A 64,982-nucleotide genomic window follows, 5' to 3' on the forward strand; every position below is an offset into this window, starting at 1 on the left:
GAACCTAACCCCTCCCTATTTACATTAATTCTTATGGGGAAATTGGATTCGCTTAACATCGTTTCGCTTAAAGTCGCATTTTTCAGGAGCATAACTACAATGTTAAGTGAGGAGTTACTGTAGATGGAGGATGAGGATGGGTAGAAAGGGCACCATGGATGAGCACTTAGGAAAAATAGTGGTCCTGTATTATGGAGGCATCATATTTAAGATCTAAATATGTATTTAAAGACTTATTTTATGCTAAAACAGAGTATGACTTCCCCTTTCACAGATTTCCCTGTTTCCCTAGCCCCTCTGTTTCTCCAAATTTTGTTTCTCTTTCCCCTAAGGTTACAATCTTGGTAATCATCCGCAGTTTTGAACTGCTGTTTTTTCCACATGGTTGCTGGCGGTTGCTAGTGAGCAGTGCAAGGCAGTCCCTTCGCTCAGGGTCTGAATTTGCTGCCTGTGTGGTGCTCCCATCCCCTGCTTTGGCTTGTAGCAAGGGACCTAGGTGGATCCCAAACATTATAATATTGTCCTCAGACCACTGATGTGAACTCCCTTCTTTTCTGTCCATTCTCCATTGTTTTTTCCTATTCCTCCTGCTCTTGCAGCAGCAGAGGAGCAAGCTGTGTCCATGTGTGTACTGTTCCAGGAGCATAGTGAAACTTCCAAGTACCATTTTTTCACTTGGTGTAGCTGAGGGAGCTCTGTATATGAGCACAGGTGTGATGGGAGTATTTTGCTAGGTGGGTCATTTTCACAGGAAAAGGGCATTTCCCATGAGTTTGTGCAAACCCAGGCATGATGCAAGCTTCTCAAAAGCACTTTGCTTCAGTTAGCGAGTCTGGTGCTGATCTCCCCCGAAACAGAATCTGTCAGTTATATTGAATTGAGGGATGTAGACAAGCAGTGATTAGCAGTTAGGTTAAGACTACCAGTCTCAACTACTTGTATGGTTTTAATGATCTGCCAAGGGAGCTTATAGACTGACATGGGCATTTTTATGTAAATAAATCTAATGTATGTAATCTTAAATTGTGTACACTAGGTTTGAAACTGGGACTCCAAATGTGAAATGTTAACTTGTGCAACCTAGACCCAAGAAGACTGTTTATAAAATTAAATGTAACTGTCTAGATAAACTTTCAGTCCCATATTAATAGTGATCTGATGCTTCAATGCTTTTTCAGACTTTTGTGTATATAAAGACTTTTTTGTACTACTTTAGTTAAGTGCTTGCAGTTTCTTTCACTGTTTGTCTTTACGTGCTGTCTGCTGTATATGCAGCAGTGGCGGAGACTGCTGGCACTGTAACTACCCTCCCCATAACAATGCTTTATGAGGTTGCTGCTCCCAACAATCTGCTCAGTAAAAATAGCTCATCTTGGTAAGTTGTTTCGACTTCACCAGGACCTGAAGAAGAGGCAGAAAAACCTGTGAAAACTAAGACTGTTTCTTCCAGTAATGGAGGGGAAAGTTCGAGTCGCAGCGCAGAGAAACGGGTAGCTGATGAAGAAGCTGAAGATTTCACCACAAAGCCTGCTCCTGCCAAAATGTCCAAGTTTGGATTTGGCATAGGCAGTCAGACAACAAAGAAGGCACCTGTGATATCCATCAAACTTGGAGCAAATGTAAGTTGTTTGAACGTTTGGTTTATTTTTAAAGGAAACATAAGATCAAGAAAGTATTTTATTCTTGAGGGACTGACTTGGAGAGAAAGCTAATGAAACTTAATGTGGGTAGGTTGACTAAAAATATTGAAGTTGACGTGGGGAAGCGTTGTAGGGCTTATCCTTTTGTTCTAGTAAGTATTTCAAGGGTATAACACCAATGAGAATTGTTTAGCGTTGTCCAAGAGAGAGCAAGAGTAATGGGACAAAATTAACTCTAAATTGTCCTTGAATATATGAAATAATTCTCTAATAAGATCTAAGCCTGGAATAGCTTCCTGAAGGAGTGCTGGAAGCTTCAGTGCTCAGGACTCTTATAACTAGATACAGGGAAAAAGCACTATATCTTGCACTGACACCTGTGGGTGGACTAGTAATTCTTTGTCATTTTTAACTTCTAAGATACATTTTCCAATGCAAAAGTAGTATCTTTCATTTTTGCTTCTTCTATCACAAGGCCAATTAGTCTAATTTATACAAATGCCTCTTCGGTTTGATTTAAAGATACTAGAATGTAATACGTGCTGAGATCAGTATCTGCAGAATGTACCGGAAAGGGGCTCGTTGCTATGCTACATTTCCAAGAATCCTAATCCTCTCTCCAGGCCAGATTTGATAATTCCTTCTCCTGCTTGTTTATGTGGATGTATTAAATTAAATTGAAGAGGTTTCCAGTTTACCAATCAAATGGATCTTTACTTTTCCCATTGACCAACCTGCTTCATTGTTCACTATTCTGGGACAAGCAAGCATCTGCTTGTTTATAAATGTAATTCTTACACGGTTCTTAAATACCACAGTGAAATGTGCATTATAAATCTCTTAAATAGGTTCAGTTCAATCTCTGTTCCTCAAGAACTCTGTAGGTGCAACTTTACAAACCAGCAGAAGGTAAATAGATTGCTCAGTAGGATGTTTTTCTAAGAGCATGTTGCTTTCAAACCAGAAAAACAAAACAAAACATTTTAGAACATACACAATAGGGTAAACTCAGTCCTTGAAAAATTGACAAAGATGCCTTTTGAGCCACTAGCAAGTTCAGTTGGCTCATAGGATTTCTAGTTCACTGATTCAACTACGTTGGCATTCAAATTTGGGATAATTATTTTTTACCTGCCCTCTGGCCTATCCTAGTGGTCTGTGCTGATGCCTCTAGGGAAGATAAACTTCTTAGCAGCAATTGTTCCTTACAGGTAGGATAATGAATAGATGTGGATGCATCTACACACTGAACCTAATCCTGTGCCTCCCCAGTACCCAATACTGTATGTATGACTATAGAGTGTAAATGTACGCAGAATGTCTCCATAACACTACAGAAGTGAGGAAGCATTGTGCACTAGAGTAGGATGATTCTATGTAACTCAAAGTTATTACCAGCAGTTTAAATTTTCTCATCTTATTTTTCTTCGCAGTAATTAATTTTGATTCCTTTTGCATTACACAGAGTAAAAAAATGTCTCAGATTTTGATAGCTGGATATGCTTTGAATAGAGGTGTCTGTTGGGAAGTGTAAATTGAACTTTTGCCAACAAAGACCCCGTGTGAAACAGTCTGTTACCTTCTGCTTCTGAATTGGAAACATTCGTTAAAAAGCATTTGATTTTTCAATCAAGAAAAATACTAAGACCTATTAAAGTACAAAAAGACAAACATGCTCAGCCTCTTGTGGTTCACAGACTTAAATACTCCAGTGCAGCCTCAGGAATAAAGAACAGATGGGGATATGGCCAAATCCTGTGTGTGTTATTTTTGAGACATAGTTGTCACAAGCTGCTCAGATTCTGATTTAATTTCCCATGTAATGCACCAGTAGCCACATGCCCCTGTAATGTGCGTGTTTGCAAGAAACTAATACATGCTTGTAGGGAATTGAAACCTGGGAGCATCGGACTAGTTCATCAGAAAACATCTTGCCCAAATGGACAGATGCTCCCTTGACCTGTTACTGGAAAACTATTTTCTGTCTGGTTCAGAGAACTATCTTGACTTTTAGTTTAGCCAGTTAGAAATCAACTTATGCATGTCTTAAAAAAAATTGCTTCAATTTCAGTGAAGATGTTGAATGAATTCCATTTTTAAAAAGTCTTGAAAGGTTAAATGGATCCTAGTCAAGTAAGCAGACTTGTCTGATTTCATTTGGTGTGTTTTCAATCTGTTTCAGAAACCTAAAGAGCCTGCTCCCACCCTTGCTCCAAAAACCCTTTCTGTAGCAGCAGTTTTCAATGAAGATGATGATGTAAGTAAATACCACTTGATGGCTGGCACTCACTAAAGAGGGGAACAGTTAGTGCTGGTTAGAGTTAGGCAGTGTGAGTAGGTACTCTGTAAGCTTCTCCACAAAAATGATAATGTGCTATAATTTAGAACTGATCCAGTGTTTCCCTTAAACACATTGTTGGAATTTATTATTATTTATTTTATCATCAGTAATACAGAATACCACCACAAAACCAATTCAACCATAAATTCCTTTATTAAAGCTAAAGGTTGAATGGTGTTTATAGGGACACTTCAAATGGGCCTTAAACGCCTAAGCAGTCATCACACCCATATAGTAACATGCAGTTATAAGCACTGGTCAGATACTTACAACAGGACTAGGCCTAGGGTTCTTGGCTGGCTCCAACACCGGACAGCAGATACTAGCAATGAAATTAATAATTTATCTTTTTAATTACATTATTTATCAGAACCTACATGACTTTAGCACTGCTCCATGCTAAAACCAGTTAGCACCATTCCTGATGATTGGGGTCTTTTCTTCAGACTTTTATAAGTTACCTTTCAGGACCAATCTTTCCAATTAAACCACATTCTTTCAAGGCTTTTCCACAACTGCTTAACCACCCACACTTTACACAAACTGCAAAGCATATACATAAAAATATATGAGCAGTTAACTGACAAAGGTCAATATGTGTGATAATTAGAAATGTTAATAAAATTTCACTAGAAAGGAGACCAGTAATCTCATTTTCACTTATGGAACTTGAGCCCAGATTGCCCTGCCAGAAACCAGTTCAAATTCTCAGCGCTGCTTTGTCTGTGGGTTTGATAATGGGCGGGGCTAGAGTAACTGAAAATAAATGATGCTCCCTCCAGTGAAGAGCAATAATGTGGTGGTAAACAATTCAGCTAATTGGAAAAGGGCATGGAGAGGTTTGCCCTCAGCTGAGTTGGCAGAAACACAAGACTTCAAGTGTGAGATGCAAAAAGAGTTTCCATTCCTCAGCAGGACCAATGGGTTTCTGTAGTGTATTAAGGAAGAGGGGGTAGGGGACACATTTGAACAGGCATATTGGTCACACAAATTAAGACTTTAAAATGGAGTTAAGCAGACAGACAGAGGGCAATGTGGTTGCTTTAGAGCTGACTGTTCAGGAGGTCCTGACTCCTCAACACTTGTTTTCTGTAACTCATCAAGTGCTGTCAATGTTCCTTGGAGTGAGAGGGAGGAGAAAGGCAAATAGATGCTCCTCTTTTTGTGGTTTTAATGTAATTGTCTTCCTCCTGTTGTGTACTGAATCCAAATACTGCTGAGACATTCAGGTATGGGCTACATCTACAGTGTAGTGAGTGACACGTAATACTTTATTTAATGTGTTCCATTTTAAGTTTAATAAAAGATGGGTAATTTAGAATACTTGATGGTACAGTTCTTCACTGATCTATACCATGGCCATGTATTCCTTTGAGGCAAACCCTAGTATGCCTAGTATTTTGCTTGAGTGACTACCATCGATAAGCCTGACTACCACACTTCTGATTCAGTTGCATCTGCCATGCTTCTCTGTCACAAAATACCATTTTATACATAGAGCTGGATACAAAAGTTGGCTTGGCTTGTAAAGAGATTAATGAAGAAACTAAGTAGTTTATTTCTGCACACATTGCAAAAGTGCTTTTCAATTGCCAATCCATTTCCCATCGGGCCCTCTTCCATGTGTGAAATGCTAAATAACCTGTTTAATACTTAGATTGCTAATGTGATGGTATAGAAAAACCTTGGATGAATATGATGTGGTAATGGCTGTGATTGCTGCAGACCTTGTGAGCACAAAGGAGAAGGGAAAAGGGAAGGAAAATTGGGTGGAGGTAGAAGAGGAGACACACAGGAAAGAAGTCCTTAGGGTTGACATCGGTACTATTCCTCTCCCAAGATTTTCCTGATAGTGTGGCATTGCCACTTGTTGGAGCCCTACGCTTACAGAATGTTAAAAGGTCATGAGACAGCTTCTGGGTTGTCATTGCAACATATTATGATACAATGGGCAAGTCTGCCCTAGAAGGCAAATGGCTGAAGGTGATTAACTCATGCTACCAAAACGTAGCCACTGATAAGTCATACTGCATGTTTACTGGCATCTTACTGAATTTGAATATAAATGTCTTTCTCTACAGTGAAAACAACAAGGAGTCCTTGTGGCACCTTAGAGACTAACATTTATTTGGGCATAAGCTTTCGACGAAGCTTATGCCCAAATAAAATTGTCAGTCTCTAAGGTGCCACAAGGACTCCTCATTGTTTTTGTTGATACAGACAAACACGGCTACCACTCTGAAACCTTTCTCTACAGTGTGGATCTACTTATCACATGCAAACTTCTTTACTAGTGTTTATGGCTTTATAGACTAGAGGCAGTGTGTGCTCTAAAACGTATTACTTTCCTGAGAGATTGCTAGCTCCATTCATGTCTGGCTTCTGAATGTTCAACAGAGAAGAATAAAATGTTTAACTATACCCTAACATCCATGTTCTTTCTCTTTAACTAGAGTGAACCAGAAGAAATGCCTCCAGAAGCAAAGATGCGCATGAAGAATATTGGAAGGTAGATCAGCTTTAACCTCATTCTTCCAAAGGAGGGGTGGGAGGGAGTTGAATGGGTGAGGATGATGGACCTTCTACAGTTCAGATTAAGTCCTGCATATGGTCCAGAAATGTAGGATGGGCAAACAGGTTAGTGTAGCTTTCTGTAGAAACGAGACATTACAAATGGAATTCCTCTCATGTTTCAGCTGTGGTTAAATGCAGGCCTGTGGATATGCTCCCATTTAAATACCCCCTTAGCTTTGCCAGATTGGGAAGAGAGAGGTTCTACTTCCTCACACAGGATGGAAATTTGGGTGCAGTTTGTGGTTGTTACTAAAACAAGAAGCAAACTACTTCTGCTCTTCCTGGTTTTTTTTACTATCAAACTCCAGATTTTCCCAGCCCCAAACTGTCTGGTTTTACCCTTCACAGCATAAATATTCCTAGACTGGGTAGTCTGTTCAGAACTTGAATCTCTGCATATGGAAAAAAGAGCTTGGGTTAAATGAGGGGGTGTGGGTTTTTTTTTTTTTTTTTTTAATGAATTTTGCCCCATAAGTAGTAGTTTGGTATGCTATTGTTAAGACACCAGCATAATCTCTCCATATGGGGACTTAACTCTTACTGAGAATAATAGGAGTATATAATGGATTTTACATTCTCTGGACATAACTGTAAACTTATTTTTCTGGCTGCTACAACTTTGAGAGTGTGTGTGAGGGCCAAGTTAGGCTCTAATATAAACATAGGTGTCTTCAGTGAAGTTGCACCCAGAGATGAGGGCTGAGTTTGGGTCTCAGACTTTTAAAATGTTAAACTGCTTTTATTCTCTTTTTTTTAAAAAATTGGTGTCTGTAGGCTTATTATTGAAAGATGCAAAATTGACAGGCCTGGATCCTGTGTTCTTTTTTTATCCATAGAGCCAGTATTCACAGGCAGCAGCAGTGCAGCTTACCTCTCCTGTGTCCCTCTCCCCCTCCCCCCCTTTGCCTGGGTGTCTCGGGCTGATTTTGGAGGGATCAGTTCTGGGGACAGGTGACAATACTGCCACTTGTGACAGACACCTATTCACTGGAAACCAAACTGAGGGAACTAAACTCATTTCACATAAGAAGCCCCTGAAGAGCCATGCCAACAGTTGTAACTTTTGGCCACTCCTGACGCAAGCTGGATGTGAAATAGCAAAGTGAAGCTGAAACACTCGAGTCACACATCCAGTTCTCCCAACTATTTCATTAAACTAATCTCCACATCTAATTGTTATTTTTCAGAGATACACCAACCTCAGCAGGACCAAATTCTTTCAACAAAGGAAAGCATGGGTTTTCTGACAACCAGAAGCTGTGGGAACGGAACATAAAATCTCATCTTGGAAATGTCCCTGAGGATGATGATGATGACTAAATGATATCTGTTGAGATTTGGGTGTGGGGGGGAGGGCAGGGTGTGACATTAAAGGAACAGTTTCCTTTTTTAAGAATGGTCTGAGATTTACCTTTGGAGCCACTTTTTCTAAGGATTGAGTGGTACAATAATAACTGAGTTTGAAATTAGAGGTAATTTATGTTTTGTATACAGATTTCAAGGCATTTGCTAATTTTGTAGTTCTATGTGATTAGTTTCAAAAGGTTACAAATAAAGAAATTGGAAGTGGTACTTTTTTTTTAATTTTTTTGGGGTCACAGCAACTCATACAACAAGGTGGACAAAAAAAGGTTACTGTCTCTTTAATCAGGTTAATGTTGAATGCTACTGCACTCTGGCTTGTAGCTCCCTCTCTATATCAGATGAAACATTTGGATCCTAAGATCACTGTTACAGAGAGGGAGCAGTGCCTTGTGCTTGAAGTGTTATTGGGCTATTCATTTGAACATAAATTTATACAGAGTAGAAATCTTAACAACCTGAATATTTTTCCTCCCCCTCTGGTCACGTTTTGTTCTTCACAAACTAAGAATTGTGTTGCTCTGAGTGCTATGGTAGCTTTAGCTCTAATCTTCCTTTGAAACTTTATGCAAAGTGTGTAATAGTCTATCTGTGGTCTAGTTCATCCTAAGGAAGGGGTCTTAGATACAGTCTCTAAAGAATATTCACTACAGCGTGCTCCTTAGTCAGTAGTACAAGTAGTGCTTGTTAGCATTTCCTTGTGAATTAAATGAATAAGCAAATATTAAGGTAATTATCAATATAGAAAAGCCACCACCAAAAAGATGAAAGTATGTAATTTATTTAAACATATTTGGTTTAAACGTCTTCCTTTATTATACCTAAAAGGAATAAAAGCCACACCAAAAATTCAGAAACTTAGTTTTTGTACTTATCAGCAGTAAGATGCACTTTTTATTTTGACATTTTTAAGTACTCCTCTAGATGCTAAAATATGTTGTGGCTGCAAAGAACACTATCAGGCTTAAAACATATTTTTGTTACCTGCACTACTATTATTTCTGACTAACAGTTCTTAAAAAAATATATATATATTTTTCACTAGGCTGTTAATTTTTTACACCTAGTTTGAGCAATGACATTAGTAATTGGTCAGCTTCATTTTCAGGATTTCATATACTAGTACAGTGCTCTGTTAGGATTTCAAACATGGTGAGGGTTGTCTAAATTCCATTAAGCTATTTTCATTTAATTTAAAAAATTGAGAACATTTGTCTTTAAAAAAAAAAAAAAAAGAAAAAAAATCTAAAAATACTGCATTTTTTGGAGCCTAAACTACCTGATAGTGTCTGCTAGTAAAGTTATTCTTCATGTTTGCAATTGATTGTAAAACTTGTCTATTATTGAATATTCATGAACAGAATCCACCTTAGCTACTTTTCCCCTTAAATCCTTTCCATATGCTAAAGTTGAGTATAGTTGGTGGAGAGGAAAGTGCATCTTTATAGGTTAGAAAAGCACTGACCAATTAGACTCCTGAGTTTAAGTTCTAAATTTTTTGTATTGTGTAGTCTTTTCATTTAAAGTCTGATGCAATTGAATACATGTATCTATTATTTTCTTGAAAAGCTTTGTTATAAATGTAACATAAAAAGTATACTTTTTTCATAGCAAAAATTGTTTTATAAAACTCATTGAAGGCTGAATGTAAGGACTTAAAAAAAAAACAAAACAAAAAAAGTGATGCTTCTAAACTACTTTTGCCTCTTACCCCTTATTGAAGTTAGTGACAACCTCTTGTTGACTGCAGTGGAGACATAATGGGACATTTAATTGTACCACCTACTTTATCCTTTTAATAGATTTAATGCATGGTTACACTTGTCTAGAATAACTCCCCTGCTAAAGCAATGGAAATGTGCATAGAACTGCTACCTTCTTAATGTTGTTACCCCTTTTGACCTGAGGGGTTAGTCAATATTTGGGGTTTTGTGCATTGTCTGTTAGGAGAAATTGATGGTGTGAGCTGCTACTCTGGTGCAATCCTGTTTCCCTGAACATGGGAGGAGACACTTCCTTTGCAAGCCTCTTTCCAGCTAGCACTTTACCCAAAAGCTTTTCCCAGCATCATGGAAGTTCTTCTGACTTCCTTCTGCTGCTTCCTCAAACAATTCCTAGCTTCCTATATTTCCAGTCAGCCCTCCCCTCAAATCTCTTGGCCTTCATAGCTCAGATTGCTACCTGGACTTGCTTGTGGCTTATGCCCAACCAGAAAGGCTGTTGCTTGTGTCTGTCAGTTAGTGGAAGGTGTTTCATAATAGGCATGACCCAAACTTAGAGGGTTTAGGTTAAGTCTCTAGGCCACAGTGCATGTTGGCACTGAGTAGTAGTCACAAGAAATTAAAGAAGGTGTATACTTAATAGCTTCTGTAGGTTGAGCTTATTGTGCACACCAGGATTTTCTTGCATCCCTCTATTCTCTCCTCCCCCCCACCACCTACCCATACACACCCCCTCCCCCCTTCATGGCAAAGGTTTCTCTTTCCCCTTGCCCTATTCTTCCTACCATGCTCCTTTCCCCTAGAGCAGCTTTCTCTCTCCACCCCTCCCCCCCAAGTACCTTTCTCCACCTGAGCCCTACTTTGAAAAGTGGGATGGATAGTGCCCTATCTTCCCCCACCTGGAGCAGGGTTTGACATGGAAGCAACCTCTCTGCTCAACTCCCAGCAGAGAAAGCAGTTTTTTCTTCTTTGATGTAAGGTATCAACATGTAATAGTGCAAGGTGTTAATAGGTGCCATCAACAGAAGACAGCAGCTCCATGTGTCCCCCATTTCCAGCTTTTGAGGGTGCAGTTGTCCCCCAAAATCAATAGGGTTATGGTCACGGATGCCTAGACCATTTCTTGAAATTTTAGAATTGATCAAATGGTGTTCAAAAGTTGTTAAATAGAGACCTTGCAAGGGCAGCTAAAAAAAATTTAGCAGCCTTTTTCTTGCTTTTATCAGCTTGTAGATTTTAATGGAGGTAGTTTACTTTATCAACAACCCTTCACAATTTGGTACTATTGGATACAACACAGGCCCAGTTGAATTCCATCTGTTTTGCCTAATAGCTTCCCCTACTTTAGTAAAATCTTTTATTTTCACATCCTAAAGAAAACTGACATTTACACTAACTAACTTGGCACATATGGATTTGTTAGTATAGACTTTCATCCTCCTACTGTAGCTTGAGTCTTTGTATAATCTCCAGGGCAGATTTGTCTGAAGCAACCTCACTCTAGAAAAGGGTCAAGGAGGAGGCAGTTAAACTCCTTGTTTCACATTAGGTAAGAAATCTGTGATTAAATGTAGCAGATAAGCAGTCTTCTGGTGTGAAAGTTTCTTATTAGAGGGAAATTGGTTAGTTAGTATAGCATGCTGGGTGTAACTACTGATCTTCACTCAGGCTAAATGTGAAAAGAAATTGAGCTCTTTCATAGAACCACTAGCTGAAATAATAGGAACAGTCACCCCAACAATAGGGGTGCATCCCACTGCTTTGTCTGATACTCCAGAGGCACTTGGCTAAAGCTCTACCTCCTAGAGCAATCCATGAGGGATATGTCAGATTCAGAAAGATGTTCATTTCACGCAGCAGGGTGTCTCTTGCAAGAGATCCTGCTCTTTTAGCATCTCTGTAAATAAAGACTCTGATCAAGGTTCCTGTCATTAGTACTCAGGCAGCTGTCCCCAGTCTTCAGACTGAGTTCGGCACTGAATGGGAGCATGGCCCTGAATCGCAGTACTACATTGAGACAGGCACCTACCAACTCTGCTCTAAGAGCAACTTGTACCACTGAGCCTTTCCCCTGCATGGAAGAGATCAAAGGATGTCATGGGCCACAGGAAATTCTTCTTCACCTCTTTTCAGCTAACTACTAAGGATTTATTCTTCATCCTCACTGGATGAGGCAGTGGCATCCTCTCCACTACAACTTCCTCCTAGTAGACTCCTTTCAGGACTTACAAGGAAAGGTAGACATTATGGACATTGGATTATTGGTGATAGAAGAGAAAGCACAAAATTGAACATTCTGCATTCCAGTCTCCCAGGCAGATTGATAATACTGATAAGTGGAGTACCAGAGCCTGCAGACTCCAGCCTCTATCTTCAACACTAACAAAAGATACCAACTCCCTCAAAAAGTATTTCCAAATGAACAGGACCCCCTAAAGCTACTCAAAAGACAAAGATCCTTGACCTCTTAGGCAGAAAGGCCTATTTCTAGGTGTCTCTTAAACTGCACATAGCCAACTATCAAGCTGTATTTACTAAATATGACTAAGCTTGGATAGAATATCCTCATTCATTGACAAGCTTCCATAGAAAGTGAGGGTTGGCCTGAAAGCCATCATTTTGGCAGGACTAGTAAGAAGCTAGAACTTCCCTCAAACTGTCCTTGGAAACCTCTGATACAGCAGTCTATTCAATAGCCACATCCATCACCATGACGGGGGCAGCTTTGTTACATCTGTTCAATCGAACCACCACTGAAGATCACCCTTCCAAGGGCCAGACCTATGGAGCTCTTGCACAGATGAACTATTATATAACTTGAGCATAGGCAACAGTGGGGGCACTGGGTATTGATACACTTCCTAGGAGGAGAAAGCCATTTAGATATCAGGGCCATTTCTGACAGAATTTCCTCCGATCAGCAAAAGACACCTGTTGATTACTCACCTAAGAAGTCTTGCTGCTTCTGCAAGAGAGCCCCATCCCTCTCGACCATCACGAGGTTTGATATTCAAGTCAAGAGCTGTGTGCCAATCCCACCATCCTTCTCCCAATCCCATTTTTTTCAGGCACGGGCTACGATTACCTCAGAACAATGGGCAATGGAGATTTTATTACCAGAATCTGCTCTATACGAGTCCATTTCTTGCTCCCCACCCCACTTCACTGTCCCTCTTCACAGATCCATCTCATGAAACAACTGAGGGAAGAAATGGATTTCTTATGTCAATTAAGAACCACAGTTTTACCACCTCAGGACTTCAGAGGGAGGGGTTCCTATGCTTGCTAATTCTTTATATCCCAAAGAGAGAGGAAATTAGTTTACTGGACTTGAGATGACTAAAGTTTATGTACCAATTCAAATTGATTAGCAACACTAGCCTCCATCAATTCTTTAAAAGTTTAGCATTGATTTGCAGCTCTCAATCTTCAGGACACATTTACAGTGAGCTACAACCACTACCCATACAAAGTACCCTTTCAGCTTGTCTACAGTCCTGCCGAGAGTATTCACAAAGTGCCTGGCAGTAGCAGCTGCCCACCTGAGATGGTAAGGAATACGTATTTACCTACAATTGGATGAATGGCTTCTGAGAGGGGAATCTCCCAAGGCCGTTTCCAGTACCTTATCCACAGTGCTTATTTCATTCCTTTGGACTTGTGGAAGGAGCCACAGTCCAGGTCCTCACAAAGAACAGCGCTGCACTATATTCTATCAAGAGGCAAAGGGTGCCTCTCCCCCTCCCTAGTCAGGAAGGAATCAAACTGTTGAAATGGTGCCATCTTCTTGGTGTAACTCCCATGGCCCTTCACCTACTAGGAACAAAATTATCTAGCAGGGAGGTTCTCAACCTTTTTTTGAATTATGCCTCACTTAAGTTGCTTTTAAAAAAAAAATTGGATCCACCCTTCTACAATAGTGCCAACTTGCAATGCCCCTTTCACTCAAATTTGGCCTGGATTGTCCTGGCTTCCTAGAAAGACCCCCAGGTTGAGAATCCCTCATCGAGCAGATTTCCTCAGCAGACAGTAGTTAGCCATCCATGAGTTAAGAACTTCATTCTCATGCCTAAATTCTGCAGATGGGGTTACCCCATGATTGGCTTGTTTGACACCACCGCATACCTACTCTATTTTGCCCCAAAGCAGGCACCTGCCGAGGATCCTTGGCTCCTTTCCTGATCTCAAATACTTTTCTATGCATTTCCTCCTATCCTACCCCTGGATAACAATATCATAAGGAAGATAAGGCTGGATTATTTGTATTACTGTAGCACCTAGGAGCCCCAGTCATTGACCTGGACCCCATTGTGCTAGTTGCTGAACATACATCACAGATAGACAGTCCCTGCCTCAAAAAGCTTAGTCTAAGACAGGAGACATCAGTACAAGGAAACAATTCATAATTTCATATAGTCCAAGGCCAGAAGAGACCATTGTGGTCATCTAATCTGATCTCCTGTATAACTCAGGCTGTAGACATCCCCATAAGAGTGTATCTTTTAGAAAAACATCCAATTTTATTTAAAAATGGTCAGTGATGGAGAATTCACCATGACCCTTGGTAAGTCATTCCAGTGATTATTCTCACAATGTGACAATATTGTCTAAATAGACAAAACAGACCCCGGAGGAGAGAAGGCATAAAATACACAAGCAGAGTGAACAATGTAATGGTGGTAAACATCATGTTAGTTCCACAATTTTTAAATTTATTTTGGGTGGGTTTGCTTAGGAGGGGATCAGCTAAATAGGTAGGGGAACAAAGGGGCTGTTTCATTTGCAAAGAGTCTGTACCTTGCTTTGTGTAGTGCATTTAATATCCATGTGTAATCAAATCCCACTGTAGATGTTCTTTCAACTGCTGTTGTGCAAACAGTTGTATGAAAAGGCTACTGGCATCCTCGTGTTAAGGTAATTGTAAAACTAGCAAGTAATATTGATTGTAATCTGTAACTCAGTGTTCTGCTACTCAACGAACAAATTACACATTGATCTCTAAATGCTACTGCAATATAAACGTTTATTAATAATAATAATGGACAAACCATAAAAGAATGCAAATCTATAGCAACTGTGAGTGCAAAGAAAACCAAAATATGAATTGCACATAAACTGATGCAACAATGTCTGCCTGAGCCTGCAGGAAAACAAATAATGCAACAGGGATCTCAATCGGGTGTTTGCTCTGTAGGTGATAAATTAAGTGTCAATCTTAACTAGTTTTCAGAGTAGCAGCCGTGTTAGTCTGTATCTGCAAAAAGAACAGGAGTACTTGTGGCACCTTAGAGACTAACAAATTTATTAGAGCATAAGCTTTCGTGGGCTACAACCCACTTCTTTGGATGCATATGTAGCCCACGAAAGCTTATGCTCTAATAAATTTGTTCATCTTAACTAGTTCATCACTGACCATTTTAACAAAATGATATGACTGTTCACTATTGTTGGACATACTGGCATATCAGGGTGAGAGGGAGTGTGCAGCTAATTGGGGTCAAGGGTTAACAGGGCATGGAACAAAAGATTCAAACCTCCATTCACACACTTCCCTCCCCAGCACATTCCAAATCAGAAGTAATCTCCGCAGCTACCTAACAGATTGCTCCTCTCCGCCTCAGTACCAAAGCCCTTGAATGCTTGCTGGATAGCAAAATTAACTGCCATTATTGCATCTTTTCTGGGGGGCCAGTTACCAACTGTGGAAACTTCCAGCTTTTACCCAAACAACTTCTACAATTTCAGTTACTGGTCAAAACAAAAATTATCAACACACTGAATGCGTATCAACATACATAAGAAACTGGGAAATCAACTGGGTGGGAGAGAGCAGCCTGTGGTCCTGCCTCAAATTATATAGCAGAAAGCCTGGAATTAAGTAAAATATGCAAAGGTCTTGAACATAAAGTAGTCCCCTTACTGCCCCCACCCTTCATTTGAAAGGGACCACCCATCATAGTAAAAAGCCAGTAATCTCAAGGTCTCATGAGACTTTAATGCAAATGCATGAGAAATTGCTATGATTAATGTTCTTCACATCTAACTCTCTAGGAAGGAGTTAATCTGGCCATCCAGAATTGTAAAACTGGAACTGTTCACTGCAATCCGGTACCTGAGCCCCTTCAGTAGTTTGCAATTAAACATGAATTCCGTGGCTACATACCACAAAAAATATAATTTTGGAGTGAGCTTTTCTGAAAAGAAAGTTGCTTAAAAGAATAATTAATGGCAAAGATCAGTTTATTTAATGACAGAAATAACCAGAACTTTATACATCTAACACCAAACAAAACAGCAGAATGTACAAACCAAAGACGTTTAATTCACTATGTCCAGGAATTTAGTAGGAATACTTCAGAAATAGACTGAGTTTCTCACGAGTTTTTATAAACAAAAAATCTAGCTTCAACAATCAAATGCTCATGTTTATGGCCTGATTTCACATAAATTGTGGTAGGGTAGTAAACTCTCAAACTAGTAATTTAAGAGGTGTATTTAAAAATAAATAAATAAAGGCAACCTCACAAATCCAGGAACAGCAAGGCTAAATGATACTCCCCTACTTAACGTATGCCATTCTGAAAAAAATTAAGGCACAACTGTACGCATTAAGGAAGAGGTGCCGTAGCCTTTAACTTTCATATTCTTGGCTTGATTTTTTGTTTATGTAACAACTTTTCTGTAATTTTATTGAGTGGCAGGTCATAAAGCCAATTAAAACAAATATTTTCGTTCTTACAGAAGGCATTATACTTTTTTTCTTTTAAATTCAACTGACTCCTTTGTCTCCAGAGGAATGGATAAATAAAAGTGCCCAAGGATTAATTAAGATGCTAACAAGTATTGTGTTGTAAGGTAGTACACTGAATATACAATTGAAGTTCTAAACAATATTTACAAATAGTTATCCTGAACATGTTTCCTCACAACTTTATCAATATATACTTACGCATAAATTACTAGTACTCAGAAAATTTGGAAATTTATCTAACAATCTATTAAAATCTTTTCACATTATAATGGCTATAAGAACTGTTACACTTACCTCTGTTTTTAGTTTATATTATGATGGACTGATCTTTCCAGGGTGCTTGTCCATAATGTTTTCGGGTATACAAGTGTTCAGGAAAAAACAGCTAGCACTATTTTTTCAAGTGTATGTTTTGTGCAATTTTACTCCATTGCAATATTTAGAGACTAGCACAATTATAAGAGGTTACAAGGTATATGTGAATAATATGAAATCACCATCATGTTTGGTTCTCACAGAAGACATTTTGATCTTTGGAATACAGTAACCTACAGCTCAGTTCAGACCCAAGGCAGTAACTCAATGTAATTGCATTAGTTATTGCTTTTTAAAAAGTAAGATTTTCAACAGCTTATCTACATGCATGCAAAATACACAGAAGTGGTTTGTTTTACAGCCTACTAAATTGAGATATTTCAGCTAAGTGATGGAACATTACAGAAATGTTAATTCAAATGAGTTAGACACCTTGTCAGGGATTTTGCCCCATATTTTGTTAACGTGTAAGGCAAGCCAGTTTCACAGGCTGCACAAGAAAATTGTAATATAACCAAATTTGTTAAGTTTATCTAGCAGGGACCAGTGGTCTTACCCCCGTTGAATACTTTTGCAGTACAAGCTTTTATGCTATATCATTTCAGAACATGAACTCAAAACTACATCTATATCTTCTGTTTTAGTCCCTGAACTAAACACTCTCAGTGTGCATATTACAGAATGAGAGTAGATTATATCACCACAAAGGCTGAAACTAATGTAAGGATACTAATTCAAAGGTGGTCTCAGCTATCCTCATGTACGTACGTGCTTAAGTCGTTCATTTTTCACCTGTTGTGCATATAGGATTCGATGCCACTGTCTCTCTCATTCATTGCTATAGGTCTGTTGCCTTCAATCTGGAGCTGTATCTTACTGAAAGATAATGAATTACAAATATGCCAAACATATATGTTGTTTTAATACACATGAAAGTGGATTGGCAGGTCTCTCAATACATGCACAACAGAATGGCCATGATACAATGATTTTATCAAGTATGAGAGATTGGCAGGGCTGGGAGAGACAGAGACAGAGCTTCTGCTTCCAGCAAAAGCCAGGGGAATTATATATTCACTGAAAAAGATACTAGCAACTTCATTGCATAGGATTTCTTTAATATTAGAACAAATATTTCCACTTCATTTTATTTTAACACATTAACCTACAGAGACTGAAAGTTCTTCCACAAAGATGAGGAGATGCAACAGGGTTAACAGCCTGCCTTACACGTGTTTTCATGTAGCTGTGGTGTAATAAGCCTTTGGAGATTTCCAGCATATTTATCACAAATTTAGTTTTTAACATGATATTATGACATTCATATTATTCAATCCTAATGCTACTGTCTGTCCCTTTTGGAATTAACAACTCCCACCATCCCCGCTTCTCAATAACAATTCTCCATGATACAGTAATTGGAAAACCAGATGATTTCTACAGTGTCCCATTCCCAAAGAACTGCACCCAATTACACTTAACTTTTTTCATGTGGAAATTTCCACATAAATTTAATATAAAATTAGAAGAGTTCTACATCCATCATTAGTTTGCCTGCCTTGGGTAAGTACAACGAAGCAGTGTAAAACTTTGTTTACACAATTGAACAATTAGCAAAATAAATTAAACAGGGTTGCACATATAGGGCCAGACTAAACCCCTTATTCACACTGAAGAGCAGTTACTTATTTGAGTAGCCCTATTGATCCCATTGTACTTATGGAAGTAACTGCTCGCCAGTGACAGAATTTCCCCCCCAGATTCCAATGGACCTCACAGAGTAAATTTGGTTACAGTTACATGGTTATGCAAATCATTTTACATCGGTTTGCAGAATCCTTAAGTGTACTGACCTGCCACACAGTCCTGAGGAGTTTAAGCTAATTTTGCAAAATTTCTGGAGCACACTTTGTAGATTTATACACAATTAGCACATCTACCTAAAGGCAAAAGACCCCATACCACAGGTTTCCAGCCCCTCACAAGGCAATACACACTCCACAGCAGTCCAACATCCCCTGATTTGGGGAGTGAAAGAAAAGAGGACAGAACCCATCACTTAAACTTCATTCACTGACCCTGATGAAATACATATTAAAACAAAGGCAAAATTCTACTGAAACAGCTGTACAATTCTAGCACAGCTTCTTTGTAAAAGTTCATAAAAAAATTTCCAACATGATACTTACTGCCATTACACAGGAAATATTTTATTTTTAGACTTTTCTGTACTAATTGATTATGACTGATGCAGAAATCAGTCTTCCAAACTCTTGCTCAGTACTGAAGTATCTGCACTTTTACCTTTTTTTTTTTTTTTTAAACCAGTGCATTGTGCGATATCATTCTGCAGCCAAGAAACTCAATACAGGAGATTCAGTATCAAAGTCAGTATTACTGTAAGCCTCAAATACTCACAGTTAATACTTAGCTTGTTACATGACAATACTACACTCTTCTTGCTCTCTGTTAGAGATGGTGTTCACTCTGTTTCTGAAATGTGGGCCACTTCTACTTTTACAGTTTCAATGGCTGGTGTAACTTCAGCTGTTTTCTGTCCTTGCTGTTGTGCCAATACGTAATTCACCACCTGCATGATGCTTTGGTCAGAAAGAGTGGATACTGATGTACATTCCTCAGTAGCTGCAACAGCTTCAATTGTTTCTCCTGTTACTACCACAGTCTCAATCTCCTCACTGCCAATGCTAATCTCTGCTTCTTGTTCTTGCATGTCTGCTGTTAAAATACTGATGGCATGTTCCACCTGCGTCCCCTGGTTATGAAACTGAAGGGTGTCCTTTTCCAGCATAATTTTGCAAGGTACATAATCCCTGTGGAACTTGGTCATATGCTTCCGTAGCGTCCGGGCATCTATGTAAGCTTCATTGCATACTGGACAGACATATGGTCGTTCTCCAGTATGTGTCCTCACATGACGCTTCAAGGAACGTGCATCAGCCCAGGCTACTCCGCAAGTCAGACATTCAAAAGGCTTAACACCTGATCACCAAAACAAGAGAAGGAAGATTATTAGTTTTTGTAAATCTGTGTAAATGAGTATGAGAAATTCCAGGCACAAAAGATAACATTCTAATACAGTGGTTTTCAAACTGTGGTCGGCGGACTCCTGGGGGTCCACAGACTATGTCTAAGGAGTCAGCGAAAGGTTGTTGTTACTATAGAACAGTGGCTTTCAACCTATAGTCCGTGGACCCCTAAGAGTCCACAGACTATTCCTAAGATTTCCAAAGGGGTCCGCACCTCCATTTGAAATTTTTTAGGCGTCCGCCAATGAAAAAAGGTTGAAAACCACTGTTCTCATAGGTAACCATGAGGTACAATTGCTATTCGCATATCACAGAGCAAAAGAGACGTGAATAAAATCTTATTTACAAATGTTGAGTGCATTATATAATATTTGAAGACTGCTGCAAAACCCCTCAGCCCAGAGCAAGAGTCTACTAGAGGGAAGGATACACAACTCTATCAGATACGTTAATCCAGACTGAGCTCTTGGAGGGAAGAGCCTCCTACTATATGTTTGTAGTGCACTGGGGCCTTTGGGTCCTATTGTAATACAAATGAATAATACATTACAGGGGCTATTTTCACAAGTACTCAGCATGGCCTTGTTCTTTGAAGGCCAATGCTGAGTGGGTTAGGAAATCCCATCCTAGAAGTACAGCTGAACCTCATAGATAGAGGTCAAGAGTTACAACATAATCATTACTAAATTGTGCTTTGCCTGTAAGTTACAGAACATCAGAAGAGGAGAGGCTTGACAAAAACCTTGTGGCCCATCTAAACTATTCCATCGCTGGACAGGATTTTCCCTTAAAAGGATCTTGCTTCTAGTCTGCTTTTGATCATCTCCAACAAACCATCTCCTAACCAAGTTATTTGATTTCAGAAAATGTTTTCTGATATAGTTACAAAGTTTCTTTTTATTTCATGCCATTATATATCATTCTGAAATGCCACCAGATCAGGTTTTAAAGCTTCTCTCTGTGTTTATAGTGCTTCTATTTCTTAAAACCATATTTCGTCTAACTATAATTTTCATTTAAATCTGTGAGGTAGAAGTACCAGGTTGGGTTAACTAGTAGAGAGGTATCAAAGGTAATGAAATGGGTCTGGAGAGACTACAATCGCTATTCATAGAGATGCAACAGACAGTTAATGGGGATCTGTGCAGGCATAGAAAAAGCCCTGAAACTTTACATGGGCACTTATATGGAGGATATCTCCATATTGTGTGTGTAGCCTTAGGAGTGCCTGAGGCACAGAGTCTCACTGTTACATCCATGTCTCCCATTCTGCCTTTCCGTTTGGTACCATCTCTCCTCCAAATGTACTGCCTGGCATCTTGCTAACCCAAATCCTACTCCACTGATTTTTGTTAATTTCTGCACAGTTGTGTGTCCATCTTCCACTGAGCCTGAAATCCCTAGTTTGATATTGGCCACAAATAATTTCTTCCTCCAGACTGTGTATAGCAAAATTATTATTATATATACACAATTATAAATGATATATACACACACACACACACACACAATTATATATAATGTATGTATGATCGCTATTTGCACTGACGTACAAAAGAAACAATCTCAGCGCTAACTTCCTATATTACCGCTGCTACAGATTTATGGCAGAAAATTATGGGACATTATAGTTGCTTCTTTTTTTAATGTAAACACTTAAATTTCTACCCCAGCAGTGAATGAGATTTTAGACTTATTATTAACAGTTCTTTATGGTCAGATGTTTAGAAAAAGTGATTTTTGCCACAATATAGCAACTTGTGTGTAGAAGTACATAGTCAGACTATTCAATTATTCCAAGTCACATGCTGAGCTTCCTTATGAAATGCTTATGCATATATTGGAAACTTTTTAATTACACCCGTCCTGTTCATATTGTCCCCAAATGCTTAAAGGTTTTAGTCTCCACTGTAAACTAATGAACTGACAAATTTCAGTCGAAAAAAAATAAACTCTTAAAAATATTGTTTCCAAGTGTTTGAAACCAATCACTCACACTCTTGCTCTCTCGCTCTTTTTTTTTTTTTTTTTTTTGGGGGGGGGGTGGGGGAAAGAGGTGAGATAAAATATTTAGAAGTTGAATATTTTTTTATAATTTTTACACAATATTAATTCCCCACACACAAAACTTTAACGTAGTCTCACAGAAACTCCTGAAAATGTGTTTTTATTACAACCCTTCAGAGTACTGAGAATACACCTTTTGTGACCATTTGCATGACCGGTGCTATAAGGTTTTAGAAAGATTCTGTCTACTTTTGGAAGTCTCTAGAAACATGTTAAACAACAGGATGAGTGTAAATCTACTTTCTGTTGACTTGATGATCCATAACTACTTCCCTGTGGCTCCCCACTCATGGGGACCTAAAACATATTATTTGTTAAAATACTAGTAGTTTTACAGAAAGGATACAAACACTTATTTTCTGCGTACCCTCATGATTATTCATGTGGCGTCTGTATTCTCGCAGTTGGGTGAATTTTCTTCCACAGTGCTCACACACACGTTCCAGATTTTGCTTTGCTCTCCCTTTCTTCCCATGAGTGGCTTTCTTTACATGTCTTCTATACAAAGCTTTCTCGTAGAATTCTTTGCCACACACATTACATCTAAAATGTGAAAAGAATACTTGTTAGATACAGAAAACATGCTTGAAACCATTATCCCATGCCTACTTTAGGTTAAGCTTTTAAAATGCCTTTTAACTCAAACAGGGGAAGTTTAAAGGGATGCCAGTTTTATAATTAAAGATGTTAGATTTTGATGCTCCAATGTAAGAGAAATGGTTTCAGATTTTAAAATATTATTGTGCCATGAGACTACACCCACATGCTTTCTTAATCCTGGACGCAAGCTTCCACTCACCGTTCCACATTAGCAAAACCACACAGATTAATAACCAAACTTTTCTAACTGTGCCCAAGATATACTAATCCCCCTAAAGTTTCACATGCATTAATACTTGTAGCTCATATTGTTATCTTGGAGGATGCATAATATGCAGGCATATGTGGAAAATGATGGAGGTGTGAGGGCAGAAGTAAGGTACCCCAAGTAACTAAGTTTGTTGTATTACCCATCTTCCCTCATTCACTTTAGGGAATAGCCTACAGGATCCTCTCAATGCTATTTTCTAGATGATATTTGAATTTGGAAGTACTGGCTAAGTCAAACACTTTTATTTGTACATTATTAATGCAAAGAAAATATTTTGACATAGTATAGCATATATTCTTTGTACTAATAAGTTTGCTTCTGGCCTTAGTGACCTAGTTTGTGCTATTTTCACATTAGGGGAAAATATGTTTTAAGAAATGCAAGTATTCAACCAATGAACATAACCATAACTCCTCCATGTACAATTATTAATTTGCCACCCACAGGAAAGGCCTAATGGACATGGACTAAAATGCTAACCATGTGAGGCATCTTTTATAAAAACCTAAACAAAGTTTACTGATGAACAGATGGGGCTCAGGATCCTGAAGTGTATGCTAGTGATGCCCAGTAATTCTGATGTATCCCCATTTTGTTTCCTGAAAGCATTCCATGGGGAACTTTATCAGCCTTCAGTTTTCCCTGAAGATACTGAAGGGAACTGGATGTAGTTCCAAATCCATCTGTTTCAGTGATCCATCCTCTTCATTACTTACCGCTCTCTGAATCTGTGTTGTTTGCAAACATCTGCTCGATGATCATTTCCCATTTACAATTACATTTTGAGACATATCAGTTAGCACATTTAATGTGTGCCATGTTAATTTTGTATAGTTCTAGTTTCTTAATCAAAATATTGTGCAGCACTATGCCAAATTCCTTACAGAAGTTTAAGTATATTACATCAACATTAGTATCTTCATAAATCAAAACTTGTAGGAATAAAGAGGTTATTTTACCTCTGTATTTGTTACTGGTGTGACTGCTGCTGGAATACTGTCTCCAGTTCTGTTGTCCACAATTCAAGAAGGATGTTGATAAATTGGAAAGGGATTGGAAGAGCCACGAGAACGATTAAAGGATTAGACAGCATGCCGTATAGTGATAGGCTACATTTACACTACAAGCGCTATAGCAGAAAAGCTGCAGCTATGCCGCTGTAGTGCAGATACTTCTACACTGACAGAAAGGGTGTTTCTATCAATGTAGTTAATACACCTCTCCAAGATGTGGTAGCTAGGTTGACAGTGGGGGTTAGGTCAACCTAACTACTGTGCTCAGGGAAAAAATTTTTCGACAGCCCTGAGCAACACAACTTCGTTGATCTAATTTTTAAATGTAGACCAGGCCACAGACTCGAGGAGCTTGTTCTATTTAGCTTAACAAAGTGAAGGTTAAGGGGTGACTTGAACACAGTCTACAAGTTCTTAACATGGGAGTAAATATTTGATAACAAGCTCTTCAATCTAGGAGAGAAAGGTATAACAAGGTCCAGTGGTTGGAAGCTGAAGCTAGACAATTTCTCACTGGAAATAAGGCATACATTTTTAATAGTGAGGGTAATCAACAATCGGAACAATTTGCCAAAGGTTGTGGTGGATTTCTAAATCAAAAGTGGATTTTTTCAAGAACATGTATTATTCTGGAGTAGTTCTATGGCCTGTGTTATGCAGGTCAGACTAGATGATCACAATGGTCTCTTCTGGCCTTAGAATCTAATCCCATCAGAAAAAGATGAAGTTAGTTTGACAGGATCTATTTTCCATAAATCCATTTTGATTGGCATTATACCACTCTCCTGTGATTTTTGATTATGAAATCATCTGACCTTTTCCCAAACACACAAGATATTTATTGAACACTGCCTTTTCTGCATTATTATTGAAAATTGTACTATTTCTGTCTAGCAATGGACCAATACCATTGTTAGGATTCCTTTTGTTCCTCACCTATTTAAAAAACTCCTTATTGTCCTTAATTTTGCTGGTTATTGAGTTTTCCTTGTGACTTTTTGCTTCTCTTATCAATTTTCTACAGTTTCTAGCAATATAAATAGGCTTTGCAGAATTTGACTTTTTTCCAGAATTTCAACAGATATTGATGTTTATTTTTAAGCATTATTTTAGATTTTTATCTATTTAAATGTTCACAGTTGCGGGAAATTATTGGAGGGTGGTCAGACAATTAAAGCTTTACAAACCATTAAAACACAAACTGTATATTTTGACCTGTCATGTTGACTGTAAATGTCCTTAAACTCCAAATCACACCTGTTTATACTATTAATTCACTAGTCCGTCACAAGTCTAATTCAAAAGTCTAAATCACTGAATTTTGACTCTAGTAAGATCTCAAGCAGCATTTTTCTTACTTCGCCTATCTGTACATTTTGATTACCATCAATAGAAATATTTTTGTCAGTTTTTTGTGTGTACAGCGAAATTAACATTTACCAACATATACCGATAAAAATGTAATCATTCAACGAGAGAGAGAGACACAACACACAAAATCAACAGAAAAAAGGAGAAGTTGATTGCTTCTAATTTATATTTAGACTTGGAAGGATTACTTTTTTTAAAATCAGTAAATGTCTTAGAGGGGAAGTGAAACCAGATATGTGTCACTACATTTAATCTTTCCAAGCGTCCCGCTCCCGCCCCCCCGCATATATATTGATCACACAACTGAAATTTAATGATTGCTTAGTGACACAAATGATCATGACTTGACTACATTTGTTGTATGCAAACAGAATAAACAGAATAAAGTTAAGCCAGTAACACACACACACACACACACACACACACACACACACACACACACACACTGCTTTAAAAGTACCATTTTCACAAAGCTGATAAACAATAAGTCAAATCAGCTGGGGAAAGGAATTTTGCTAAAAAGAAACAATTCCGCAACTGAGAGAGAAAGCTAGCTTTCTTACACAAGAGAGAGTGAGAGAGCGCGATCTGCTTTCACTTCCCCTCTAAGCCACACTGTTTTTTTTAAGCCAACTAACCTCTCTCTGTGAATTCCGGGATTGTTGTTTTTGGGGCAAACACACTCTCTCCTGGCTAATTTGACTCATAATTGTTTTCAGCTTTATGAAATTAGCTCTTTTAAAGCACCAAGTGTATGTTTGTGTGTGTGTGTATTACTGGCTTGCACTTCATTCTGTTTGCACACAACAAATGTAATCAAGTCATGATCACTTGTATCATGCAGCAACCACTAATTTTCAGTTGTGTGATCAATACCTTTATCTATCAAGATGAGGTCTAATATAGAATTCCCCCCCATGTTGGAAGCAACATTTGCTGAATTGGGAAATTGTCCTTTACCAGTTTTAGAAATTCCAAAGACTTTTTACTACTGGCAGCCTAGGAGCTCCAGCATGTCACTCAGATTGAAGTCCCCCAAGATCATGCAGCTTTTCCCCCCCTATATATTAAGGAGCCAGTTATCCTTTTCTCTAGTGTGATTTGGTGGTCTGTAGTAGACACCAACTAGCATTCCATCTTGTGCTTTATCTGTTAGGACACTGATCCATAAACATTCAAGATCCTCTTCTTCAATTGAGATCATCATATGTAGTTATTCTTTTATATCTGTTGCTGAAAGCTACGTCCCTGTACCTATGGATAGCTCTTGGCAATGTCATTCGGAAACAGATCCTCATTGGTCTAATTAGAGCTGTGGGTCTGCAACACCTTAGTGTGCTCAGCTTACATTAGTTGTGAACTGACTCTCACTCACCTGTAAGGATCTGTGACAGAATGGGACTTCACATGGGAATACCAATCTTTCTTCCAACTGTAACACTTCCCACAGAACTCACACTGGAACGGCTTCACACCAAGATGCTTGTTCATGTGCTGCCGGAGATCCCGAGCTTCATAGAAACTTTTTTCACATCTGTAACAATAAAGGTTTCAGACTCCCACATAAGACAGGATCATAATGAGATGAAGATAACTATGGAGGGAGGATTGTTCAAAAATGAGGATCCTGGACCATGATTTCAATGGCACAAAAAAACTGTTGCCTAAAGCCCAGTATATATTGGTAATTTTAAAAGACTGGAAGACTTCATGAAGTAGACAAGGTTTACAGTATCAACAATTATATTAGCTATGTAATCCTCTTCTACACTAAGGGAGATTAAAAGGAACAGCAGCTAATTTAAAGATCTGAAATTTATATTATGGGCTTCAGGCATATTTTCCCTTTATCGGTTATGGAAAGCTGATTTCCTTTAATTGCTCTGTTATAGGGGAAAAAGTTTGTACAACTCCTATCCAGTACCCAAAAAAAGAGTTATGGAGAGTTAGGACATCACAAGTTACAGTACACAAAGTGTTGTTCTATAAGCTAGAAGAGCTATGCTTATGAAGGAACTGGCATCTCTTTTTCTGGAACCATGAAGGATTAACTCGGAAAGCAGACATTAAATTGCTTTACTGTTCAGATTGCTCAAGCACATTCAACACAACTGCTAGCTCTGCTTCTCAAAGACACTCCCCCCGCCAATCCCTCAACCCAAATTTCCCTAATCCCTCCCCACATCCATGCCCTCCCATAACAGCTCCATGGGAGGCCACAGTTCACCAGCTCCTCTTTAGCAAGCCACAGGAATATGCATGATCAAGAAGGTGCTTCTTCTACAGCGGATCAATAAACTCTGCTTCTCAGGCATCTTTGCCAGAAAGCCTCCTCCTCTACTTGACATAATGCCCCATTATCCAAGTCACTTAACAACAGGGAATATATAGAAAAGAGAGAAGCTCTTAGGCAAAGTTGTCAGAGAAGACGATCTTCTAGGGAGAAGGTGCCTTCTTCATCTGGCAAACCTCCTAGGGTGTACCAGAGAGGATCCCCAGATGTGTAAAGGTTTGCCTGACTAAGACAAAAGCTCAGAAGAGAGGCTGGATGGAGATCTGAGGAACTGAGCCGAGCTACAGAGCCAGAGAAGAACAGAAGTTTGAGACAAAATGCTGACGACTGTCAGCTTTAGTTGGTCAAGATCAATTCTTTTATGACAAACATGAATTATACCATCCCCTCACACACACTTAGTAGAGGTCTTCATTGTGGAGGACGAAGCGTTATCCCAAGTCCTTCAGAATTGGTACATCTACATGTTTCTCAATCACCTAATCTAGATAGTGCAGTATAGTCATGGCTGAGAGAATGTAAACTGGTTTCAATTATTTCCCCTCCAAAAATATTTATTTTCTCCCCTCCAATATATTTAATTAGTCAATGTATAGTCCCCCTTTGGAAACCCAAAGGAAAAAAAAAATCAATTTTTGTCAATGTTACAAGCTATTAAAAAACCAATAAAATGCCATGGAGTTAAAGTGAGTTCTTGTCTACAGTTAGGAAAAACTTATATGCTTATTAATATACAATGATAGCACAACGTTAGACACTTTTCAAAAAGTGTTACAAATACATATTAATTCTCATTAAAACCATATCTGCAATGTAAGTAGTAAATAATTTTGCATGTGTATATAATAAAGGGAAGATTTTCAAAGGCATAAACTGCAATTAGGTGCCAATTGTCATTTGTGCTTTTGAAAATAAATTTGAAAGAATCTCCTCAAAACAAAATCTTTTTGTTTGGGGGAGATTTTCAATTGTTTGTTCTAACGCACCAGGAATTTAAATATACCTGTGAACCTAAATGTATTAAGGGAACGGTATTTTTCAAGTGATTGCATTTAACTATTTCCAAGTTAGGTCAATGCAACTCTCAGCTATGCAAGGGTAGCAAAGGAAGTTGTGGCTGCAAGGGCCGGGAGGCACCTGTCAGCTCTGAATTATCCCCTTCTGTGTATGTGCTGGGACCTCTGCAGGGATCTGGCCTCTTTCCTGCCCTTTCATGTGGGCAGGGATCTGGGGTGAAGGGAATGAAGGTAACAAATTTAAACACCAGCTGGGGGTGAATAGTGGTAGTGAAGAGCCCAGTTCAGTGTGCAGCTCGGGATACGTAACCAAGGTAGCGTATGGTCCTCCAGTAAACTGCTGCCTGTGATATGTGTACACAGCAACATAGGGCAGGATATAATATAGAGCAACTTCTTACATGTTTATGGCTTCTACAGTGCCAACTAATGGCTTAATGGGATGGAAACTGGGTGGACAAGGACACACACACACACCCCAGTTTTCTTTCACATGCTTAAAGTTACTGTAGCTACCATGTAATAAAACTGTCAAGGATCTGGGTCACAGACCATGGATGAGATTTCTCTCATGAGCCTTGTTAGCAGCTAGAGACACAAGGTGTGCGAGGAAATATCTTTCATTGGACCTACTTCTGTTTGTGAGAGACATAAGCTTTTGGGGTTATACCGAGCTCTTCTTCACTGCAAACATTTCAAAGCGACAATTATCCCCACTCCACTATAACAAAATGTACAAGGGGGGAGGAGCACTGACAAATCCCACAGCAACCGTGAGACTTAATGGAAAGACCACTGGGCTGGGACTATTCCTAGCTCTGCCACTAGCCTCCTGGATGACCTTGGATAAATAACTTCACCCCTCTGAGACTCGGTTTCCTATCTGTAAAATGGGGCTACTGATATAAAAATTATTTGAGATCAACTGATGAAAAGCACTATATACAAGCTAAGTCTTTTGACTATTATCTAGCCAAAGTAGCATATCAAATCTAGTGAGAACTAGAACAGTCTAAATGAACACTAACTCCTACTAACAAATATTCGTCTTTGTTTAAAAACCTAGAAAATTAAATGGCAAAAAACTGTTAATGCAGAGTTATGGTTGCCCAGTGATAGCTCATGTCGTGCCAGAATATTGAGCTCAGTAAAACTGAAATGTCTGAAACCCAGGAAATTCAGAGTTAAGGTAAACATCCATAACACACATACTCCCACCCTGCCTTTTCATTGTAATGGACAGGCACTACCTGCACTTGCTGTACGCTCAAACACTGAGCTTACTCCTCCCCCCCCCCCGAGAGAATACCACGCTTATAAAATTTAATAACCACTTCATACCCTTTTATAACCCCTTCACACTTGTACACAAGATATCTAAACATATACTTTTCCCTACACATCATTAAATCCACAGGCTACTCTCAGATCCCACCTCACTACTGACAATATCCATGGCATGAAGACCTCAGTGCCCTACTACTGACATAGTCTACACAATTCTGTATTGAAATGATGCACATTGGAACCTCAAGATACACAGGCACCTCCTTCCTTTGACAACACACATGGAGAGGGGGTGTTGAGGGGACTCAGACCCATATCTACTCAGATTACAATCATAGCTCTAGAATGCTCCTCAAACTAATCCCAAGATCTCCTCACATCACAATCACAGATCTTGCAAGCCATTCCAACTTATTCCTCCACCATTCAATACACCTACACATAACACAGAGAATGAAGTTGGAATGCATACAGATCATTCCCAGTAGTTATTGCAAGTTCAAGGAGGAAGAGTTAAGGTTACATAGGTGTTTACCTTAACTCTTTTGGAAATTTCTGTTTTGCTGAACTCAACGTTCAGGAAAGACACAAACTATCACCAGGCAGCCTTAAATTTGAGTTAATGAAATGTTTTTCCATTTAATCATTATAATTGTTGACTATATGCTAAGCACAGTGTACTCAGTACTGTATGAGGCTATTGCCATGTATACTATTATTCTACATTATGTAAAATCATGTGCCAATTTAACTGAGATTAGTTACATAGTAAAATGAGACCAGAAGCAGGCAGAAGACCCTTCATTGCTGAAGAGCTTACCACTCTCCCAGCTCTACCCAATACAGTTTTAAAACTGCTTTTGAAACTGTTAGAGAAAAGTGTAACACACCCATGGGGGGAAAAACAAAAAAACAAAAACCCCAAACAACCTTATCTAAATCGAATCTGGGGTGGGGACAAGCATGATCAAGGTAATATTAATCAAGCCTTTCATCTCCAATATATAGAATCATAGGACTGGAAGGGACCTCGTGGCAGAACTAAGTATTATCTAGACCACCCCTGGCAAGCATTTGTCTAACCTGCTCTTAAAAATCTCCAGTAATGGAGATTCCACAACCTACCTAGACAATTTATTTCAGTGCATAACCAATATGAGAGTTAGGAAGTTTTTCCTAATGTCCAACCTAAACTGCCCTTTCTGCAATTTTAGCTCATTGCTTCTTGTCTTATCCTCAGAGGTTAAAGAGAACATTTTTTCTCTCTCTCCCTTGTAACTTTTATGTCAGCGGTCCCCGAACTGTGGGGGACACTCCACTAGGGGATCACAGCAGGGCCCGGGCCAGCCCCAGCGCAGAGCAGAGAGGGAGCGCCATCCAGCCCCGCTCTGCCCCCAGCTCTGCTCCAACCCTGCCCCCAGCTTGGGCCCCAACCACGTGCTCCCGGCCCCTAGCTGCTGGCCATGGGCGCCCAGCTCCCAGAAATGGACACAATACTCCAGTAGAGGCATTATCGGTGCAGAGTAAAAAAAAAAAAAAAAATGAATGGAGATATCCTATCTCCTAGAACTGGAAGGGACATTGAAAGGTCATTGAGTCCAGCCCCCTGCCTTCACTAGCAGGACCAAGTACTGATTTTGCCCCAGATCCCTAAGTGGCCCCCTCAAGGATTGAACTGACAACCCTGGATTTAGCAGGCCAATGCTCAAACCACTGAGCTATCCCTCCCCCCTTCTTCTCCTGCCTTACTTACAACACTCCTGTTACTACATCCCAGAATGATGTTTGCTTTTTTTGCAACAGTGGTACACTGTTTACTCATATTTAGCTTGTGATCTATTATGACCCCAGACACCTTTCTGCAGTGTTCCTTCCTAGACAGTCATTTCCCATTTTGCATGTGTGCAAACTGATTATTCCTTCCTAAGAGGAGTACTTTGCATTTGTCCTTATATGAACTTCACAAGTGCATTTTTCACCCCAGTGTTTAACATATTTTATTCTAAATAATTCCATGTGACCAACTATAGCATGAGAGACAAGTGAAACTGTCTTTAATAATCCCAGTGACTTAAAGGTCAATTTATACTCACTGAGTACACTGATATCCACGAATTTCAGGCTTTGGCTGGTGTTTCTTTATGTGCTTACTAAGTCCTGAGGCTCTATGAAAAGACTTCCCACAAATGGAGCAAAGATACTTGGATTCTCCTATAAACAGAACAACAACAACAAAAATACTTTACAAGGCCAGGTCTCCCATCTGAGCCCCAACTCCCTGCAGTGCGTTAAAGGAAGTATATAATTTTTACAGAATTCATCTGAAGTACTCAGAGCTTTATTACTACAGGAAGAGGGAAGTTTAATTATATACACTTGGAATCTAGTTGGAATTTTCAAGAATATTCTGTACATGCTGGTATAATCTTAGATAATATTGCTGTATATATTTGAAGAAGAATCTGAGTAGCAACTTTAAACTACTGTATCATAAGTTACTTAAAAAGTTCAGACAAAAATCTCATAGTCTTTAATTATAATTTGTTCTTATCTTAACTCTGAACAATCTTAAAAAACAAAAAAACAAACAATTTACTGCTGAAGAAATAGATTGCAAACAGTCAGAGCACAGCATCTGCAGCAACTTTAGTAATTGTTCAGCATACATGAATGGGGGGCATGGGAAGAGAAATCAGACCTTGGATCTATGGGAGGCTACCTTAACAGGAAATTTCCAGATCCTATAAGGCTGTTCTTGAATACTGGACTGCCAAAAGGATATTTGTAAGAGGGTATGTAGAAACCCTTCTATTTTCTGGAACTTAAAACTGCATTGTAAAGGAAAACAATGTTTTGTATCCAATTCTTGATACACCTCTACCCCGATATAACGCGACCCGATATAACACTAATTCAGATATAACGCGGTAAAGCAGTGCTCCGGGGGGGCGGGGCTGTGCACTCCGGCGGATCAAAGCAAGTTCGATATAACACGGTTTCACCTATAATGCGGTAAGATTTTCTGGCTCCCGAGGACAGCGTTATATAGGGGTAGAGGTGTACATCACACTCCAGAAAATAAAATACACAGGACTTCAATATATTAAGCTACCTTAAAATACCTAAAGTTCACACTAAACTATTATACTGTCATATCTCACATTCTCTTTTCACCCTCAAGCTTTCTATCAGTTCCTTATATCTGAGAACTCATTAATTTCACAAGTTCTTATACAAGTCCTCTATTCCTCGGTTAAGGGGATGGCTATTGCAACGTGGCGGCTCCCTGTGAAGTGAGGCTGGAGAGAACATTTAAATTGGGGCAAAAGCCTCAGAACTCCAGTGGAATGAAGATGGCTTTTTTGAAAAGCCACGCAACTCCCAGATCATAAGCATAAAGTCACATGCAGACTGAAACAGTGTCAGAACATTGGGGAAACTAGTGTAAATCACAATGATTAAAGAGTGAAGTGCTAGAAAATAATTTACACTTCAATTAAGCCACTGAATCACATCAAATGAATGCATTTAAGAAAAACAGAACATCTTTCTACACAAATAGCAACCTAATTAGTGCAGCTACAAAGCATTTTTACAGTTACAACAAATCTAAATCTAGGATGCTTGAAATCCAAGAGGCAGGAGATTCAACTTAGTTTTCTCCCTCAAAAGGATAAATAGTAAGTGTAAAGCCTATTCCATCCTCTTCCCGGGCTTTCCAGAAACTTACCCATTTCTGATATGCAAAAGCTACAGGTATAAATACAAAAAGTGGACTGACCATGTCTACCTATATTTAGATGGGTAGTTCAAGGCAAGGACCTGTTTTATTCTATGTCTGTAAAGAGGGCATCAAAAATAAAATAATAAATCTGTGGATTTATTATTCTGTCTTAGAGTCCAAACAGAAATTTAAAATGAATGTAAACGTCTTTCTTGAATGGGTGTCCAATGAACATAAAAACATTTTTACAAATTCCTTGGAGTGAAATCCCTGCAAGCTGCATGGACACTTTTCAAAGACACCATAAAAGAGGCCCAACTTAAATGTATACCCCAAATTAAAAAACACAGTAAAAGAACTAAAAAAGAGCCACCGTGGCTTAACAACCATGTAAAAGAAGCAGTGAGAGATAAAAAGGCATCTTTTAAAAAGTGGAAGTCAAATCCTAGTGAGGTAAATAGAAAGGAGCATAAACACTTCCAAATTAAGTGTAAAAATGTAATAAGAAAAGCCAAAAAGGAGTTTGAAGAACAGCTAGCCAAAAACTCCAAAGGTAATAAAATGTTTTTTAAGTACATCAGAAGCAGGAAGCCTGCTAAACAACCAGTGTGGCCCCTGGACGATCGAGATACAAAAGGAGCGCTTAAAGACAATAAAGTCATTGCGGAGAAACTAAATGAAGTCTTTGCTTCAGTCTTCCCGGCTGAGGATGTTAGGGAGATTCCCAAACATGAGCTGTCCTTTGTAGGTGACAAATCTGAGGAATTGTCACAGATTGAAGTGTAATTAGAAGAGGTTTTAGAATTAATTGATAAACTTAACAGTAACAAGTCACCGGGACCAGATGGCATTCACCCAAGAGTTCTGAAAGAACTCAAATGTGAAATTGCGGAACTATTAACTATGGTTTGTAACCTGTCCTTTAAATCAGCTTCTGTACCCAATGACTGGAAGATAGCTAATGTAACGTCAATATTTAAAAAGGGCTCAAAAGGTGATCCCGGCAATTACAGATCGGTAAGTCTAACGTCAGTACCGGGCAAATTAGTTGAAACAATAGTAAAGAATAAAATTGTCAGACACATAGAAGAACATAAATTGTTGGGCAAAAGTCAACCAGGTTTCTGTAAAGGGAAATCATGCCTTACTAATCTATCAGAGTTCTTTGAAGGGGTCAACAAACATGTGGACAAGGGGGATCCAGTGGACATAGTGTACTTAGAGTTCCAGAAAGCCTTTGACAAGGTCCCTCACCAAAGGCTCTTACGTAAATTAAGCTGTCATGGGATAATAGGGAAGATCCTTTCATGGATTGAGAACTGGTTAAAAGACAGGGAACAAAGGGTAGGAATAAATGGTAAATTTTCAGAATGGAGAGGGGTAACTAGTGGTGTTCCCCAAGGGTCAGTCCTAGGACCAATCCTATTCAATTTATTCATAAATGATCTGGAAAAAGGGGTAAACAGTGAAGTGGCAAAGTTTGCAGAGGATACTAAATTGCTCAAGATAGTTAAGACCAAAGCAGACTGTGAAGAACTTCAAAAAGATCTCACAAAACTAAGTGATTGGGCAACAAAATGACAAATGAAATTTAATGTGGATAAATGTAAAGTAATGCACATTGGAAAAAATAACCCCAACTATACATACAATATGATGGGGGCTACTTTGGCTACAACTAATCAGGAAAGAGATCTTGGAGTCATCGTGGATAGTTCTCTGAAGACGTCCACGCAGTGTGCAGCGGCAGTCAAAAAAGCAAACAGGATGTTAGGAATCATTAAAAAAGGGGTAGAGAATAAGATGGAGAATATCTTATTGCCCTTATACAAATCCATAGTACACCGACATCTTGAATACTGCGTACAGATGTGGTCTCATCTCAAAAAAGATATACTGGCATTAGAAAAGGTTCAGAGAAGGGCAACTAAAATGATTAGGGGTTTGGAACGGGTCCCATATGAGGAGAGATTAAAGAGGCTAGGACTTTTCAGCTTGGAAAAGAGGAGACTAAGGGGGGATATGATAGAGGTATATAAAATCATGAGTGGTGTGGAGAAAGTGAATAAGGAAAAGTTATTTACTTGTTCCCATAATATAAGAACTAGGGGCCACCAAATGAAATTAATGGGCAGCAGGTTTAAAACAAATAAAAGGAAGTTCTTCTTCACACAGCATACAGTCAACCTGTGGAACTCCTTGCCTGAGGAGGTTGTGAAGGCTAGGACTATAACAGGGTTTAAAAGAGAACTAGATAAATTCATGGAGGTTAAGTCCATTAATGGCTATTAGCCAGGATGGGTAAAGAATGGTGTCCCTAGCCTCTGTTTGTCAGAGGGTGGAGATGGATGGCAGGAGAGAGATCACTTGATCATTGCCTGTTGGGTTCACTCCCTCTGGGGCACCTGGCATTGGCCACTGTCGGCAGCCAGGATGCTGGGCTGGATGGACCCTTGGTCTGACCCAGTATAGCCATTCTTATGTTCTTATGACCCTATCTATAGAAGTCAACAGAATTAATGGATTAACTTTTATATTCCCCAAAGTATTTATCAACATACCGTGGTTCTCATTACTCCCACTCTTGCCCACTGTTTACCTGTGTGAATGCTCATATGTTCCTGAAGACTCCGTTTTGTGACAAAAGACTTTTCACACAAGTCACATTTGAATTGCTTCTGTGTCTCATGGAGAGCCAGGTGCATTTTTAATCCATGCTTGTAGGTAAATGCCTTTCCACAGACCTATGAAGAAAAAACTCAATTGGATAAAGTATACAAGATTAAATGAATCTTAAAATTTACAAGTCATTGAGACAAAGACAGTATTGCATCTCATCATAGCTTTTTCAAAGCATAAATGTTACCTTCTCTTCAAATGTAATGTAAAAAAAAGTACGCTACTTGGGAAACCTAGCTGATCACGCTTGTGGCTTCGTGTCGGCAGGAAAGCACTGTACAAACTGCAAAAAAATTTTCTGTCCTTAACATTCTGGTTATTTTGCCTTATTTCTTGTTGCAGAGGTAGCCATAGGCATATTTGGACAAAGGCCACTTTCCCAGATAAGTATCGAACATTGAGGTAGTTGTCATTCAAACCACCATCACACCATATGACATGTTTGTAACATGGCATGCTGTTCCATCTAAGCAGTCAGGCTGGGTTAGCATATCAAAAGGAGAACAAAGGAAAACCCAAGACTAGTGCTAGTAAATCACTGGATGGGCACTCCTCCATTTGAATCAACACAGAACCAACTTCTGAGCCTGGGGTTGCAGGGCATTATGCTGCTGGAGATGTCATCTTTGGATACATCATAAAAACAGAGATCCTGACCATTTGTAATGAAAAATCCCAAGACATCTTGGGAGAAGGAGCATTAACTCTAGTGTTCCAGCCAAATTCCAGTTTGGGAAATTATATTCCCTCTAATTCCCCTTCAATCCCAAAATATATTTAAATCAAAGTTCTTACATTAGTTATTTTTCACACAAGCACTGTGAAATGATTAAGATTAACCTAGGTTGTACGGTGCAGGGTAGTTACTAGTCAATCAAGAAGTCATTACAAATTTCTAAGACATCAGGAAAGGATGTATTTTCTTTACCTTGCATGCATGTGGCTTTACACCTGTATGTTTGAGCATATGTATTCTGAGAGCGTAGAGCTTGGGTAGAGTTCTTCCACATATATCACATATAAACTCCCGCTTAGTTCTGCCTTTCACTACTGACGCTCCCGTCTCTTCTATACTAGCAGTTGCAGTGCTCACTTCATTTTTTCGGGTATGTCGAACAAGGTGGGCACGTAGAGAGGCACCATACTGGAACTCTTTTTTACATAGCTAGGAAAGAAAATACATGGAGCTATAATGTACATTATTTTCTTAAATTATTTCAAAACTGTTGAATTATCTTGTTTTAAGAAACCTTTGCATAAAAGCTTCACATTTGTAAATAAACATGAAATCACAGTAATATGATTAACTACTCTATAAATGGGGCTATTGAAACTATAAATATGCATTACATCTCAACTTTCAGGTAAGGTTCTTAATTTATTAGTTGTAAATATTAAAATAGTGGCAGAGGCAACTACTGGCAGAAACAGCTTTGCATTGGATCAGTTCCCAATAACATTCACTTCCAGACTTTTCTAAATCCATAAGACAAAAATAAATGTTACGGTTGCTGTTAGCACATAGAGCAATTACCAACTCAGAGGAATTTTTGAAAAATTTAAAAAGACAGACATACCGGGCATTTGTAATCTTTAGTTCTTTCATGTTTCAGTGTATGCATTATAAGCGAATAACGCCTCTGAAAAACCATCCCACATTCAGTGCATTTGATCTGAGCTTCCACCTCATTGTTTTCTGTGGTCTCTCTTTTGGGCTGCTTCATCTTCTTCCCTCTTTGCACTAACTTCATGGCAACCTAATTGGAAAACAATGATGGTTTCTAATAAAAAGTACTATGTTCTGTCTTATGCTTGCTTTTAAGCATCAACCTTCATTACTATATTACTTTTAATATTACTATATAAGAGCTAGATATTATTACATTGTCAGTAATTACTTTAGTGTTAACAAATTGCACTAAGTTTCTAGTAACCGTTTAAAAGAAAATTGAACCCACAATGATACTGCAGATCATATGTTAAGAACAATGTTTTACCATAAACTGGATGCCACCTTAGTAGCATAGATTGAAGGATCAATATCTGAGTTTTTAGTGCATATGCCTGCTTTGAAGCAGTGATTATTACAAATCGCAGATCTTTTGTTTTAGGAAAACTAAGTGACAGAGAACACAGCTTCCTCCACTTCTTCAAGTGACCACCGTCTCCTCTGTTTCAGACTGAGTCAGCTAAATTATGTTCTTCACTCATGTTCCCTTCTCAGAGTTTTTTGTTTCCTTTTCTAAAAATACAGCCAGCTAAACCAGATGGGCTAGTTTATTTTTACCATTCACTTAAAGAAAAGCTCTCAGTTTGAGAGATAGTAAGATATACAGGACAGCCCCTGAAATTATTCTTACTCTGACCCTCCCAGTAGTAGTAAAGTATCAAGTCTAGGTAAGTATAACAAGTAAACTAGCTGAGAGACTGTCTCAGGACAGACTGTGCTCCAGTTTCTTTTCCTGAACTCTTTGCTGTCTGTGCAAATCCACATCCCTACCTAAATATGGGGCACATTCCAGGGTTGAGAGCATCTATCCTCCCAGTTCAATTTCAGCCTGAAGCAGATTAGCACAGTTATCTCAATGGTGCAAACCCCTTCATGTCCATGTCTATACTTCAGGAGTCAGCCCAGTGAAGCTACACTAAATACTAGCTACCAATTGCTAAACAGGGACTATTACATTCTGTAGACAAGTCTCAGGAATGAAACTCCTGCACAGGCTGTGTCTTAAGAGAAAGTGTGATTCAAGTCTATGTATTGTCTCCGGCTTTTGAGAAGAAGAGCAGTGTGACAAAGGTAGAACCTCTACAAGTTTTTCAGCTGGTTAGTTTTTGGGTGAGGACAGATTGCTTGATTCACAAATAGTTATATGAAATATATGTTTAATACTTATTAAGAATGCCTAGTATAATAGAACAGGCACTTTAAAAAAATCAAATGCATAAACTGCTGGACCATAGTGGATGCATGGACTGTCAGAGGGTCAGAATGAATTAAAAATATGGCAAGGCAATATGCTGATAATCTCTGGACAGCAAGAGACATGTGGAATGGAAGAAGTTGAGTCTATGCCTGCTATGTGATGGTTCACAAGTCAGTAGGTCAGGTGTACGAAGACAGTCTGTAGTCCATGACAAATGTATTTTGAGTAGTGAGGATAGAGCAAACTGGAGCGAGGTGGGTGGAGAAACTAGTACTGTCAATTAATCACCATTAACTCATGTGATTAACAAAAAAATTAATTGCAATTAATCGCAGTTTTAATTGCATTGTTAGACAATAGAACATCAATTAAAATTTATTAAATATTTTGGAGTTTTTCTACATTTTCAAATACATTGATTTCAATTACAACAAAACAGAATAAAAAGTGTATAGTGCTCACTTTATATTATTTTTATTACAAATATTTGCACTGCAAAAATGAAATAGTATTTTTCAATTCACTGCACTTCAGTACCTGTATGAGATCTCTTTATCGTGAAAGTGGAACTTACAAATGTAGATTTTTTTTGTTACATAACTCAAAAACAATGTAAAACTTTAGACCCTACAAGTCCACTCAGTCCTACCTCTTGTTCAGCCAATTGCTAAGACAAACAAGTTTATTTATATTTACAGGAGATAATGCTGACCATTTCTTATTTACAATGTCACCTGAAAGTGAGAACAGGTGTTTGCATTGCACTCTTGTAGCCGGCGTTGCAAGGTATTTACGTGCCGGGTATGCTAAACATTCGTATGTCCCTTCTGCTTTGGCCAACATTCCAGAGGACACTTCCATGCTGATGACACTCGTTAAAAAAATAATGCGTTAATTAAATTTGGGTCCTGAACTCCTGAATTGTGTCTCCTATTCTATTTTACCTTCATTCTGCCATTTATTTCATGTTATAGCAGTCTTGGATGATGACCCAGCACATGTTGTTCATTTTAAGAACACTTTAGTTGCAGATTTGCCAAAATGCAGATTTCCTCTGCTGTCAGTAAATATCTGTGAAACCCACTAGCAAAGTATGGCTGCTGCACAAGGATAACAACCTCCTACTGCTACCACCACAGTTATTCTACTAGCTCAAGTGGCAGAGGACTGGGCTGTGGATCTTAAGGTTTCAATCCTATTGATGACTCATGTGGGGGTAGACTATGGTTCCATCCGATGGAATTTTTTTTTGTTTGCTCTTCTTAAACACTTAGGCACTCATGTACAAAAAAGTCTATATTAAAAGTATGTTTAAAAAGATGCAAATTAAAACACTCAAGTTAGGAAATACCAGAATTAAGGTTGCACATACCATCTTAAGTTGGCCCCTTGTGCATATGCATTTTTGATAGTATTTAATTAATTACATGATCACATACTATTTTTTTCACAAGACCCGTCTCATTCAGTGCACAGGACTGCTCAGAAAGAGAATCAGAGCTGTGTAGTGAACGAAACTGTTGTCTGTATGACTCCCCATTTGTTGCAGAAGTTGCAGGACCGGCTCCAGGGTTTCTGCCGTCCCAAGCAGCGGGGAAAAAAAAAAAAAAAAAAAAGCCGTGATCGCAATTGTGATCGGCGGCACTCTGGCAGCAGCTCCACCGCGCCGCTTTCTTCTTCAGCGGGAATTCAGCGGCAGGTGCTTCCCTCCAAGAGGGACCCGCCGCCAAATTGCCGCTGAAGAGCCCGACGTGCTGCCCCTTCCCCTTGGCCGCCCCAGGCACCTGCTTGCTGGGCTGGTGCCTGGAGCCGGCCCTGAGAAGTTGGAAGGGTTGAATAGTGAACGTGGCATGGGACTGAAGGAAGAGAGAGGATGGTCTTATGATTAAGGCAACTGAATGTTGCCCAGGAAAACTGGAATCTATCCCTGCTTCTACTACAGTTTCTATGTGATGCTAGGTAAGTCACTTAAATCCAATGTGTCAGGTTTTCACTGTCTCATTTTCTGGGTGCTTAACACAAATGGGGCCAGATTTGCAAAAGAGCTTAGCACTCACAATTGCAACTGAAGTAAGTGGGAACTACACTTGAAAACTGAAAAGTCTGAAGAAAAGAAAAAAAAAAAAAAATCAGTCCCCAAGTGTCTCAAGGCATTCAAAATTAGGGGACACTTTTGATTGTGTAGGCTTTATCCTCTGTGCCTTAGTTCCTCAACTGTTATATGGGAATAATACCACCACTTCACAGAGATGTGAAGATAAATTCATTAGTGTTTGTGAAACACTTAGATACTAAAGTGAGAGCTTCTATAAAGGAGCCCCAAGGGAAATTATTAATTCTGTATCCAATGCAGCATTTAGATGGTGTGTAGTAAATAAGATATTGGGATGCAAATTTTATTAAAAGAAATATTGAATTCGGTGAAAGCTGTCCATCCTGTGCTCTTAAAGAGAGGCAGTGGGTCCTGTGGGGAAAAAATGCATGTGACTATGTAATTAAAGACTATCAAAATACATACACACAAAGGGGCTGAATTTAGGTTGCCCAAACAACCTTAACTTTGTCATTTCCTAACATGAGTGCTCAACTTTGCAACCTTACATGTTCTTCAATCAAATTCTTATGTAATCTATAAATAGAATTGTCTCAATCTGCAGTCTTAATAGTGAGGTTGGCAATGCTCTGATTTAGGGCCACATTTAAGGAACTATATACAGTGATGTAACTAACAGTCTCAGACTTCGTAAAATATACTTCATTTTCAAGCTTCCAAAATTTGGAGACTTGTTGGTAAAATGGTCAGATATATTTAAATAGCTGGGTTTCCCCACCCATACATACACACCCCATCTAAAAATAATCTCAGTTTTGAAACTTTTAGGGGAGCACATACATCTTCAATTATAGCATAAAAAGGCATAAAAAATTACTCAAACTGAGCTGAATATTTTTAGCATATAAAATATCTATGTGCCGGACCAACAGTAAATCTAAGACAGGGATTCTCACAAGAAATTTTTTGGTGGCCTTAGAGTGCAGCCACCAACTCTTGCTGGTGGCTGCTCTGACAATTTTTCCTAAAACACTTAATTAACTTTGGGAAAAACAAATAAATATACACATATCCATGTCCAAATCATTGTAATTTATTTATGATGGGTTTTTTTCAGACTCAATAATAAAAATAATGTACAATTGTCTCTATTCTTTACTGGACCTAAACAGAATAGAAACAAAATAAGGTGCTTTGAACGTTTTTCTCTTTTTTGTTGTTGTTTCTTTTGTTTTTAGACTTGCTAGCTAGTAAGTCTGCTCCTGTGAAAACTGATATTTGTAGGCTTGTTAATATCGCTTTTCACAGCAGACTTACTCAGCCCTGGCAAGCCAGGGGACAAATTAAGCTCTCACTGGAGAGGTGTGTAGGGAGGCAGCAGGGGGCCATGGGCGATAGGGGGTGGAGGGTGAGCCCAGGGCCGGAGCCTGAAGCCCCACGGCTCGGAGATGGAGCCCAAAGCCCCGTGGCTGGAACCCGAAGCCCCATGGCCAGAGCCTGCCGCCCAATGCCCCAGGGCTAAAGCCAAAAGCCCAAGCCCCATTGCTTCTGGGAAAGGGGGGAAACTCACACTGGCTGCCCGCTTCTCTGCCCGCTCCTCTGGTGTTCGTGGCTCCAGAGGGGGGCAGGGCCCAACCCCTGCTGGTGGCCCCAGGGAAGGGGTGAATGCTTTGCCCCCCTCCCCCTCAATCACTGCCCAGGAGGCTGTGACCGCAAAAAAACAACAACCCGGTGGCTGCATTTGAGAAACGCTGACTAAGATCACCATACTGCAAGAAATTTGTATATTGGTTGTTTTCACACAAATATCTGTCACATGTATTAGCGATTATTTTTCTGTACTAATGTTGTATTAACATTAATATTTATCTGTCCAAGGTGTTGCTTAGAAGTGAAATGAAAGTGGTCTTTTTACATTATTTTGAAAACAAAGGAGATTTTCTTCCGCTGAAAACTAGATTATGATACTAAGCAAAGATATTTCTCATACCTGCTGTATTGCTGATTTGGGGTTTGTCTTCCTATTTTGTAGCTTTTTCTCAATTCCCCTGTGCAATCTGATATATCCACCCTCACTAACAGAACGCTGACGAAGTTTGCTTTTATAAGTATCATCTTGGCTGCAGACGATGCTCTCAGGTTGTGACACTGGAGTTCCTTCTGCATTACATGGCCTGCCACGTTTTTGCTTAAGTGCTTCTAAAGACTCTTCGGAAGTGATTTCTGCATTTGCTGTGCTGCTCTCATTTTGATCGGCCTCAACTTCTGTCGGAGAGCATGTTTCCATGTCCTCTGCCACTGGAGGCTCAGATTGCATGACAGAAACAATGTTATTTGCAATGCTCTGTACTATTTCTATTTTTATTTCATTTCCAGTTGTTTCACTATAAACAGACTGTACTGTAGGCTTTGAAAGACTATCAGTTATATCCCCTGTAGGCTCTGAAGTCTGAGGGTCAGACTGCAGTGCTATTGCCTCCTCTTGTCCAGTACTGGGAGATGCTCCATTCATAGTTCCTACTACTTCACTGTTTACCACTTCTGTAGGTAAAGGCTGTTCAACACTATCCACAGGCTGTGTTTCAACTGCATTCTGCTCCGGTAAACTCTGTGTAGACTCTACAGTGTGAATATCTCCCTTTTGGTACACTGTGATTTGTTTGTCTTCCATCTGTTTGTGCACATTTTCACAGATTTCCAAGACCTCTGACATGAAGAGATGCCGGGCTAGCATGGCAACTTCTGCCATGCTACAGAAGTCAAAAGTTAACACTGAGGTATAAGCAAATTCCAGTAAAGGGAGGAAACTTGTCTTGCAAAAACCTGTACAGAGTAATAAAAGAAGTGAGATTATAGAAAACAAATAGCAATCACCAAATTGTTCCAAGCTAATCCATAATCTCTTCTCCCCCCCCCTTAATTTGGATGGGTCTCTGCTTTAGAGTAATGTCTATCAGCTAGCTGATGCAGCAGCTGCATATGGTTTCAATTAGTATCTCACTCATGAGCAGACGTGTTCTCCCAGCATGGAAGCCTGCAGATTCAAACACGCTAGGATCACAATATTAAATACAACTAAGTTTTTTATTAAACTGCTTCTAAAAAAAGCTTGGTACTGCTACCCTTTCTGAAATAGAAATCCTGGCCCTAAATTAATTGGTATCTTTTTGCTTCTCTTGCATTAAGGAAAAAGTGTAGGAGGAGTAAGATTAAAATTGATAGAGGATGAGAGAAAGAGGAGAGAAAAGAAAGAGGAAAAAGTGACAGGGGTTCAAGAGACTTATACTGAATAACTTAATTTAAAATGTATATTTTTCTACCCACAATTATGAGAACCACTGAAACTTACCTTTGGGCAGCTTCTGGACTATCATGCTAAAAGTCAATTTGTTCATCCATCTAAACTACAGAAGGATAGGAATTGGAGAGGAAACAAGAAGAAAGGCCAGTACTAGTAGACCAACATACCAAGCATTCACCCATGTGCTATGTACAATAACTTCTGTCATGAAAACACAGTTTTTGAAGCTTTATTAATATTCTCCTGGCTTCAAGAGACTTGAAGGGTCAAGTTTTCTGTTGCCTATAGTTGTATAACATGCCACTTGACCAAAAGTGTTTGCTCGGGCAAAAGAACTCTTCCAGAAGATACGAACGTTCCTTTATATATTCAGGCATTTGCCTGCTTTTAAAGTCAATAAACCAATACGAAGCATGAACACAACTAAGCAGATTAAAAAATAGTTATTCAAAGGCTACACAAGAATTACTGGCTGATATTCTATGGTCTGTGTTATGCATAAGGTCAGACTATATGATCACAATGGTTTCTTCTAGCATAAAATCCAAAAACCCCACAACATTTCTAAATCAAGAAGTGAGCTCAAATGCTCAGTCTCCTTACATATTCAGAAGCTACTACACCACATTCACTAAGCCTTACTTAACATTTTCTGCTTAAAATCTTTTGAAATTGGAGCCTATTTACCTGAAAGATCCACTACTGCTTCATGACTGGAGACAGCGCCCTTTTCGATGAAAAGCTCCCGGAAGTACTCACTGTTGGCTGCCAAGACAGATTTGTGCGCTTTGTACTCTTCTCCTTCAATCAACAGAGTAACATCACAGAACTGATTGGAAAGCCTTTGCTGGTTCAGTTGGTTTAAAACTGACAGAGAATGTTTTGAAGAAGACTGCTTCACAAGGCCTTTACTATCAACCTGCCATAAACAAATCCATTACAAAGAGCTGCTTTACATTTATCTTTTTAAGCATTCATACTGAGCACTAGACATTTCTTCTTTTCTGGAAAAAAGACAGGGTGGATAAAAAGCAATGTTTTTTTTTTTTAATAAAAAAATCATATTTTTTTAATTTAAATCAGATTTTATTGATAAAATGCTTTTTGAGGAAAACACATATCTAAAGATAGTTTTAATTAAGATACATTACAGCTCAAAGATATCTCATTATGGAATAAGCAACAGAGGGTCCTGTGGCACCTTTAAGGGCTGGTCTATACTTAGCCGCTAGTTCGGCGGCTGGGGATCGAACTTCCGGGTTCGATTTATCGCGTCTGGTCTGGACGCGATAAATCGAACCAGGAAGTGCTCGCCGTCAACTGCGGTACTCCATCTCAACGAGAGGAGTACCGCGGAGTCGACGGGGGAGCCTGCCTGCCCCGTGTGAACCGCGTCTGAACCGCGGTAAGTTCGAAGTAAGGTATGTCGACTTCAGCTACGTTATTCACGTAGCTGAAGTTGCGTACCTTACTTCGACTTGGGGGGTTAGTGTAGACCAGGCCTAAGACTAACAGAAGTATTGGGAGCATAAGCTTTTGGCATCTGAAGAAGTGAGGTTCTTACCCACGAAAGCTTATGCTCCCAATACTTCTGTTAGTCTTAAAGGTGCCACAGGACCCTCTGTTGCTTTTTACAGATTCAGACTAACACGGCTACCCCTCTGATACTTGTCATCATGGAATAGGGATTATAAATTCTAATTCTATAGTATGAGACAATAGTCATGTAATGTTTAAGAAAAGTTTTGTAAATGAATTCCAATAGTTCATGGGTTAGGGACCCAATCTTATGGGGTTCCACAGGCTTCTGTACAGATTATTTAGGTTAATCTTTCAATCTTATCTACCCAATGGGACTCAGTACTCAGTCTAGAAGATACCATCAGAGATGCTTAGTTTTGCAGTTCTCAAACTCTGGATTTGTCTCTCCAGAGATAACATGCTTGTTAACAGCAAAAATGTTTTTAAATAAATAAATATATAGAGGTGAGAAGTAACAGACCTCAACTCTATTGTCCCTCTGCAAATTTGTGTACACAGAGACAATCCCTTACCTCTCTCTAAAAGTACAAAGTTTCAAAAACTTCAATTAATAGAATAGAAGATTGTTGGGGGCGGAATAGATCTGGACAAGGAGAAGAAGTCTGGAGATAAATGTGAGACGCAAGGGACATATAATATTTTAACAAAAAAAGCATATGTTTGCTGTTGAAGAAAAAAAAAATCCAGAATACTTAACGTTGTTGTTTTAGTTAAATAAAACAATTTAAATGTCTATCTGGTGATGTTCTCCTCCTAATACAGCATGGCAAGAAAATCCTCCAAATATTAATGATTAACCTGTTGAATTGGAGATAGTTCACCTCCCAGTGACTTCATAAATATCTGCTTCAATTACCTTTGGTAAATGAAATAACCAAACAATCATTCGTTTTCTGATATAGCTGTAAAACTAATCTGAAAAGTTTTCAAAATAAAACACTGTTTAAAAACATATAGTGTGTACCTTCTAAAAATGAAACCTACATCTATCTCTGAGTTGTGACGAATATGTACAGTAACTCCTCACTTAACGTCCTCCAGTTTAATGTTGTTTCAAAGTTACGTCGCTGCTCCATTAGGGAACATGCTCGTTTAAAGTTGTGCAATGCTCCCTTATAACGTCATTTGGCTGCCTGATCTGTCCAGTGCTTGGAAGAGCAGTGACTTTACAAGGGAGCATTGCACAAGTTCCTCTTCTCCGCCTCCTCTCCCTCCTTCCCAGCGCTTCCCCCGCTGCCAAACAGCTGTTTGGCGGCGCTTAGGACTTTCTGGGAGGGAGGGGGAAGAGCGGGGACACGGTGTGCTCTGGAGAGGAGGTGGAGTGAGGGTGGGAAGAGGTGGGCCTGGAGTGGAGCGGGGACAGGAAGAGGCAGGCCTGGAGCATCCCCCAGCAAAGTCGGCGCCTGTTCTTCTGGGGGGAAGCTGCCGCTGCTGCTGCGCAAGGTGCTTCCTAGCGTCCTTGCCTGTAGCGGGCTGTGCCTGTGTGCGGTAAGCCAGGGGCACCTCCCAACCACAGTACAGTACTGTACAGTATATAAAGCCTTTTGTCTGCCCCCAAAAATTTTTGTTGGAACCTAATCCCCCGTATTTACATTAAATCTTATGGGAAAATTGGATTTAACACCGTTTCACTTAAAGTTGCATTTTTCAGGAACATAACTACAACATTAAGTGAGGAGTTACTGTATTAAGAATGCACTTTTATGATAAAAATTGAGTTCACCCTGAAAAAACAGATCAGCTCATCTGAAAAAACAAGACTTTTAATGAATTGTTTCAATTTGCTACCACTGTCCCTTTTAGACATTTAAAATTATACTCGCACAATGCGAAAACAGACAAAACGAGAGAGAAAAAGAAAAATATATAAAAATCAAAAACCTGTGGAAACTTTTTTTTTTTTTTTTTTTTTAATTCCTACACACACAATCATTTGTGAAACAAAAATGAAGAATAGGGTGACAGAAAAACAGATATTTAGACACTCATTTGATCCAGTTTCTAAACACTGCAATATGCTCTATTCTACTTGAACATTCAGTGAAATTTAGTATCAGATCATATTGCACTAGTAAGAGCTATGATAAATAATTTGACTAAGACTGTTAAATTAACATCTTATAATTTTACAAGTAGATAAAATGCTACTTACAAATACAAGCTCATGTTTTGCTATTGGTTTCTTTTTCACAGGTTTTGGTGATGCAGCTGGGACTGATGCAGTGTTACTTAATTCATCATCTGTTTCATTACTGTCTTCATGAGATCTTGTGTCCAGTCCTAGCTCCTCCAGCATTTCAGAAGGATCTGACAGGGATCTAGAACGATCTAGCTTTTCCTGGCACTTGCTACATTCTTTAATGTAATCTTTAACTTGCTTAAGAACACCTAAGGAAAAGTATTAATGAAAGCGTCATTAGTTTATGTTAGTCATCTATTTTACATAACACACATGAGAAAGGGCAATCTGTCATTTTACTAATTATTACATCCTTAGTATTCAGAGTAGCAGCCGTGTTAGTCTGTATCTGCAAAAAGAACAGGAGTACTTGTGGCACCTTAGAGACTAACAAATTTATTTGAGCATAAGCTTTCATGGGCTACAGCCCACTTCATCGGATGCATAGAATGGAACACACACAAAGAAGATATTTATATATACAGAGAACATGAAAAGGTGGAAGTAGCCATGCCAACTGTAAGAGGCCAATCAATTGAGATGAGCTATCATCAGCAAGAGAAAAAAAACGTTTGAAGTGATAATTGAGATGACCTATCCCACCATCAACCTCAGCCTAGACCAATCCACACAAGCGGTCCATTTCCTAGACACTACTGTGCTAATAAGCGATGGTCACATAAACACCACCCTATACCGGAAACCTACTGATCGCTATACTTACCTACATGCCTCCAGCTTCCATCCAGGACACACCACATGATCCATTGTCTACAGCCAAGCTCTAAGATACAACCGCATTTGCTCCAATCCCTCAGACAGAGATAAACACCTACAAGATCTCTATCAAGCAGTCTCAAAACTACAATACCCACCTGCTGAAGTGAAAAAACAGATTGACAGAGCCAGAAGAGTACCAAGAAGTCACCTACTACAGGACAGGCCCAACAAAGAAAATAACAGAACGCCACTAGCCGTCACCTTCAGCTCAACCCAGTTTGTAAAGCCAGAAATAACCCAAGAATCAAAAAAACAATTATTTTTGTAATCTACAAGTCATTTAAATTCAGCTTTCCCCAAGGGAAAATATATAGAGCTGGCCTAAAAATTGAAAGAGGTGGGGATGGGGATTCGTGAAAATTTTGTCAGTTTTTTTGGTTGCAATTTTACATCAAAATTGAAATTGCAAAATTTCAGCCAGCTGTAATAAAATATCACATACCATATGTAAAGACGTTTACTCCCTACCTCACATAGTTTTCACTGGGACAAGAACAGTCTTAGATACTTCTTCAGAACCCCAGCTTTTGTAGCCTTTATGTCAGATTAATTTAAAGAAAGAATGTCCATTGGTTAGAACAGCACACTAGCATTCAAAGATTCCTGGATTATACTTTCACCTGTCTGCAACTCACTATTCATCATACATCCCAAAGATAAAACACCACATTAGATAGTTCACAAGTATGCAGATACCTCACAGACATGTATGTTGCTGATGCCAAAGTTAAGGTTTTATTACAGTGTGAGGGTAAAGAATATAGCGCCTGAATTGTATAACTGTCGAAATGTTGAAGGTATATGGGATTTATTTAGAAGTGGAGATGGTCAGTGAAATGATGAATGTGATGTGTGAGGTTCAAGGTATGTTAAGAGGATAACTATGTAAGTGGCCATTTTCATTGCTTTTAAGGGCTTGAGTGAGTGGATGTTCTTTTCATTTAATCAACTGATTATTAACAGCTCATTCTTGGTGGAAGTACTGAAGATTGTTAGACTTATTAGGTCAAACATCATTCCAGAAGGACTTGTGCATGACTGCTTCTTCCAATCTTATATTTATGTAGCATTTAATTCCAAAGGAACCTAGCTTTACAAACTATGACACTGATCCTGCAACTGGCTCTATGCATGTGGACCCATGTCCACATGGAGACTTGTTGAAATTAATGGGGCTCCATGTGAGTTTAGGGGGTCTGGGTGTAAGATATTCCCAATACTTCAACACCTGCAGCTGAGATTAGGCACCTGAATTAACAGTACTTAGATTTAAATGTCTTAGGGCAGCTCCCAAGGCATTCTCATTACTTAAATTGACCTAGCTACATCGCTCAAGGCTCTGAAAAATGTTGTGCCCTGTGCGACATAGTTAGGTTGACTTAGCCCCCCACTCTAGATGCAGCTAGGTTGACAGATGGACTCTTCTGTCGAACTAGCCACTGCCTTTAGAGGGGATGGATCTACTATGCAGTTGTGCCACTGTAGCACTCGTAGTGTAAACATACTCAGTCTTCAATTCAAATTAATTTATCCTGCTAGTGCAAAAAGAGAACCTCTGCCTGCTGACCTTCAGAAGATCATGATGCCAAACCCAGCTGTTTATCACAGGCCCAAAACTTGGGTAACTCAGAGTTAGGGTTGATGGGCAATCCCTCATACCCTTCCAGAATGTCAAATGTATGTACGCTTAAGCCTGTGAACCAGGAAATACAGATTTAAGGCACATCCCAGCCCTGCCCCGCCCCTCAAGAGCTAGCAATAGCCACTGGAAATTAGCTGTAAGAATGCTTCATCCAAAGCTGTCCCATGATAAACAGATACGAGGAATGACTAAACATTATTATTTCTATGGTAGTACTACCTAGGAGACCTAGTCATGGACCAAAACCCCATTGTGCTAGGCACTGTACAAACACAGAAAAACAGATGGACCAAGGGTTAACAGTGACCAGATATTCAACACAATTAATATTAATAACAAAGGGCATAAGCCAAAATCGGGAAAGAACAGGTTAAAAACTATTTAGAGAAGTTGGATATATTTAAGCCAGAAGGGCTAGATGAAATTCATCCCAGAGTACTTAAGGAAGTAGTTGAAGCAATCTTGGAACCGTTAGCAATTATCTTCAAGAACTCACGGAGGACGGGTGAGGTCCCACAGGCAAACATAATATCCATCTTTAAAAAGGGGAACAAAGAGGACCTGAGGAATTATAGATGAGTCAGCCTAACTTTCATACCTGGAAAGATACTGGAACAAGTTGGGGGGAGGGATAGCTCAGTGGTTTGAGCATTGGACTGCTAAACCCAGGGTTGTGAGTTCAATCCTTGAGGGGGCCATTTAGGGATTTAGTTGGGGATGGGTCCTGGACTAGCTGACCTCCTGAGGTCCCTTCCAACCCTGATATTCTATGATAGGATATAAGTGTTACAAAGTTATCAAACAACCACTTTGTAAGCATCTAGACGATAATAGGGTTATAAGGAAGAGCCAACATGGATTTGTCAAGAACAAATCATGCCAACCAAACTAATTTCTTTCTAGGTCTTTCCTTCCTGGCCTACTGAAAGGGGGTGGGGGGCGAGAGAAGGGGAGGGAAGCAGTAGACATGACATATCTTAATTTTACTAATGTTTTAAACACATATGATACTCTCATAAGCAAACTAGGGAAACGCCATCTAATTGAAAGACTACTCAATCAGTATTTATCAATGGTTCACTGTCAAACTGGATAGGCATATATAGTGGGGTTCCACCGTGGTCAGTCCTGGATCTGGTACTATTCAGTGTTTTCTTTAATGATGTGGAGAGTATGCCTATAAAATCTGTGGATGATACCAAACTGGGAGAGGTTACAACCACTTTGGAGGACAGGATTAGAATTCAAAACAACCTTGACAAACTGGAGAATTGGTCTGAATTCAACAAGAGGAAATTCAATAAGACAAGTGCAAAGTAGTTTACTTAAGAAGGAAAAATCAAATGTGTAAATACAAAATGGGGAATAAATAGCTAGGTTGTAGTACTGCTGAAAAGAATCGGGGGATTACAGTGGATCACAAATTGAATACGAGTCAATGTGCTGCAGTTGCAAAAAGGCTAATATTCTTAGGTGTCTTTAGAGGAGTGTTGTATGTAAGACACGGCAGGTACCTGTCCTGGTCTCCTCAGCATTGGTGAGGTTTCGGTTTGGAATACTGTGTCTGGTTCTGAGTGTCACAACTTAGGAAAGATGTGGACAAACTGGAGAGAGTCCAGAGAAGAGCAACAAAAATGATAAAAGATTTAGAAAACCTGACCTATGAGGAAAGGTTAAAAAACTGGGCAAGTTTAGTCTTGAGGGAAGGATTATAAACCACCCATGATGCTGCTACCTATAAATGAAGAAATCTGTAAGAGGGTGTCCATAGACGTTGAGGGACCTTGGGGTGATCCAAATGGGAAATAAATACATATTAGTGGTGGCTGACTATGCTACTCTCTAACCCAGGGGTGGGCAAACTACGGCTCGCGAGCCGTTTTAAGCCGGCAAGTGAGCTCCCACTCAGGAGCGGGATTGGGGGCTGCACCACATGGCTCGGTCCGCTCCGGCGCTCCTACTCCAAGATCTGTTTCTAGAGTGGTAACAGCTAATGTAGACGCCATCATTTTGTATGTACAGTTGGGATTATGTTTTCTAATGTGCATTACTCTGCATTTATCCATATTGAATTTCATTTGCTGTTTTGTTGCTTAGTCATCCAGTTTTATGAGATCCCTTTGTAACTCTTCACAGTCAGCTTTGGACTTAGCTATCTTGAATAATTTGGTATTGTCTACAAACTTTGCCACCATCACGATTTACCCCTTTTTCCAGATTATTTATCACAGTCTGCTTTGCTTAAGAGCCTTTCGTGAGGGACTTTGTCAAAAGCCTTCAGAAAGTCCAGGTACACTATATCCAGTGGATTCCCCCTTGTTCACATTTGCTGACCCCCCTCAAAGAATTCTAAGAGATTGGTGAGGCATGATTTCCCTTCACAAAAGCTTTTTTGACTCTTCTCCAACATATCATGTTCATCTATGTGTCTGATAATTCTATTCTTCATTATAGTTTCAACCAATTAGCCCTGTACTGAAGTTAAGCTTACTGGCCTGTAATTGCCAGGATCACCTCTAGAACATTTAAAAAAATTGGTGTTACATTACCTAGTCTCAGGTCATCTGGTGCAGAGGCTGATTTAAGTAATAGCTTATATACCACAGTTAATTGTTCTGCAATTTCATATGTGAGTTCCTTCAGAACTCTTTCTTGAACACTATCGGGTTCGGGACCTATTACTATTTACCAATTTGTTCTAAAACCTTCTTTATTGACACCTCAATTCTAGGTCAATTCCTCAGATCAGTCACCTAAAAAGAATGGCACAGGCATGGGAATCTCCCTCACATCCACTGCAGTGAAATCCAATGCAAAAATGTGTTTTGCTTCTCAGCAAAGGCCTTGTCTTTCTTGAGTGCCCCTTTAATACCTCATCATCCATTGGCCCCACTGACTGACAAGAATCCTGCTTCTAAATGTACTTAACATGCTGGTAAAGGTGTAGCCAATTCCTGGCGCCCCTGCCTGACAGATGCCCAGGCTCTGTGACACACAGCTCACCAGGGCGCTAAGCTACGTGGGCTGGGGAGCACCACTGGGGTCCGCACACCCTCCAGGGATTGGCGAGCTCCCGACCGGAGCCCCGCCCAGACACGCTGGCTGGCTCCCGCAGGCAGCTGCATGTCGCGCCCGGCCCCACCTACCCCATTGGGCGGGCTCCACGTGCGGCGGCAGCGAGAGAGCCGCTCAGGACAGTCCGCAGGTGCTCTTCTCCCCTGCCCGTTATCCCCGAGCGGGCTCAGCGCGCCGCTGCGAGAGATCGGCCCCGTCCGGGCGCCTCCCACCACGCGACCCCGCTCCCCGCCTCCTGCTGCGGCTGAGCCCCGCCGCTCTCCCAGCCAGGGCCCCGCCTCACCTCTCCACCAGTATCGCTGCGAGAGTCCCTGCCAGGTCTGCAGGCGGGTGCGGTGGGCGCCGTCCGGGCCGAGGTGGGCGGCGCGGATGAGGCGGGCGCGGCGCTCGGCCTGCAGCACCACCTCGAGCTCGGCGAAGCGCTGCTGGTCCCGCTGCCGCCGCTGGTAGTAGAGGGTCCCGTCGCGCACCACATAGCAGGCGGCCGCCTTGCGGATCTTGCGCTTGGCGTTACCCTCCGTGCCGGGCGCGTAGGGCTCCCGCTCGTTGGTCAGGTAGCGCAGGATGGCCAGGTAGCTCTCCTCGCTGGACATGGCGCCGCCGGGCTGGGCAGGACCGGCTCCGCGGCTGCCGGGGGCGGCGGGGCCCCTGCCGAGCCAGTCCCCCGCTTTCCTTCGCGGGGCGTCTCAGCCGCTCACCCCGGTAGGGGCAGCTGGGACCCGGCGCCCCCTCCGCACCCAGCCCCTAGGGAGCTGTGGGGCGTCTCGGGCGCTCAGCGTGGGGAGGGGGGCTGGGGCGTTGCCCCAAGAGCTGGGGGATCCCGTGGCCAGGCACTGAGGGGCGCCCCAGCCCCTAGGGCGGGGGGGGCTACCGGGTGTCCGCGCGGCCGGGGGCCCGGCGGAGCATGCGCCGCTGGGGGGAGGGGACGAGAGACGCCGATCCGCGGGTCCGAGGCAACCTGGCCAGCGGTTGGGCAGGAGGAGGGAGGCTGAAGGCAGCGGCCCCCTGGGCAGCGGGTCCGGAGGGAGCTGGGCCCGGGGGGGGGAACTGGAGTTTCCCAGCCAGCGGCGGCGGGAGGGAGGGAGAAGCTCGGGCAGCAGCAACGGAAAGACAAAATGGCTGCTGCACAAGCGGAAGTGAGGTCAGAAGCCCGAGCGCAGGGGAGGGGCTCAGGGAGGTAGCTGGGGCGGGGAGCTCCGAGAGCGCAACGTGTATTGCGGGGCGCCATCTTGGAATCGGTCGACAGCGTAAAGGGCTGAGGTCGGGACGTCGCCATCTTAAAACAGGGCAAGGAGTGCGCTGCTGAGTTCCGGTTGCTACTGTCTTGGAACACAACTAAAAGCGCCGAACTGAGGTCGGCCCGCCGCCATCTTGACGTGGGGCAAAACTTCCCCTTAGCCTGAGAGGCTTAAATTAAGGGAGCAGCCATCTTGAAACAGGGCAAAGCTAGTTCCGCCAAAACACTAAATTCCCCTTTATAGGCTCACTGAGTCCATCACTGACTCCCGTTAGTAAGGGGAGTGGACCCCTTGCGCTGTGCGCAATTCATTTCCTCCCAGCCTTGCGGCTTTGCTGGGTTATCTTCAGAGCGGTTGAGATCCTGAAGCAACGCAATATTTTGGCACAGTAACCTCACCTCGCACCTAAAAGCATCCCCTATTATGTTCAAACAGCACTATAACCTTAAATGAGTGTTGTCAATCAGCCCCAAGCAATCAGATACATGAGGCGGACCCCAGAAAAACGGACTTTAAAATCATGAGATTTTAGAAAATACATAGTGTGTTCTTTATATTTGTCTTTTGGCTGCTGAGCCTTTGCAACCGCAAGGGCTAGACACTTTTTTAAAGAAAGCTATGATTTTCATGCAATCTCTTGATTCCACAAGCAGGAGCTTAAAAGCCCCAAATATTAAAGTAATAACAGTTGGCAATATCGCATGATGCCAAATGTGTATACCATCCCAACACATCATTGTGTCCCACTGCTCACCATCACACCACAACCTTTTTCTTTTTTTTTTTTTTGGTTTGTTCTGAAAGTGATTTCAGGACCCATAACTATCCCACAAAGGAGCAATTATAAACTGTAGGATCACCTCTGTTAATATAATCCCAGCGGAATTAAGGATTGGTTACAATCCTTGACCAGGATGAAGGGATTTATATTATCAAATTATATTACAAATTATGTTACTGGTAATGGGAAGTCCAGTAGACTCCATAATTGTCTGTGGGGTTTTGGTGGTTTCAGCAGGAGAACCAGTAGCCTCGGTAACTAGCAGACCAACTATTTTCATGTTATCTGGGGTTATCTATTCTAAAATAAAGTCTGCAAATTAAAACAAGGGAGACAAGGAAAGTGCCCAGTTTCTTAAAATCATTTGTATCTATGAAAGCAGAATATACAGACAGTATATATGGTCCTGATCTTTCAATTGGATCTGCATTAATTGATCTTTGCTGCATTCTGGATGCAAACTAAAGAATCAAGATCTTTGTAAGAAACTCATTCAGGTGGGATACTTATTCAAATATAAATCCTTTCTGCATTCCCAAAAATTGATTTGAAAGAGAAATTATTTGCTGAGTGGAGGCTACAGTCAAATTATTATCTGCATTTCTGAAATATCCATCATTTTTGTGTGTACGTAAAGGAATATATGCTTACCCTTTAAGGATCCTTTAATGTCAAATAATATTTTCGTTAAAACATGTAGAAAAGCACTTTAACTATTAGTATTGTTCTGATCAATGTCAATAGAAATATGTGAAACTGTGGACCTCTGTACAATGACAACATTTGAAGCATGGACTTTTTAACTTAAAATTGCTGCAGGTAACATAATAGGTCCAAGTATAATATCTTAAAATCTATTTCCTCATTAAACTTGTTCACTTTCAAGCTAACCCGTCCTCCAAATGAGAAGTGTACTGCTGACTCTGTCCTGAGTGTGACAGTATGCTCTGGACTGCAGATCTCCTCTGTTTAAAATACAGGTTTTAAAGTGGAATCTGATTGGCTAACACTGGTTCTTATTCTGCAGTTATCCAGTCTAATTGCACTGATCACAATTCATGAGCCAAATGTTGGGAAAAACATTTTAGGACCAATTTACATATCCATATTTCTCAGGTTCCAGCATTCAGACTGAAGCCAAGGAGTCTTATAGATCTTAAAGTACCATCATCATTTCAGTATTGCAATTAAAGCCTGGATCTTACTAAATGTGTTTCTGCCACAGAATATGCAATAGTCCAATCTACACTGAAGAAATCCACCCTGGACACTTTAGTCCTAGCCAACTATCTCCCAGTGTCAAACCCGTCATTCCTGAGCAAGCTCATAGAGAAGCTAGTCAAAGGTTGACTACAAGCTCATCTAACTAAAGCCAACATTCTAGAGCTGGCACAATCTGGATCTAGGCCAGGATACAGAACCGAAACTGCTTTAGTGGCACTGATGGATGATCTCCCATCTATGGGTAGAGGAAAGACTACCATTGTCATCCTCTTGGACCAGTCTATAATCTTTGACACTGTTGACAATGAGATACTGTTGTCTTGCCTAAGAGCGGTAACAGGAGTCCAGGGTAATGTGCTACAGTTATTTGAGTCCTTCCTGGAGGGTGTACAAAAATAGTAATGATGGGAAATTGCACCTCTACCACTAGACCCCTCACTTGTGGGGTTCCACAAGCAAGGGTGCTGGAATAGTTTTTATAGTGGAGGTGCTGATCATGGAAACCATGTATTTGGTGTCTGTTATTTCTACTTCAAGTCAGGGGGTGCAGCAGCACCTCCAACATCCCTAGTTCCAATACCACTGTCCATAAGGATCAATTCTCTCTCTGGTTCTTTTCAACATATATGTAAACACTAGATGAACTGGTCAGACAACAAATACTCAAGTGCCAGCAATATGCAGATGACACACAGCTCTACCTATCTTTCACCACATCACTACCACCAGGATGGTCAGTCTTTGAATGAGTTCAGCTCATGGATGAAGAACAACTGGCTGAAACTGAACAAAACAGAGGTGTTGCTGGTGGGCAGAGGAAAGTATTTTGAGGCATTTGCAGCCATGATGCAGTCTTCTTTGATTCAAGGGTCACATCCACAATTGGTCAATTCAGTCCACAGTCTAGGGGAACTCTTGGATTCCTCAATGATGCTGAGCTCTCACATTGCAACAGTTGCAGGTAATGCAAGACCTGGACTCAGTTATTCATGTTTTCATCATCTCTTTGCTGTACTACAGCAATGTGATATACCTGGACATGAAATCTTCAGCACTTAGGAAACTCCAGCTAATACAAAATGCTGCCGTGCATCTCCTCCGCAACACAGGCTACCGTGAGTATATCATGCCTATCCTCTGTTCTCTACAGCGCTTCCCATAAAATGTCATGTGTGTCGATCAAATAACAAATCATACACTCAATGTGCAGCAGCAGTCAAGAAAGCAAACAGAATGTTGGGAATTATTAAGAAAGGGATAGATAAGAAGACAGAAAATATCATATAGCCTTTATATAAATCCATGGTATGCCCACATCTTGAATACTGCATGCAAATGTGGTCGCCCCATCTCAAAAAAAGATATATTGGAATTGGAAAAGATTCAGAAAAGGGCAACAAAAATGATTAGGGGTATAGAACGGCTTCCATATGAAGAGAGATTAAGACTGGGACTTTTCAGCTTGGAAAAGAGATGACTAAGGGGGGATATGATTGAGGTCTATAAAATCATGACTGGTGTGGAGAAAGTAAATAAAGAAGTGTTATTTACTCCTTCTCATAACAGAAGAACTAGGGGTCACCAAATGAAATTAATAGGCAGCAGGTTTAAAACAAACAAAAGGAAGTATTTCTTCACACAACGCACAGTCAACCTGTGGAACTCCTTGCCAGAGGATGTTGTGAAGGCCAAGACTATAACAGGGTTCAAAAAAGAACTAGATAAATCATGGAGGATAGGTCCATCAATGGCTATTAGCCAGGATGGGCAGGTATGGTGTCCCTAGCCTCTGTTTGCCAGAAGTTGAGAATGAGCGACAGGGGATGGATCACTTGATTGATTACCTGTTCTGTTCATTCCCTCTGGGGCACCTGGTATTGGCCACTGTCGGAAGACAGGATACTGGGCTGGATGGACCTTGGGTCTGACCCAGTATGGCCGTTCTTCTGTTCAAGATCTGTATAAGCAGCAGGGTATTACCTTTGCTTGGTAACTTGGAATTCTTTTTAGGCCTTGGCTACACTGGCGCTGTACAGTGCTGCAACTTGCTGCGCTCAGGGGTGTGAAAACGCCCTCCCCCCGAGTGCAGCGAGTACAGCGCTGTAAAGCGCCAGTGTAATCAGAGCCTGCAGCGCTGCACGCTCGCTCGCAGCGCTGCAAGCTATTCCCCTGGGAGACGTGGAGTACATACAGCGCTGCGAGAGCTCTCTCGCAGCGCTGGCGCCGCGACTACACTCGCACTTCCCAGCGCTGCTACGGCAGCGCTGGGAAGTCACGAGTTTAGCCAAGGCCTTAGCTAGACTGGGAGGGAGAAAGAGGTTTGATTCATATGCAAATTATGAGAGATTCTTGCCCAGTTGATTAACAATATCCTCATTTATCCATTTTAGTTTCTGTTCTTAGGGAGAGGAACTCTGACTTTGGCTATCTTTGGATCCTTAAACAAAATATCACACATAATGTAAATCATTTTCATATTGTCATGTAATTATTAATCATTCAAGGAACATCTGTTCTCTATATCCCTTATATATCCCTCCTTGTGATGATGGCAGGACCTCTCCTAGGAAAATTCTGGCATCCCAGCATAAACTTCACAAATATACTCTTGAGTTGCATGTCTATCTAATAAACAAATTACTGCAGTAGGAAGGAAAGTCTGTATATTGCTCCATTTCTGTTCAGGGAAGATTATTATGACTATAGACTACAGCCACAGTTGATTGTGCAGTGACCCCTACCAGTACAGGCACATATAAGGTCTTATAGAAGCTTAGATGCCATTGGGCCCTTGAAGAATACAGGAAGGAGTTCATCATCCACTTTTTCCTATCCATGTAGCAATGATGATCCAATATCTGGTTTGCCTATGTGTAAAAACATCCAAATCTTTGTTTGCCAAGATGCTCTTTTGACAAAACTGTCCTCACATGGTGGGAGTTTGGCCAGTGACTTGCCCTTTTTGAGGGCTTGATTGAGGCACATGCAGTGGGTCACCTTTTCTTTCTCGCTCTGGTCATACAGCACTGCTACCAACTTCCTTGCTGCAGATATTGTGGCTTGCCTCTCACTCTCCCCCAGTTTGACAAGATCTCTGAAGTGGTAAGCTCCCTTTGCTTTGAAATTAAACACAGAGTCACATCACGTATATAGCAGGAAGTACGTTGCAGAAGTCAGGAGTGAGTACGCCACAAATTTCATGCACAGGTGTGAAGCAAAGCTTGTCAGTTGTTCTGGTAATGGTGCCTGTTTCAACCCACATGTTATCTATGTGTTCCATTTTTGAAAAAGAGTGAACAGCAAGGACCAAAACATTTGTATCAGGTGACCTTATTATGAGTCTTTTGACACCCGATATCCAAAAGCCATATTGGCCCATACAGCATCCAGAAGCATCTTTGTGTCCGCTTCTCAGTACTATACAAGTCTTGGGCTTCTTCCACACATCTGCTGGTGATGGACTTTACTACTGCACAATTGGAAAAGTCAGTGCTTAATTTGTGCCAGGGTTGAGTCCCGGCACCTCTACGCTTGGAGGTTCGTAGCCCTGGCATCTCTGGACTTGCTGCTTCAGTTATGAAAGTAAAAAAATAGTTTGAGCCCTGGCACCTCTTTCATTACAAATTACGCACTGGGAAAAGCCTCCATCATGGAGTGCTTGTGTAGTATTTTAAACCATATATTCAAAGAGAAGTTTTACAAGTGACTGCTCATTGGATCCCATATTTAGAAACTTTTTCCTTTTGAGGCACAGGGCATCCACCAATCATCTGGAATTGTTTTAATCCAACCTTAGATCCTATCTGGTGCAATCTTTCTGTAATTTTCACAGAGTTACTGTTTTCATATCTGTCAAAGACTTTAGTTACAGAATTAGCTTTGTCGAATCCTTTTAGGACCTGACTCAAGTCCTCAGCAGCCAATTCATCAAATGTGTGGAATTTGTCTCCAGCCATCATTTGTATGAATTGTGGTTTCTTTGTTGCATGCTTTTAGCTCATGGGATCTTTCAGCTTGAGCTTCCAGCTGATGCCCAATTCAGCTTTGTCTGCTCTTCTCATTGTTCTGTCAGCATGGAAGAGGGACATAGGCACAGGTTCTATTGAAACATAATTTCTGCATCTTACTAAGGACAGGGCTCTACAGAAAACAGTTTCTGGACTGATAACTGCTGTGACCTCCCTTGCCAGACTTAAACTTGGTCTTCTTGGCTATGTCACCAAATGTTTTGATATCGGATTTCTTGAGTGGGCTGAAGAAGCTGTCTCTCTTATCAGGATTGCATACACTTTTCACAAATCTCTCCATTTATTCTTCACGAATATCTGCTATTTTTAGTAGAGATTCTTGTACATCTGACATTGCATGCAGTAGATATATTGATAAGTACCCCTGGGCCTGATTCAGGGTCAAATGGGTTTGTGATATTGTTAAAGACATGTTTAGTAAAAACTGTAATGTGTTCTTCATCCCTTTTCAGTGCAGAGACAAGGACTTGTTTATGAACTTTGCTATGCGCATTGTGTGGAAGGTGGCAAAGACATGTGGTACAGGCCAGGCTATAACTTTTATTAGTCAAATTACATCCAAAGTTCCTGACAGGGAACAGCCCCCCACAGTAACTTGCACCCCGTTGATCCTGTGTCAATTCTTTGGGGCCCTCACTGCAGGGGGAGCCAATCATCAAACTAGGAGGATCTCGGGCTGCCTCCATTTGCCTGCTAGCATCACGTCCCCTCTCATCTCAACTCCTGAAAGGGGAACTCAACCCCCAGCTAGTATTGCCATCAAGTGCATTGGTGGGGTGGTGCCCCTGTGGTAGTGCTGTGGATCGCATTTGCCAATAGGGGGTTAGACACGATGCCCCCATCTCTTAAGGAGGTGCCCTTGGGATGCCCACTATGTTACCTTTTTGGATCTGGAGCCTAAATCAGAGTTCTTGTACTAGGTACCTGCCAAAAGTTGCAACAACTAAATGATTCTCTCATAGGTCCAACTGTGCCCTCTGGGACAGGGAGAATCCCAGCTGTCCAGTTGACCAAAAGCCGACCCTTAGGTTTTGCTGCGAGGAAGGCAAAAAAAACCCAAAAATCCTAACCAGCCACCGCCAATCTGGTGGTGTGGGAAAAAATTCCTTCCCAGCCTCAAAGTGGCAACTAGCATAGCTTGCAGCGACCTAGACAAAGGAGGGAGGGAGGGTTGACTTCTGGAAACAAGAAAACAGGAAGTGGCACTATCTATCATGGCTCCAAGTCTCATGCCAAATACCGAGAGACCATATGGTTCAAAACCTTGTGACAAATCCCACAAGCCCTCATGCCTACCCTGGAAGCACTGTAGGAGCTGATAATCTTGTTGAACCTAACTCATCCTGTCATCTCCCATCATAGGAGCCACCAAAACACACCCCTCGCTAGGCTCGGGGCCCATTTATCTTCACTACTACTTGTTAGGCACTTCTTTCTCTCATAGCTTTTGCATACACTTCTACCCCGATATAACGCTTCCTCGGGAGCCAAAAAATTTTACTGCGTTATAGGTGAAACCGCATTATATCGAACTTGCTTTGATCCACAGGAGCGCGCAGCCCCTCCCCCCCGGAGCACTGCTTTACCGCGTTATATCTGAATTCATGTTATATCGGGTCACGTTATATCGGGGTAGAGGTGTATTTATAATATGAAGCTATGTATTGTCATTTCTAACACTGCATAAGTATCACTGTTAAAAAACTAGTTTCTCTAAATATTTCAAAGGCTAGTACTGCATGTATATAGGCAATTACAAAATAAAACCTTCTACCAGGCAGACTATATGGTACATAATATGTACAAAAGCTTACAAATGGAGAAGCATGCATTAGGAACTCATATACATTTATATCTATCTGCTATCCAGTACAAACTATGGGCATGCAATCTACTGCTACTGGTGTACAGCTTTCAGTGTGAGACTAATCTGGTCAGCAAAGTTCAGTTGCAAATATAGAAAACTGTTATAACAACGTGAGATACTTTGACAATTAAGAATATGCAATGTGAAAAGATTTAATGTTAGTATACTTGCCTTTGCAAAACCAGTAAAAATCTTTTAATAACATTGTCTTTTGGTAGCTTTGACCAATAAACACATTAAGGTGTTGAAATTAACTTAAACAGTAAAAAGTGTAGCCAGTCATGCTGCATTGTAAAAAAAAAAAAAGATACTTATGTTGGGTACTATTGTTTCACCTTGCTTACCATCTTACCCACTTGACAGCTTCCCATACCTCATCTAAATGTACATAAAATAAGCTTTTGAATGATGTGTGTATATATTAAATTCCAAAAATATAGCCATTTTTGGAGAATTGCTGCACACCTGAGTTATTTCTGAGTTTCTGTCTATAGCTGCAGGTTAAACCTGAGGCTTTCTACAGCAGAGAACTGAGCTAGTAGGATAGCACTAGTGTAAAATTCTAATAATGCAGCATGTCCACCCTAATTATGTTGTTTCGGTTGCAGTTTTGCCCCCTGTTCACACTTGCATTGACTACATAAAATTGCAGTGTTATTTGGGTACCTATCTCAACGTTTCCTCGATAGAGTGGTTTCTGAAAGCCCAAAAGAACTGTGGGAAAAGGTGAAACTTCGGTGAAGGATCCTTGCCTGAAAATGGAGGCCAAGATAAACATGTAACTCTCACTCTACTCAGAAAGGAAGGGGTCTGCTAGTGTTTTTCCAAAGCACTTGACATGACTGCACTTAAGTGGCAAATATGCTGAGAGCCAAACCAATAGTTTACTGCATTTTTGATGTAAGGCCATGCACTTCAAAGCAGCAGAACCCATAGAACTTGATGTGGGCTTTTACTAGTTGGAGTACTATTTTTGGCCTTACCCCAGTCAAGCCAGAGACTACTGGGATGACATCTTGCAGCCTAGGCTGAACAGGAGGCTGCATAACCAGGTCCCACATATTTGTGCTGAGTTTTGCCACTCAACTGGTAGGTGGGGAATATCTACTTACTGTGAAAGTCAGGGAGCAATCTGGCAAGTTCATGATGGACAGTGTTGCTATGAAGGGAGTGCATGGCAGTACATACTAAATGAAAGAGGTATGTAACTGAGGGATTTAAAGAATGGGAACTCCTTTACTGCTGCAGTTATTGAATGAACACATGGGTTCCAGCTTTTTCCTCCCGTCCCTCAAAACAAGCCCAGTTGTACATTAACAGGAAGTAATAATTAGCTACTGAAACTGTCATGGTGCAAGCCTCATTGGATCATTGTGGCACATAGATTTATATATATATAATCTAGAAAAGTGCACAACACATTAAGAATGCTGATTTCTCAGAACTATTCTCACTAAATGACATTAAGGGTGTCAAGCCACTGATTCTGGGCAACAACGCACAGCTGCTTTATCGTTGGTAAGGCAATCATTCCATGATTACACATATTTGGAGAGATGCTGATTCAGTTACATGCAACAATGGCAGGACAGAGACAGTGTACTTTGGAGAAAGGGGGGGGAAAGATGTTGGTCATCCACAAGAGTTCAGCAACTAATATAGTCATTATGTTGATATAAAGGTGAGGTAGTCATTGAAATTACACAGTGAGACTTGAAGTAAACTATGCCCGACAAGCTGTTGTACCCAAAGCTCGTTATTAGTTCAATCCATTCAGTGCTGTCATTAGAAGTGCTCTGTGCACAGTTTGAAATGATGGGAAACAGGGCGGAAAGTGAACTAAATACCATCTTTGCATTACCCATCAGCTATTGTAATGTTTCCCTGTTTATTTTTAACACAAATGATGTCCTTAAACCTGTATTTCCATACTCTCCATTTTAAGTACAAATAACTTCTGGCTTTTGTATTTTTAATACTACAACATTCTAATGAGAATTCATAGCCTTAAAAACAGCTTAATATAGCTTTTGGTTTGGGAATAGTTAGCAATTGAAGTTGCCAACTAAATTTTAAGTACTCAATCCCAATAGCATATGTGTTTTGATTTTCCTTTCTGTATACCTGCAGGAAACATCTTGTAATTGGTGGAAATAGAGACTGAAGGTCTTAAATTTTAAACTGGGGCTGTCGATTAATCACAGTTAACGCATGCGATTAACTCAAAAAAAAAAGCTTAAAAAAATGAATCACAATCGCACTGTTAAACAATA

At 40.3% G+C, this 64,982-nt stretch overlaps 2 protein-coding genes across 4 annotated transcripts in view; one reads left to right on the plus strand and one right to left on the minus strand.

Moving 5' to 3' along the window:
- Positions 1-8,941, plus strand: part of PCNP (PEST proteolytic signal containing nuclear protein) — a 17,789-nt gene extending 8,848 nt beyond the window's left edge. For 2 of the 3 annotated variants that reach the window (XM_026659008.1, XM_026659007.1), the window contains 4 exons: positions 1,399-1,619; positions 3,823-3,897; positions 6,435-6,490; positions 7,743-8,941. In XM_026659008.1, coding sequence (XP_026514793.1) covers positions 1,399-1,619; positions 3,823-3,897; positions 6,435-6,490; positions 7,743-7,875 — 485 coding nt within the window. In that variant the 3' untranslated portion in view covers positions 7,876-8,941. The remainder of the gene's footprint in view (positions 1-1,398; positions 1,620-3,822; positions 3,898-6,434; positions 6,491-7,742) is intronic. The other variant, XM_026659009.1, reaches the window with a different exon arrangement.
- An 8,864-nt stretch (positions 8,942-17,805) lies between these two features.
- On the minus strand, positions 17,806-54,646 carry ZBTB11 (zinc finger and BTB domain containing 11). Its single transcript, XM_024216506.3, has 11 exons — positions 53,855-54,646; positions 48,048-48,283; positions 45,041-45,272; positions 43,043-43,875; positions 37,650-37,829; positions 37,001-37,237; positions 35,993-36,137; positions 31,763-31,880; positions 26,449-26,607; positions 22,186-22,361; positions 17,806-19,704 (listed from the first exon to the last, which is right to left on the minus strand). The coding sequence occupies exons 1-11, from the start codon at positions 54,162-54,164 to the stop codon at positions 19,187-19,189; spliced, it is 3,144 nt and encodes a 1,047-aa protein (XP_024072274.1). The 5' UTR covers positions 54,165-54,646; the 3' UTR covers positions 17,806-19,186.
- Between the last annotated feature and the right edge of the window lie 10,336 nt (positions 54,647-64,982).

Source organism: Terrapene carolina, unplaced genomic scaffold, assembly GCF_002925995.2.
Source record: "Terrapene carolina triunguis isolate 2854851 unplaced genomic scaffold, T_m_triunguis-2.0 Scaffold558, whole genome shotgun sequence".
Taxonomy (NCBI): Eukaryota; Metazoa; Chordata; order Testudines; family Emydidae; genus Terrapene; species Terrapene triunguis.

Coding starts and splice junctions, on each gene's coding strand:
- ZBTB11 (XM_024216506.3), bottom strand. CDS start 54,164: ATGTCCAGCGAGGAGAGCTACCTGGCCATCCTGCGCTACCTGACCAAC. Junction 36,138..37,000: donor TAAAGCCACATGCATGCAAG/GTAAAGAAAATA, acceptor TTTTCTTCATAG/GTCTGTGGAAAGGCATTTAC. Junction 26,608..31,762: donor CGTGGATATCAGTGTACTCA/GTGAGTATAAAT, acceptor TTATTGTTACAG/ATGTGAAAAAAGTTTCTATG.